This window comes from Protopterus annectens, chromosome 2.part1 (assembly GCF_019279795.1).
Source record: "Protopterus annectens isolate FY-2018-M chromosome 2.part1, PAN1.0, whole genome shotgun sequence".
NCBI classification, from domain to species: Eukaryota; Metazoa; Chordata; order Ceratodontiformes; family Protopteridae; genus Protopterus; species Protopterus annectens.
The window spans coordinates 1,018,380,425-1,018,452,513 of record NC_056729.1 but is presented as its reverse complement, the minus strand read 5'-3'; positions in this window follow the sequence as shown (position 1 = coordinate 1,018,452,513).

Here is a 72,089-nt window from a genome sequence, read left to right as displayed (position 1 = left end):
TTAAGCACTGCTAACTTCTGGTTACAGTTTCGTATACTCAGTAAGCTTCTAAATTGCTTAACCTGTGTAGGCATTGCTTACCCCCATGCAAACTGGCTTAAACTCACTTACTGCTGCTTAAAAGTGGTAACTCCCACTTACCCCCTCGCTAATTTCTTTAAAAGAAAAGAAAAAGGGGTTGATAGGAAAGTGGTGAAAAAAGGGACAGAAAGAGGGAAAGACAGTAGGGAAAATATCCAGGGATGTGCAGGAAGGGTGTAGGGAAGGTCCATAGCTGCCCATTTCTTCTACAGCATCAACTGTGAATATACACTGAATTTGGAGGTAGATTTGGACACTCAAACTCCTGGGAGGGGGTGAGGACAACAATAATAGGTTGTGTTGCCAATTAGACCGGATTACATGTGTCCAGTGGACATGTGTGAAAAATGGACAGCTATGTATGGGGCGAGATTGTTTTGTAGGAATAGATTGCCCTTTTTTATTTTTAGGTGAGAATGGGATGTTGGGGAGGGGTTGTAGGTATATTTGGGGTGGTAGGTTGGGTAGGTTAACAGACAAGATAAACAAGACACATACAGGGGCGGTATATGACACATGTGGGGGTTAGACACCTTGATGGGGAGGGGTGATGGGAAATTCGAAGCCCATGAGCCCCCTAGTGGAAACAGTGGGACTGAGGTCCCCACCCATGGGCAGTCACCACTGCACTTTCCCAGCAAAGGTGGCTGTACTGGGGGCTGAGTTGCAGTGACGGACTGACTTTCTAGTTGTGACACATTGCCCTCAAGCTGGCGTAGAAGATCACCAAGCTGCTGGTTGAGTTCTCTACACACCGTGGCCCCGACCTGGTGACAGGTGACAGGTTCCTGTCTGCGCCCGCTCCCAGGGGGGTGAGCCCCATCCCCTGAGATGGTTCCACCGAAGGTGGTGCAGGACCAACAGACAGGGAGGTCCCAGGTTGGGCCCCAGACATGCTGGTTCCTGGTGCCACGGCGAGCTGAGGTGGAGCAGGTGGGTCCGCTGGGACTAGCTTTCCCAAGCATGCTATAGTGTTTACATTTCATCATCATATGTGAGTTATTAATAGTCAATGCATTCCAGGGTTAGGTATAACAGCATGCATAGATATTCCCATTAACCCAGACACCAGATACGGAACTGTTGCACAGTAAACAGAACACATGCATATATGGGACCACAGCGGTACTAAGAACAGCATCCAGGTACATTGATGTCACCATGCCACCAATGTTGGAATAATTCAGTATAGCACATGAATGGGAACCATTAAAATATTTATCAAACAATTGGACAGTATCAGAACATAGGTGTCATTACATACCGTTGGGGTGGGTATGTTGATTATTGTTGGAGATATGGTGGGGAGGATGTCAATTAACAACTAGTATATTCCTGTAGTCCACATTACTTTCCTAGTCAGTGCTGTTATCTGTACCTTACAAGTCTTACTACACTACCTTATAGCCTTAGTTTGGACAATGATATGGCTGTCATTATTGTTACACATGAACTGGTTTTACCTGCAGTATACACCTATTACCTGGTATACCTGTGCAGGGAATGTTTGTTAATACTAACTGTTTCTACACATACTCCCAGATTCTGGGTTGATGTTGTGTACATAGTTATCCAACTCTTTCTGCACAAACTCTGACCAAGTGCTGGCCACATGCTGGTTTGCCGGGATATATCTAGAATATTGCCCTCTTCCACCTTTAGTGACCCGACACACACATATATATGCTTTCCTACACAGTTATATTATGTAGCACAGTGTGGGTGACAGTGATCAGTGATACTTTATTATTCAGAGAAACTGCAACACACAATTCCCTACAGTATCAGAGCGAACAGTACCAGTACAGGTTATAATGGTCTGTATTTCTCAGCACAGTGTTTGTATCCGATGTACCTGTGGGAGCAATGTTTTTTAGCACTACCTGACTGTTGCCACACAAAGTTCCAGATTACACATTAGTATTATGCACATACATCTCACTCTGTTACTGTACACACTCTGGTCACAGCTTGACAACATGGGAGTGTAGATACGACATACCTGAAATATTACTCTCCTAACAGTTTTGGGGGTTGCTTCAGTGACAGGTTTGTTCTCATTGGTGTTTGATAATCACTTGTATTCCCTGTCTGCTGGCTAAACATCTGAGATCACCCCACAGACTTACCAGAGGGACAGGGGGACAGGCAGCAGATATGGACCCATATACTGGAAATTCTGGCTTCATCTGTACAGTTGTGGGGTATGATTCTGTATGCAGCCTACATCCACTCCCAGGATTCAGATCATGGCTGTGTCTGCTACAACTTAAACACTGTCCATCACAGTAGTGTCTGCTATATAGATATTGCTGTATATCTCCTGTCTGTTTTCTGTCTTATTAATCCACTGTGCTTTTGCATTCTGACCTTGTATTGCAAGACTTTTATACAGACTTCCTAGACAGTTATATGTTGTAGGACAGTGTGGGTGACAGTGATGTGTAATACCTCATTATTCAAAGCAACTGCATCAGTCGCACTGCCATACAATACCAATGTAAACAGTACCAGTACTGGGTATCATTTTTGTATTTCTGGGCACAGTGTTGGTATCTGACAGACCTGTGTGACAAATGTTTATTAGCACTACCTGAATGTTCCCACACAGAGTACCAGATTCCACATTACTATTATGCACATACATGTCACTATGTTACTGTACACACTATGACCACAGCTTGACAAGTCGGTGTGTAAGTGGGGCATATCTGGCTTCTTAGTCTCAAGGTATTGTGGAGTTGTTAGTGTGCCAGCTTTGTTCTCATAGATGTGTGTCAATCAGTTGTATTTCCTGTTTGCTGCCTATACATCTGGGATCATCCCACTTATTTCCCAGGGGGACAGCTTGATAGGCAACAGATATGGGCCACTTTACTGGACATTCTGGACATTTCTGTACAGTTGTGGGTTATGATTCTGTATGCAGAGTACTACCACTGGCAGGATTTGAACCATGGCTGTGTGTCCTAAAAAAAAAAACAACAGTTCACGTCAGTTGCATGTGCTATTCGGGTTTTGTTGTCTGCATTTTCCCTGTTTTCTGTATATGTGTCTCTCAGTTGTACTACATGGCCTCTGGGGATTACACCTGTCATATACAGGCATTCCTACACATACAATTTATGATGCACAGTGTGGGTAACAGTGCTTAATACTACAGTACTATTACATGATTGCTAATCTACATTACCATATGATACCGGAGTATACACATGCAGTCCAGCAGTTAGACCTTTATTGTCAGGCTATTACACTTTTATTGGCATACAAATTATATGTGACTCTTCCTGCCATAAACTCTAGTGTATGTGGTACTTGCCTTGAACTATACTAGTTTTATACAGGTAATTAATTTACTACTACTTTTAGTTTTATTTCCTATGACAGTAATTGCATGAGTATTACTGACCTGCTTCACATCGCAACCATGCCAGGTGACTGCCATGGGCCTCCTGTTTCGCAGCCTGCTCCACTGCAGCTGTGGGGGACATAAGACGAATATTTAGCCATACCTATCCATGATATACCTGAGCTGGCAATTATTACACACATAGTGGGGTGATACTTACACATGACTGGAACATCCCCCTGCTGCTCTAATCTCTTGGAGCCACTCCTCCAAGAGGTCCCCCTTATACCGTTTCAGGTCAGCATAGTGATGCCTGACCTGCTCACCAGTTTGGAGTATGTCAGTGGCACTGGTGAGGTTGCAGGCCAGATGGTCCCAGGCCTCCACCTTATATTGGGAGTCCAGGTACTGGCCCTGCAGCAGTCTCTGATCATGGTCTTTGACAAAGAGTCCTGCCATGACCTTGGACTCCTGGATGCACCAGCGCTGCGCCAAGAAAGCAAACCTTCTCCCCTTACTGCCATTGTGTCTGCAAGGGGAAGTTATAACCAGTTATGGGATGTATTCCCGCCTCTTGGGTTTACGTAGGGCCAATTTCCCGCACCTTTCCTTGATTGACCGGTTTTGAAAAGGCTAAGATATGGGCAAACCTGTTTACCTAGGATTGGCATTATTTAAAGGGATATAACACTGGGCACATTGAGTTAGCTGGCCTACACATTGCTTACACCTCCTAAGCTGGCCTGTGCAGTACTTAGCATTGCTTACATTAGACTTTGCATTATAATTCCTTTTTGGCATTGAGTTATTATTCATTACACCTTATATGTATGTCTGGTATCCATGATTCGTATGTGCGTCCACTGTATGGGGTCCTTGTGTTTTATTGGGGACTTCAACACTCTATTACAATTATACCTGACTTCTGGCCTTACTGCTGTACTCCGGTTCACATATTTATGTTATGTAGTGGGTTAAAGCACATATGTCTGTATACTGATTCCTTTCACAGGTTCAGTTTGGTTTTACTATGGTGAAGACTTGTTTGCTGATACCTCATTCTTCTGTACTTCTGTAATGGCGTGGTGGTTAACTACTGTGACTATGGTGTATAGGGTCCGGGGTTTAAGACCTGCATGGCTGCTTATTTTGTTGATGGCTAGAACAAGGGCCTTTGGATACAGAGTGATTAAGGCACTTTTGAGCATTTGTAAGCATGTTTGTGCGGGTTTGCATGACAGTAAGCACTGCTAGCCTGCCATTACATCTGCTTACAGAGAGTTAGCTTCATAATTGGATAACAAGTGTAGGCATTGCTTACCGCCACGCAAATGGGGTTAAACTCACTTACTAGTGCTTAAATATACTTACTACTGCTTATTGGTGCTTAAACCTGCTTACTAGTGCTTTATTCATTATGACACTGACACCTCACATGTGCATTTACTGCAATACTCCGGTTCATAAACATATGCTATTTAGTGGGTTTTGCAACATAAATATTGATCATAAAATCCTTTGCCATGGAAAATGGAACGTGCTGCAGTGGAACTCGAACCAGGAATGCTTGCTCGTAAGGCAAATGCTCTGCCCACCACACTATTGCTATGCTGCTTCATTTGCATATATCTTCCTCGTTATCCTCTTCAGCCATTTAAGCTACATTAACCGTAGCTAAGCAATGGGCACACCCACGCACCTATGGTTAGCATTAATGGGATTTTTATAAAAAAAAAAAAAATAAAGGGTTTGTTCATTTAATTTATGTATACTGCTGCTGTTGTACACAAGGGGGACTGTTGGTGGGGATATGCAGGCACCTATGAGCAGTCTCGCTCATTTCTGACCCCTTTCTGCTGTTCGTCATTGTGGTGCATGTATATTCTGAGAGCTCTGCTCTTAGACACGCCTCCTGCACTCTTACACGCTCCATGTTAGACTAGGAGCTCAGGCAGCGCACCTCATTACTATGCATGGCACGCTGCTGTCCTCCTCCTAAATGACCGCCTCCGTGCAGGACTAAGCTAGTCCTGCACAGAGGGATAGTAAATCCAGAGGATTGTTAAGGTTGATGTAATTCTAGAATATAGCAGAGCTACATAAAAACAAGTAATTTAAATAATTTCTAATAGTGTTCTGCAATACTTATAGCTAAAGTATACTCATTCTCATAAAGTGTGCACTCAGGATTTATATATTGACAAAGGAGTTTTTACAGGGGACAAGCATCTCCTACACCCACCATATCTCCTTACTTTATTATTTCAGCTTTGAGGTCTCTGCATCTCAAGTAAAATGTGACTGCTGGCAAGGAATGAAATACAATTCAGACAGGTACATCTGCATGCAGCAAATTGCAACATGCTATAAATAACACGCGAAACATATTTTATGCACCCCCTTACACAATGCCAGGTTTCCTATGTCTGTACGAATAACAGAAGGTCAAACATTAGTATGACAGAATATTATTCTAATTATTAAAAAATAGTAATGCTTTCAATAAACATATTATGAACTCTTATTAGACACCTTAATTTAGATATCACGTGTTCACTCTTATTTGTGATAGTGCCAGGCATTATAATATGAATAGTATTATACAATGACCCCCCCATTAATATTCCAAAATGTGCATGCTGATTGGTCAGCGTGCACATTGTAAATCAGACTTATACTAATGGAAAAAGGTCCGGTCGCCCGGACCTTTTCCAATAGTATGTCTTTTTTTTTTTGGACAGCAACAAAGAACGGAAGAGCTCCGTTGCTGTTATCTCGCTATGTTAAATGAGTTTAACATAGCAAGATATCTTAAAAAAAAAAGCAAAGGAGATCTTCCTTTCTCCGTTGCTTTTTTTAAAGCTGTCTCGCTATGTTAAATTCATTTTAACATAGCGAAACAGCTTTAAAAAAGCAATAAAGAAAGGAAAATCTCTGTTGCTTTTTTAAAGCTATCTCGCTATGTTAACCTCTTTTAACATAGCGAGACAAGTTTTTAAAAGCAACGGAGATCTTCCTTTCTCCATTGCTTCCACACACACAATTCTGATGTACTACGTAACCATACGCATGCGCAGTACATCAGAACTGCTGCAGAATACTGGGACAGCTGCAGAAGGGCAGCAAGGAGGCATTATACAATGCCATTATTTAAGAAAAGGAAGTATTTTTTTCTTAAATAATGTCATTGTATAATAGCAATAACCCGCTTCTGGGTGTGGGTAATGCTGGATTTACCCACGGTTGTCTTTGTTTGGCCAGTCGGGCTTTGCCCTCGTGACCAAACCACACCAACCATGGGTAAATCCAGCATTGCCCACACACAGGCATGGGTTATTGCTTAAATATGAAAAGCAGAGTATCATTGGGTACTATTACTGCAAGCAGTTACAAATTATTGACGTCAGTGAATGAACCTTGTGCTTAAAAGCAGACCATTGGTCCCTTAAGTCGAGTCATGTGATAAGAAAGGGTAGCATGGAATTAGTTTTCTTACACTGTGAAGAAGTATAATGTTAAAAAGTTTACTGAGATTTTACTTTTTTAAACTGTTGTTTTGATGTGTAAATAAAAGTTTTATTTCACTAGTCTCCTAAGCTGGTTCTTTTATTTATCTGAGAAGGAGTGAACAAATATATGAACAAATGACAACTCAAACTATTATGCATGAACAACCAGGACTTGAGCTTGGGTGATCTGTGCAAGTGACTGTAAGCTAATCCATAGCAGTTTTTCACTATGTTGTAGAAGTTTTTCATGTTCAGCTTTGTCAAGACAAAGAAGTATCTGTGTAGAAAGCCTCAGAACACTAACAGCAGAAACAACAGTTTTGGATCCATACATGTCCTTTAGTAATTTATTGTGGTTGAGTCTGTGCCACATAATTGGCAAATGACTAATCGAAATGAAAATGTCTAATTCCTGTGCAGGTCTTATTTACAAAATAATGACACTCCCAAGGTCATAAAATACACAAAATAATTGTTGTGCAGGGTCAACCCCTGGTATACTACCATTGTGGGCAAGGCCCCATGTGCCCTTAATACTAAATATACATAATCCAAGGTTGCACAGACTTAGAGAACAGGATGAAGGTGAAAAACAAAAGTAAATTTCACCTTCACCCTTTTCTCTGCCTTCAAAGTGTATGCTGGCCTTGCAAGCCTCAAGGCAGTGAAGCTTTGACTACAGGAAACTAACAACCTTCCGTTGTCAGCATTCTGTGAATCGCTGCTCATGGTTGTGATTAACAGTAGGATTCCCATCTATTACTTCCTGGCACTAATAACAAGCATATGACTGTCAGTACTGAAAAGCATATATTTCTCTGTTTTAATTTGAGTCACTTATCTGACTCAGTCCTCCACAACTGTTATCTCAACCTTTAGATCACAATGTTTGAAGAATCATTCAATGGTAGCATTAATGGAAATATTAAGGAAGTAGGTGAAAATACATCTTTTGTTTTTCTCATGTGTGCAACCCAATCATCATCCTGAGATTTCTATTAACACTTTGTGAAAAAAAGGTGCAAACTGTGCATCATCACTGACAAGGAAATGAGATGAAAACACTTCAGTTTGATTTAGATTAGTGAGATTAACAGTAATACTCTCTTGATAGAAGCATCATCTGAGTTAATCTGTTCAGTGCCTTGTGCTCTTTCTCTCTTGCTTCCTTCAGAATAGTAGTCACAATATCTGTTAGATGCCATGCTGACTGAACCCGTGTGTCTCAGCTGTCCATACTTTTTCCTCCTATTTTGATCTGCTCCTCCTAAAATTAGTTTTTTTCTGGCAAACCATTGAGGATTGCAGTCATTAAATAATGTCAGGCATTTGAGTTTATTCTTTAACTTTACATAGAATTCTATCTGTTTGGAAATACTGAGATCATCAGATGACAAACAGGGCCCATTTTGCAGCTGAATTTTTCACGGTAATATTTTGATCTTCAGAGAAAGAGTAAAGTAGGTGCAGAGTATACTGTACATGTTTCAGAAACTATTTTCAGAGAAGTTTGTCCTTTCAGGTTAAAACATTTATCATAAAGTGAAGGAAGTATAGAAAGCATTGTACACTGGTTTGGTAGTAAGGCAGTAATACAGTCATAATATCTGAAATAGCTGGGTCAGCTGTGAGCACTAACTGCAATGCCAAGCATTAACAGTGTTACACATCTCTTGTGAAGGGCCTGCATGTACACAACTGCGTCCACTATGACTGGACAAAAGTGAATGTACCAAGGACTGGAACCCCTGAACAGCATTCACAAAAAAAAAAAAGTAAAATGCTTTTGTAGGGGCAAATTTCCTGTACCCATATATGGGGGCAAGGCACCCTGACTCCCCAAAGTTATATATACCAACCCCATGATCACACCAACTTGAAAAATGGGGCAAGTTCTCCCAAAAAGGGCATCGCTGCCAGCACAACTCATCAACACTGATTTCCTGTTGTAGAACTCTAATTGTTGGCGAACTGAATCTCTAGTAACTGAAGCTTGAGAGCTCTGTCTTCATCCACCAGTAGGGAATTGTACAGGACTTTATTTACTAGCTACAGCCATGCAAATTTTTCTGTCTCTGTAGGTAATGACAGACACATCTATCTGTTACCACCATCACTGCCACAGCTGGCTATGGACATAATAGTAGTGTGGGAGAGAGCATGCAAAGCCCAGTGGTTAGGAGGGTGCCTTAATCATTATTTACAGCCATATTCTCACTAGGTTGTTGTTGAATCCCATGTCTTTTGTGCAGCAGACATTTTATTCAAAGTGATGCTTTCACATTTTCAGGAATGTTAAGAAGAATAGTACTGACATGTGGGTCAAGGACCCAGCCCACTCTGATATGTTTAGTGTGACAAATATTTGACTGGTGATTTTATATATGAGCAAAACCTTTTTTATCTTAGCTCTAAAACATGAGTAAGACAAAAAGAATGGCATCAGGTGAATGCTTGGTAGACCTTCTGGACTGCTATACACGTTGCTGCAAGATCATTAGGACAAAATGTTTGTGCCTTTTCAAATTGCTCACACCCATCTGAAAACTGCTGTTACAGCAGTATGTCCAGCTGCTTTTCCTTTGTATTTTATACTAACAACAGTAGATACATGCTCTATGTCTGCAAACAGTTTAATTTGGCTATGCTGGTTGGGAGTTTAGCTTAGATTTCAGAAGTGACAAAAAGAAGAAAACTTCATTTTGTCAGAGTGAAACACATTATGTTTATTTTACAAATCCAAGCTTCCTAATCATTTTAATGGCATACTTACAGTCTTTGCCTCTCATACACAAGGTACAAGGTTTGATCCTGACCTCCGACCAATACCTGCATGTAGTTTGCATGTTCTCCTTGGTTCTCTGTTGTGTTCCTCCCAACTCTGAAAAACATGCTGAGTGTTTCCATGTCAAACTCACCCAAAAATAGATTTTTGGACAGCAGCACAGACTCTAGATGGTGCCCTACAGGGGGAAGATTTGTATAGACCAACCACTTTGGACATCTACTGTGGTGTGCAGTATCCTCAAGATGGAAGAACTCAGATCACAAACTGAATGCCATGGCAGGACTAGCAACTTGACTGTATAAAATATGACTCTAAGTGATTCTGTCATGTTGACTAATGTTACCAAATGGTCATGGGTATTTGCCGGTGTTAAGTGGGTTGAGGAATCGACCTACTCTGACCTACACCAGGGACACATGCTAACAGTTGGAAGATTGTATGTGACCCTTCTGGCCAATGTGCACCTACCATAAAGCCCATTAGCCCTAGGTCAATAAACTACTGGCCAGACGGTGTCAAGTTGCCCAGCTTGGGTTACCTGGGGTAGGTTTTTTGAGCAAAAGTCGGACATAAAACCAATTAACCTGCCAAACATGAAGGGTCAACAAACTACTGGCCGCATGGTGCCCAGTCGCCCAGCTTGGGTTACCAGGGGTATCTCTGTTGAGCAAACGCTTGATGTAAAACCAACCAACCTGCCAAACATGAACTAAGAATTGCTACACTCAGTGTAGGTTCACTAACAGGATACAATAAAGAAGTGGATGACATGATGGTAAGGAGGAGGTTGGATATCCTATGTATCCAGGAGACAAGATGGAATGTCAGTGCAGTATAGCCACTTGGTTTGGGATCCAGAGTATAGTACTCAGGATGAGGACAGAATAGACAATGAGGACTATTATCAGAATTAGTGACAGACTCATGGCAATCAGATTCCAGTGTAATGATAGTGTAATTTCGTAATCTCAGCCTAGGCCCCACAGCAGGGTTGTGACAATGAGGAAAATAGTGCATTCAGACAGCAGTTGCAGGATCTACTAGTTAAGCTACTGACACCATGAACTGGTGTTGACAATGGGTGACCAGAATGCACATATCTGGACAGACAGAACATGATATGAGGACGTCCTGGGTCCATATGGATGGAACAAAAGGAATAAAGAAGGAGAGACCATTTTAGACTTCTGTCTGACAAATGGCTTGATTGTGACCAACACATGATTCAAACAAGATTACATAGATGAGTGGTCAACATGCAGTTTATGTAGACTTTTTCCTAGTAAAAAAAGGGGACTGGGGTAGAATCAGTGATTGCAAAGTCATCCCCAGTGAAACAGCCAGCCCACAGCATAAACCACTGATTGCCACAATCAGCTGCAAGTACTGGACAGTGAAGGCTCTAAGGTCAAAAGAGACCAGGATGAAGACCTGAAAGTTGAATGGAGAGAAAGCACAACAGATCAAGGCATTGCTCAGGTCTCTAGCACCTACAGAAGAAAACTAATAGGTGGAGTTGAAGAAGAATGACAGCAACTCAAAAGAGCATGAATGAGGACTACAGAACAGACATGTGGCCATGCCATGTATGGAAATATGGCACATAAGGAAAGATGGTGGTGGAATGTAGAGGTCCAGGAGGTCATAGGTTCATAGGTTCATAGATTAGTACTAGGCCAACTGCCCTTGCGGGCCATTTTAAGCCTAGCCAATTACCAGATGTGAGAATAAAACCCTGCGCCTTGTGTTTGTAAGGTAAACACCTTAACCATTACAACACCCTCCTACCCCCATCAGAAGAAAGAATGAGTGCAGAAAAAAAGTGGGAGATAGAAAAGACAGACCAGGTTAAAAAGGAATGCTGGCTCACTAACAAAGAGGCTAAGAGAGCAGTTGCAGTAGCAGAGAATAATGTGACAGAAGCACTCTACCAGCTTCTGGAAAGTGACTCAGTTGATGGCACAAAAGGAACTTATTAGGTTGTAAGGCAAAGAAAGAAATATAAAAAAGTTAGTCGGACACCTTTCATAAGGGATGCCAGCAACAACCAGCACATAGGATATCAAAGCAGATGGAAAGAGTACATCCAGCAACAACTGAATGAAGAAAACTCCACAGAAGCTGTAGTTTCACAGACATGACCTATAATGAAAGAAGAAGAGGTGCCCACCATAGAAGAAGTAAGAACAACACTAAGGAAATGAAGTCAGGGAAAGCAGCAGGCTCAGATGAGGTCACAGCAGATATAATAATGATGTTGGGTGAGACAGAGGAGAAATGACTCCTGAGGGTACTCATAGCAGTATGGAGAGTAAGGCATATCACAGATGACTAAAGAATAAGCATACTATTGCCAGTGTTCAAGAACAAAGGGGACATTCACATTGGTGGGCAGTATAGAGGTATCAAACTCCTATCACAATGCATGAACATTTTGGAGACGACTGACAAACCAATATGCAGAGATGAACAGTTTGGATTTAGATCAGGATGCAGCACAGCTGACCCAGTGTTTGCAGGGAGACAGATAGTTGATAAGATGTGAAAAAAGTCCTATTGGGCATTCCTAGACTTGGAGAAAGCATATGGAAAGGTCCCAAGAAAGCTGATTTGGGCAGTCCTGTGGTGATTCAATGTCTGAGAAACACTGGTAGAATTAGTGCAGGCTATGTACAATGAGTCAGTGACTCAAGTATGAACGGTGTTTGGTTTCACAGAGGTAGAGGGGTTCCTAGTGGGAGTTGGGGTGTACCAGGGTTCAGCTTTGAGCCCACTGCTGTTCATACCAGTGATGAATTACACTAGCAAATAAGTTGGAGGAGACAGATCAACAAAACTGCTGTATGCAGATGATGTCACATGACAGACAGACAGACAGACAGACAGTCTCTGAGCAAGAACTTCAGCAAAGGCTAGAGGAATGGAATGCAAAACTGAAAGCATGTGAGATGAAAGTGAGTACAGAAAAGAGAGCTGTAATGGAATAAATCAGAAAAAGCTGAGAACTGAGGTAAAAAGGAAAGATAGTGGAACCAGTTAACAGGTTCAAATATCTGGGAGGGGTGGTTGAGGAGAAGGGGAGTCTGAATGAGGTGGTCAGGGCTAGAATCAGAAGTGCTGCAGCCAACTGGCTTAGAGTGGCAAGGATAGTATATGATAGAAGAATGACAAAGAAGTTGAAAAGTAAGGTGTAAGAACAGTGGTGGGACCAGTACTACTGTATGGTACAGAAACTTGATGAGTAAATGGACAGCAGTTGAGGCAGCTACAGGTGATGGATATGAAATGCCTGAGACAGATAGTAGGATGCACACTGTGGGATAGATGAAGAAATACATTAGAGCAGACACCAAATTAGTTCCCATTGCAGAAAAGGTCAAATAAACAGATTTCAGTGGTTCGGCCATATGTGCAGAAAAGTATAAGAACCTAGTGAAGAAGATTTGGAACAGGCAGGAAGGATGCAAGACGAAACAAGGGCATCCAGCAAAGAGGTGAATGGACTGTGTGACAGAAGACCTACAACAGTTTGGTGTTGAAAGAAGGAGAGTGGTATTGAATAGAGAGAAATGTCAACAGTTGATACAATACCCCAACTCTGTGTAGAAAATTGGAAAATGGGGGTTGATGATGATGCTGATATTGTTCAAGACCCATCTTATGTCATAGTGTGGTTATAATACTGTTCCAAATATTTATTCATCAGGTCAACTGTAGAGTGCTGTTAATAGTTAAGACCAGTATGAGAGCTATTCATATGAAATAAATGTCTGTGAAGCTTTTTCTTCTTGTTAGAAGTTTCTTATTCAATTTCAAAGAATCTCTATTTTGCAGATATGAAAAAAAAATAAAAACAAACAACATAAAGTTTTTATTTATAATGCTTATATAAGATGGCATTGCATGGGAATAAGCCCACTGTTAAATAGTCATTAGGTGAAAGTTAATTAACTTTTATTAGCTTTTTGTATTAGGGTACGCATTTTTTATTAAATGACTGTTCCATAATGTGTCTATTTATTCATTTAGTTAATTACTGAATCATCACATACCTGGCAGTTTAACATATATTCTTGTTTTGCAACAATTTGTCGAATTTGAAATTAAGGTTTAGCATTTAATACTGCTTTGTGTAGCACATACATGGTTGTAACTGACTGGATGGATTTCATCATATTTTTTACTCAATTGCCAATTCTGGTAAATTCTTGGTTAATAAAAGCAAAAGTACTCTGTCAGTGAATGTGTTATCTAATCTTTTGGATTACCATAGTTCTTAGTTTATCTGGCTGAAGTTATACAAGTGGCAATACAAAGCTGGTTTGTTATTTAATAGATATGAAAAATACTAGTTAAATAAACCTGTAAATAGCCATTTAATGCATAATGATAAAATAAATCTAGCTGAAAAATATAAAAGATAAATAGAAAAGAATGGGAAAAGAAAAAAAAAGTGAGAAAGTACTAAAAGAAATCGCGCTAATCTATTAAAAAGTCCACTAAGTCAAGGAAACTGTATTATTTTATTGAGATTCGTGCTTGTATCCTCATTTCCTGGCAAATCTATGCAAATGTGTTGACAGTGCTGTCCTGAAAAATCTGACAGTGCTCAAAAAAATTGCAAAGCAAGTCCACAAACAATAGAGTACATCTGCTGGGGTAACATGATATATGATGGTACACAATTCCTTTGTTAGATATAATCCATTCAGTGTGTCATGTAGGCCATAGAAACGTTGGTACTACATAGGTATCTCTGTTACGGATGAGGAAAATAATGTGCCTTTGAATACTTCAGCCCACTCCCATTCCAAAGCCAGTTTTTCAAACTTTCAGATTTCATCATCATTTGCCAACAATTTACAAACACATGCACACACACACACACACACACACACACACACACACACACACACACACACACACACACACACACACACACACACAATCTTGATTCTTTCTTTCCTTAATTGTATCACTTTTAATCATAACATTTCATCACATCTAAAAAAGTGTTTTTGGAGTGGATCAAACACTTCAACACCTCTGCAGTTTTGTATGCATTAACTCTAAACTCCACAGCGGGCTTACCTGATCTTGTAGTTAACACAGTTTTTAGAAGAAATATAAATCATAATCAGTTCTCTTTATTTATTTATATATGGGTTCTAAGCACAGCAGTCTTTGAAACAATAGGGCAGTTAAACACAAGAATTATAATGAGACAGAATTTATCACTAAAATTAATAATAATAATAATAATAATAATAATAATAATAATAACTTATTTTAAGCATATAGGGAAGTAAGAAGTATATTTAAAGTGAACTCTACCACCTGAAAATGACTACTGGAGATTACTTTCTTATAATAGCAATCATAAAATATGTTTCACATTGCAATGTGCACAGTAATTTTAGGCACATTGCATAAACATAAAAGGGGAATAAGTTAGGCTTTTGAATGACAGAAAGAGAGAGAAGTGCAATTATTCATAACACCCAGGGCTGCATCTCAGACATAAAGATTTTAAACATAAATACTTCAAAGAACATAACCAATAAATACTTGGAGGAACTAAACACTGAAGCGGAAAAATAGTAATAGTAAATAAAACATTTTAGTAATATTGTGTACTATGTGATGGATAATACTGTTGTGTTATTTTATTTTTTATTTGGATAGTTTTTAGTGCCTGACACTGACTTCAGGTCCTTGCTGCCCATATCATCTCAGGCTCCATAAGTCCTTACCTTGACAGCTTTCAAATGTGATCTGCACTAGTCTCTATAATGGTAAGTGGAACATGAATGGGCAGAGAAAGGTCATCAATCTGCAGCTTTCCTTGTTTTTCCATGGTCTAAGTCCCATCCCCTAAGTGCTGATGACATTGTCAGGCTGGATGTGCAATGTGGAGTAGCTTGAGCATATGTCCTGTCCCTGGACCAATGGAGAAACCCCAAAGTCCTACCATTCTGCTCCCTGAAGTCTGGTGTTATCTTTCTGAGCTCTGACTTCCACCAGAGCCATAGCAGAGACACATCTGGCATGATCCCCATCCCCAGCATGGGCATTCCCATCCTCCATGCCAGTACCATCACATGCCCAGGCCACTGATAAAACTTCAGTGTAGTCAGGGCTACATACATCTACATCATCAGACTGGCAACTGTTGTATTATATTAGTGGAAGTTTTTCTAACCCATTCTAAGCAATACTGGTAGTTTTATTATTGTGTTTCTTCCGACTGTATATTAAAAGTCAGGCCAAACTTGAGTTACAAGTCATGTAAATACCTTACAAATGCTTAATCTTAGTGTCTTATTTGTATTAATAACCAATCCCATTAAGTCCTGTGCCTCTTTAATCATTTTAGATATAGTAGAAAGCAAGGACCAGCACAGACTACCTTGACCTCGCCAAAGCTTTTGATACTATTCCCCACTCAGGTATAATAGATAAACTCTCTCAGCTAGGCATCAATCTGTATGTTACCAAATGGGTAGCAAACTGGCTCAATGATAGAACCAACCTAGTCAAAATAGGGGAAGCTGCCTCAAGCAGTAGACCCGTAATGAGTGGTGTACCCCAGGGATCGATCTTGGTACCTCTGTTGTTTGGGATATACTTTCCTGAGGTGCAGGCCAAAGCCAGTGGGCTATGGCTGACCAAGTTTGCAGATGACTGCAAGCTGGGTGCTGTCTTCAAATCCCCTAGTGATGTGGACATCATACAAGAGGGTCTCACCCAAACAAATGACTTCTGCCAGAAACATGACCTCAAATTGAATGCCAAAAAGTGCATCATCATCCCCTTTTGGGAGAGTGATGTCCCCAGAAATTATCACATTAATAACAAGGTCCTAAGCACAAAATCAGTCGTGAGGGACTTGGGTACCCAGGTTGACAGTAAACTGATTTTTAACTACCATATTGCTTCCATTGTATGGAAAGCTTTCTACATGGTCCACCTCATTAGTAGGGGTATTTCATCCAGGGACAAGAAGGTTATAACATCCCTGTATTCTTCCCTTATAAGACTCATTATTGAGTATAATGCCCCTTTCAGCATGTATCTCACAAACCACATACAGTAGTTGGAGAGATCACAGACGCTCCTCACAAGGAGAATCCAGGGCCTCAAACAACTTCCCTAAACAGATAGGCTAAAGGCTCTGTCCCTCTACTCAGTCTCATACAGACTCCTCAGACGTGAACTCTGTCTGGCATACAAAGCAATCTCAGACCCGGCCTTGATGGGACTGCTGCATATCTTCAAGTCAAGTTCCACTGAAGAAACCCACACGCTTGACCTCAACCTGGTCTTTGAAATCAATAGAACTTGTGGCAGGATAGATTTGTGTCCCAGAGACACCTCCTTTTGTGGAACACTCTCCCTGTTAACAGTTAATGGCAAGTTATTTGAAAGTTCTACTTTCAGCAGTTTGAATAATACAAATGTGAATGGTACTAACGTACTGAATAGCACTAATGTGAATGGCACTAATGTACTGAATAGCACTAATGTGAATGGTACTAACGTACTGAATAGCACTAATGTGAATGGTACTAACGTACTGAATAGCACTAATGTGAATGGTACTAACTACTGAATAGTACTAATGTGAATGGTACTAACTACTGAATAGCACTAATGTGAATGGTACTAACGTACTGAATAGCACTAATGTGAATGGTACTAACGTACTGAATAGCACTAATGTGAATGGTACTAACGTACTGAATAGCACTAATGTGAATGGTACTAACGTACTGAATAGCACTAATGTGAATGGTACTAACGTACTGAATAGCACTAATGTGAATGGTACTAATGTACTGAATAGCACTAATGTGAATGGTACTAACGTACTGAATAGTACTAATGTGAATGGCACTAATGTACTGAATAGCACTGATGTGAATGGTACTAACGTACTGAATAGTACTAATGTGAATGGCACTAATGGACAGATTATCTCTGCATCAAACACATCTAATGGTTCCACTACCATTTCTGTGAGTAACAGCCTAATTTCTTCTACTATGACTTTGTCACCGGCTTTAATTAATTCTACAATGATGGCCTCAACGGCATCTGTTATGTCTCCTGCCTTTCATAACCCATCTCCGAATGCTTCCATGGCTGCTGCGATCCGCAGGCTGCCTGCTTCCATTGTGTCACATGCTTTACTCAACCCTACCTTGACTGCCTCCACGGCCGCTATGATCAGCAAGCTGTCTACTTCATTAATGTCTGGTACTGTGTCTATGGTTATACCTACAGTTATTTCTTCCTCTGATGTTGGTTTTCCTGCCATTAATGTTTGTTCAATGGCAGTTGCTTAGTTTTGTGCAGGGGCTAAAACTATTTAATCTTCAGCTGTGCAAAATACTATGGCTACTGCTGCTACACAGGCTACTGTTGTTACACAGTCTCTAGGAATTCATCCAATGTCTACTTTACACAATATTATTCCCTGTTCTAGGGATACTTAACAAAATGTGTTGCCACCAAATTCAGTGACACTGATCATTACTTCAAACGGTTCTGCTGCTATTTTTAGCGGCCAGGAAAGACCGTCACATAATGCACAACCAAATCTGTCTTCTGATTGGCTGGGACATAATAATGCACCTTCTACTACTACCGGACTTTCTTTTTCCATGAATCCGACGTGCTCAAGACCACAGAAAGCTAATGCCAATGTTACTGAGAATCTATTATCCTTTATTGAAAGCAATGAATTAAATAACCCCTTCACAGAGGTTATTAATGTCTCTAATATATTTAATGTTTTTGTTGCTGAACCGAGCACCCCACACTCTATTAAAATATTGAAACAGAATTTGTTCAGACTTGAAAGACTTTTCATTGCCTTTAAATACTTACAATATGATCATTTTTACTTAACATGTTGCCTGAATAATGACATTGTGCCTTTAGGTCTGAGCTTTTCCAAATTCCCTAACAATCTATCTAGGGATTCCTCTCTACATAGAGAACTGATTGCCTTATACAATACCACTGGCTTATTTGTATTACGATCACTGATTGATCACAATAAACACAGACTCTCTGAAATTAGTACTGAAATTTTGTCCCTACATGCTGAAGTTATTAAACACCCTGACTTACATACTCTCTTGCATATATTTAATGGGATACACCTAGAGTTACTAGACATGTGGCCACTTTAGTCCATAGGAAAAAACACAAGTTACAGAGGGATTTATTAAAATATGCGCAGAATAGAGCCTACTCTCGTAGGTTAGAAGGGAAGTTCAGATTTAGCTTTAGAAACTTCCATAATGACAATCATACACCAGTTTTTAATGGTAGGAACTCTTTTTCTCCCTCCAACAGGGCTTATAATGGGTTCTTTAACTACCCGAACAACCATTCTAACAATGGTTTATCTACCTCTCATGACCAGGCTCATCCCTACCCGATTCATTCATTTTGCTCTAAGATCAGAATCTCAGATGGGGAGAGGATTCTCACAAGGAAGACCAAAGAGGTTTCAGACTCATTGAATCCCATTAATAAAGTTTTTTTGGACTTGGAACTGAACACTAATGTGAACAATATATCTAACATTGAGTCTCTGTCTAGTGTTGACTCCTCTGAAAATGTTAACTCTACAGATATTGTGAACACTACAACTAATGTTAACTCTATTATGGACACTGCTCTTGATTCTGAGGCTCTATCTTACTCTAACACAGAAGTTTTCAATTTATCTAACAGAGTTCTTTCTGATACCAGTATCAGCCTTCTGGTTAAAGATACATCTCTTAGAATTATGAGAGCTGATAAGGGCTCTGGTATTGTTTTGATGGAGCAAGACAGATATACTAATACCTTATTGAGTGACCACACAAATAATGAGTTTTATTCTCCAGCCTCTACGTCAGAAGTTTTAAATGCCTTCAAACTCATTGATGAATGTATTATTAGTCTATTTGAAAACAAGCTAATTTCTGATTTTGAATTGTCTTTTATGACTGTTAATTGTCCTCACCTAGGTAAATTTTTTGGTATATCCAAAATACACAAGGACGTACTTAACCCCCCTTTTAGACATATTGTATCTAATAAAAGAACTAAAACAGAAGGTATTGCTGAATACATAGACTTAATATTGAATCCTGTAGTACAAAAGTCCCCTTATTTTTTAAGAGATTCGTGGGACTTTCTTAATCTTCTTTTTTTGAACCCTCCTCCTGGTCCTGACATTATTCTAGTTACTTTAGATATTGAGTCTTTGTACATGAATATTCCTCATGATACAGGCTTAGAGTTTCTTAAGAATTATCTACAGAAATACACTGATTGGTCTCAGTATAAAATTGATACAATATGTACATTAACCTCACTAGTTCTCACTAACAACTATTTTATTTTACTGATAAGATTTTTCATCAAATTAAAGGAGTAGCCATGAGGGCCTAGCTGGCACCAGCTTATGCAAATTTAGTTCTTGCTTGGTGGGAGGTTAGTGCCTTGTGTTCTCTCACTGGTTTCAACAAAGTTTTTTTATATAGAAGATATATTGATAATTTGTTTTTGATATGGAATGGTTGTAAAAATGACTTGTACTCTTTTATTAATGATTTGTCTTCCAGTATTCCCTTCTTAAAATTTAATGTGTCTGCACTGGGTAGTCAGGTTAATTTTCTGGATACGCAGGTCTTTTTTAATTCTGATTCCTTGTCATGGACTTCTTCTATTTATAGAAAGAGTACTTTTAGGAAAAATTATTTACACTATACTAGTATGCATCCTATGTTCATTAAGCACAACATGTCTAGGGGACAATATATTAGATTATCAAGAATCATTTCTGATGACCACTCTTTTTTGAAAGAATGTCATATTTTCACATTTTTTATTGGATAGAGGTTATCCTTTGCAACTATTACAGGACATTTGTTCTGAAATATGTACACTTAGGCTCACTAAATATCATCCTATCATTTTAAACGGTTTCACCCCAAAACCTAAGAGCAATTCTGCTGCTCATGTTTCCATAGCTAACTCTACACATAATCCTATTCCTTCTACTAATGATCCGAGTGCCCCCCTACTACACACCCTGTTTTAGACAGACTTACTTCCTTCCCTATACCAATTTGTAGGGATGTTAATGCTATTAAGGAAGTTTTCAATAACAATTGGGACATTTTAACCTGCAGCCAAGATGTTCATTTGAAATTGGGTATTGGTCCTATCTTCACCCATAAGAAAGTTAAATCCCTACAACTTCTACTTGAAAATAGAGACTGCCCATTAATGCTATCTCCACCCACTCTACATATGACCAAGGGTATGTTTGCTAGTGGCAAGTGCATAGTGTCTAAATGGATACTTACAATTAGTAGTTACACTTTTAAGCATAATAATTTTACAGTTTCAGTTGCACATCATTTTGATTGCAACTCCACTTTTGTGGTCTATGCGGCCATCTGCACAACATGCTCATCATTTTATATAGGTAAAACTATTCGTAAGCTTTCTACTAGAATTAAGGAACATTATGCAGCCATTAGACATAAAGACTTAAGTAATGCATTAGGCAAACACAGTACAACATGTTCCTCCTTCACAGATTTTAAGTTTTTTATTTTGGATCATGTTCCTTTCCTTTTTGGGGACAAAAATACTTTACTAGAAGTTAAAGAATTACATTGGCAGCTCCTTTTAAATGCAGAGGCTCCACCTGGACTTAATGAAAGTTTAAATATCAGATGTGTTCTTAAATGGCATAATTAGTTCTAGCTTAAGCATGGTTCTATATTCCTACCGCTGAATTATTCATGAACTGTTACATACTACTAAGGTTCTTGCATATATTCTCTCATGTTTTCTTTTTAAAATCCTGTTATTGGCCTTTTTCTGTGATGTCACCATATCATTTACACTATTATATATTGCTCTGAGAATGTACATTTCAAATATTCTGATGAAGTCCAGCACATTAAAAAGGATGAAAGTGCTAGTTATTGGCTCTCAGTTTCTTCTTTTATTTTATCAGTTTTATTTTTTCAGTTTTATAGTGAAGTTTTGAATACAAATTATTGGTTTCTTCAAGTTCCTTGAGTTTTATGCTTATTAATATTTATTCTCATAAATATGTCTAATTCTTCAATAAGAGAGCTTGGCTCTAGTAGCCAGTTGATACAGGACTTTTCTCAGTTGATCTTACCTCCTAACTTCTTTGCATCAATATTTTCTGATGCTCCAACTGAACAACCAAGGGAAATGATTTCTACGTCTACTACTACTACTGCCTTGAAGTCTATAGATATGGTCAGCACATCGTTTGCTCGTACAACACAATTTACTTGTGTCCCAGCTACATTTAACCATACTTGCACAGAAGTGCAACTTCAATACTTATTAAATGGCAAAGTTTCCAGTTTAGCGAATGTCTATGAGACAGGCTCAGTTAACGGGAAGTTATTTAAAAGTTCTACTTTCAGCAGTTTGAATAATACAAATGTGAATGGTACTAATGTACTGAATAGCACTAATCTGAATGGCACTAATGTACTGAATAGCACTGATGTGAATGGTACTAACGTACTGAATAGCACTAATGTGAATGGTACTAACGTACTGAATAGCACTAATGTGAATGGTACTAACGTACTGAATAGCACTAATGTGAATGGTACTAACGTACTGAATAGCACTAATGTGAATGGTACTAACGTACTGAATAGCACTAATGTGAATGGTACTAACGTACTGAATAGCGCTAATGTGAATGGTACTAACGTACTGAATAGCACTAATGTGAATGGTACTAACGTACTGAATAGCACTAATGTGAATGGTACTAACGTACTGAATAGCACTAATGTGAATGGTACTAACATAATGAATAGTACTAATGTGAATGGCACTAACGTACTGAATAGCACTAATGTGAATGGTACTAACGTACTGAATAGCACTAATGTGAATGGCACTAATGTACTGAATAGCACTGATGTGAATGGTACTAACGTACTGAATAGCACTAATGTGAATGGCACTAATGGACAGATTATCTCTGCATCAAACACATCTAATGGTTCCACTACCATTTCCTTGAGTAACAGCCTAATTTCTTCTACTATGACTTTGTCAATGGCTTTAATTAATTCTACAATGACGGCCTAAACGACATCTGTTATGTCTCCTGCCTTTCATAACCTGGTTCTGAATGCTTCCATGGCCGCTGCGATCTGCAGGCCGTCTGCTTCAATTGTGTCACATGCTTTACTCAACCCTACTTTGACTGCCTCCGCGGCCGCTATGATCAGCGAGCCGTCTACTTCATTAATGTCTGGTGCTGTGTCTATGGTTATCCCTACAGTTATTTCTTCCTCTGTTGTGGGTTTTCCTGCCATTAATGTTTGTTCAATGGCAGTTGCTTCATTTTGTGCAGGGACTAAAACTATTCAATCTTCAGCTGTGCAGAATACTATGGCTACTGCTGTTACACAGTCTACTGGTGTTACACAGTCTGTAGGAATTCAAACAAAGTCTACTTTACACAATATTATTCCCTGTTCTAGGGATACTTCACAAAATGCGTTGCCGCCAAATTCAGTGACACCGATCGTTACTTCAAATGGCTCTACTGCTATTTTTAGCGGCCAGGAAAGACCGTCACATAGTGCACAACCAAATCTGTCTTCTGATTGGATGGGACATAATAATGCACCTTCTGCTACTACAGGACTTTCTTTTTCCATGAATCCAACTTGCTCAAGACCACAGAAAGCCAATGCCAATGTTACTGAGAATCTATTATTCTTTATTCAGAGCAATAAATTAAATAACCCCTTCACAGAGGTTATTAATGCCTCTAATATATCTAATGTTTTTTGTTGCTGAACCGAGCACACCACACTCTATTAAAATTTTGAAACAGAATTTGTTCAGACTTGAAAGACTTTTCATTGCCTTTAAAAACTTACGATATGATCATTTTTACTTAACAGGTTGCTTGAATAATGACATTGTGCCTTTAGGTCTGCGCTTTTCCAAATTCCCTAACAATCTATCTACGGATTCCTCTCTATATAGAGAACTGGTTGCCTTATACAATACAACAGGCTTATTAGTATTACGATCACTGATTGATCACAATAAACACAGACTCTCTGATATTAGTACTGAAATTTTGACCCTACATGCTGAAGTTATTAAACACCCTGACTTACATACTCTCTTACATATATTTAATGGGATACACCCTAGAGTCACTAGACAAGTGGCCACTTTAGTCCATAGGAAAAAACACAAGTTACAGAGGGATTTATTACAATATGCGCAGAATAGAGCCTACCCTCTTAGGTCAGAAGGGAAGTTCATATTTTGCTTTAGAAACTTCCATAATGACAATCATACACCAGTTTTTAATGGTAGGAACTCTTTTTCTCCTTCCAACAGGGCTTATATTGGGTTCTTTAACTACCCGAACAACCATTCTAACTATGGTTTATCTACCACTCATGACCAGGCTCATCCCTACCCGATTCATTCTACTGGGTCAGTTTATTCTGCTGGGATAATGCTCTCTGATTACTCTAGGGAGGTTTCCCATGTATATAACACAGCATGTAATACAGGCTCTTTGAATTTAACTGAACCTGGCCAGTCTTCCCTATATCAGTCTTTTCACAGTAATACAACCTGGCAGCCTTCTCCCAATGCTGCTTTAGCTGATCCCAGTGTTAACAATTTTGGTCCAGTAATTACCACCTGTTCTGTTAATGCATTCCCTCCTACTTCTGCCATCATTCTCAACAGTATTGCTCAGTCCTCCACTTCTAACAACTTAATTAACTTGTTACATAATTCTGATTCCCCTATTATTTCTGATGCTCTTACTGCTTCTCCTTTGATTTCTACTAACCATAACATATGCTACACAAAGTTTTGCTCTAAGATCAGAATCTCAGATGGGGAAGGATTATCACGAGGAAGACCAAAGAGGTTTCAGAATCATTGAATCCCATTAATAAAGTTTTTTTGGACTTGGAACTGAACACTAATGTGGACAATATATCTAACATTGAGTCTCTGTCTAGTGTTGACTCCTCTGTTAATGTTAACTCTACAGCTATTGTGCACACTACAGCTAATGTTAACTCTATTATGGATACTACTCTTGATTCTGAGGCTCTATCTTGCTCTAACTCAGAAGTTTTCAATTTATCTAACAGAGTTCTTTCTGATACCAGTATCAGCCTTCTTAAATTGGGTTTTTCTTTTATTCCTGCTTATTGTGCTGACTTACCTTCACTTTTACTGGATCTTAGATTATTTGTTAGAAAATTGAATTTAAAATTACTGCATTTCAAAAGTTCAATAGATACTGAGGATGATGAGGAGGAAGTTGATGAAAATACTGATAAACAATATAGACTACCAATCAGAAAAAGTCTGTTTAACCCTCCTTTATGTAATACATTACAATTTTTTTTAAAACTTTGTGAAAAAGATTTACGTAATTTGATGACTGCTAACAGCTCCCATAAATGCTTAACTTGTCTAGATCCCAAATTTCCACTTTAGATTCCCTGGTTAAAGATAAATCTCTTAGAATTATGAGAGCTGATAAGGGCTCTGGTATTGTTTTGATGGAGCAAAACATATATACTAATACCTTATTGAGTGAACTCACAAATTTTTTTGTGTCTTTTGGCTTTTCCCGGTTAGGGGTCGCCACAGCGGAACTCCGGTCCGCTAATGATTGGCAGAAGAGTTTTGCATGCTGGTTTGTCAGGCCTAATGCACAACCTTCAACAAAGGAACGCCCGTTCACGCATATCGCCACACAGAAGACGCTCTAACTAAGGATCGAACGAGCAATGTCTAACTGTGAGGTGACAACGCTACCGCAGCACCACCACCGCAGTCTCTAATGAGTTTTATTCTCCAGCCTCTTTGTCAGAAGTTATAAATGCCTTCAAACTCATTGATGAATGTATTGTTAGTCTATTTGAAAACAAGCTGATTTCTGATTTTGAATTGTCTTTTATGACTGTTAATTCTCCTCACCTAGGTAAATTTTTTGGTATATCCAAAATACACAAGGACGTGCTTAACCCCCCTTTTAGACATATTGTATCTAATAAAAGAACTAAAACAGAAGGTATTGCAGAATACATAGACTTAATATTGAACCCTGTAGTACAAAAGTCCCCTTATTTTTTAAGAGATTCGTGGGACTTTCTTAATCTTCTTTTTTTGAACCCTCCTCCTGGCCCTGACATTATTCTAGTTACTTTAGATATTGAGTCTTTGTACATAAATATTCCTCATGATACAGGCTTAGAGTTTCTTAAGAATTATCTACAGAAATACACTGATTGGTCTCAGCATAAAATTGATACAATATGTTCATTAACCTCACTAGTTCTCACTAACAACTATTTTTATTTTACTGATAAGATTTTTCATCAGATTAAAGGAGTAGTCATGGGGGCCAAGCTGGCACCAGCTTATGCAAATTAAGTTCATGCTTGGTGGGAGGTTAGTACCTTGTGTTCTCTCACTGGTTTCAACAAAGTTTTTTTTATATAGAAGATATATTGCTGATTTGTTTTTGATATGGAATGGTTGTAAAAATGACTTGTACTCTTTTATTAATGATTTGTCTTCCAGTATTCCCTTCTTAAAATTGAAAGTGTCTGCACTGGGTAGTCAGGTTAATTTTCTGGATACGCAGGTCTTTTTTAATTCTGATTCCTTGTCATGGACTTCTTCTATTTATAGAAAGAGTACTTTTAGGAAAAATTATTTACACTATACTAGTATGCATCCTATGTTCATTAAGCACAACATGTATAGGGGACAATATATTAGATTATCAAGAATCATTTCTGATGACCGCTCTTTTTTGAAAGAATGTCATATTTTCATTGTTTTTTTATTGGATAGAGGTTATCCTTTGCAACTATTACAGGACATTTGTTCTGAAATATGTACACTTAGGCTCACTAAATATCCTCCTATCATTTTAAACGGTTTCACCCCAAAACCTAAGAGCAATTCTGCTGCTCATGTTTCCATAGCTAACTCTACACATAATCCTATTCCTTCTACTAATGATCCGAGTGCCCCCCTACTACTCGCCCTGTTTTAGACAGACTTCCTTCCTTCCCTATACCAATTTGTAGGGATGTTAATGCTATTAAGGAAGTTTTCAATAACAATTGGGACATTTTAACCTGCAGCCAAGATGTTCATTTGAAATTGGGTATTGGTCCTATCTTCACCCATAAGAAAGTTAAATCCCTACAACTTCTACTTGAAAATAGAGACTGCCCATTAATGCTATCTCCACCCACTCTACATATGACCAAGGGTATGTTTGCTAGTGGCAAGTGCATAGTGTCTAAATGGATACTTACAATTAGTAGTTACACTTTTAAGCATAATAATTTTACAGTTTCAGTTGCACATCATTTTGATTGCAACTCCACTTTTGTGGTCTATGCGGCCGTCTGCACAACATGCTCATCATTCTATATAGGTAAAACTATTCGTAAGCTTTCTACTAGAATTAAGCAACATTATGCAGCCATTAGACATAAAGACTTAAGTAATGCATTAGGCAAACACAGTACAACATGTTCCTCCTTCACAGATTTTAAGTTTTTTATTTTGGATCATGTTCCTTTCCTTTTTGGGGACAAAAATACTTTACTAGAAGTTAAAGAATTACGTTGGCAGCTCCTTTTAAATGCAGAGGCTCCACCAGGACTTAATGAAAGTTTAAATATCAGATGTGTTCTTAAATGGCATAATTAGTTCTAGCTTAAGCATGGTTCTATATTCCTACCGCTGAATTATTCATGAACTGTTACATACTACTAAGGTTCTTGCATATATTCTCTCATGATTTCTTTGTTAAATCCTGTTATTGGCCTTTTTCTGTGATGTCATCATATCATTTACACTATTATATATTGCTCTGAGAATGTACATTTCAAATATTCTGATGAAGTCCAGCACATTAAAATGGATGAAAGCGGTAGTTATTGGCTCTCAGTTTCTTCATTTATTTTATCAGTTTTATTTTTTCAGTTTTATAGTAAAGTTTTGAATATATATATATATATATATATATATATATATATATATATATATATATATGTATATCTATATCTATATATATATATATATATATATATATATATATATATATATATATATATATATATATATATATATATATATATATATATATATATATATATATATATATAAATACAGTGGATATCAAAAGTGTACACACCCCTGTTAAAATGCCAGGTTTTTGTGATATAAAAAAATGAGACCACAATAAATCATTTCAAAACTTTTACCACCTTTAAGGTGACCTATAACATGTACAATGCAATCAAAAAACAAACAAATCTGTTAGGGGAAAAATATAAAAAAATAAAATACATACAATACGCTGGTTGCATAACTATTCTCACCCTTAAACTAATACTTTGTTGTGTGTGCACACCCTTAAACTAATACTTTGTGGAAGCACCATTTGAGTTAATTACAGTATTCAGTCTTCTTGGGTACACACCTGCCATCAATTAAAGAGACACTGATTAACCCCAAACAAAGTTCAGCTGTCCTAGTAGGATTGTTTTGTGCTTTTCACTGTAATTGGTGCTGGCATTTTTGTCTTCTAGACTCTGATTAACCCCAAATAAAGTTCAGCTGTCCTAGTAGGATTTTCCTGACATTTACTCAGTTGCCTGCTACAGCAAAAGCCATGGTTCATAGAGAGCTTACAAAGCATCAAAGGGATCTCATTGTTGAAAGGTATCAGTCAGGAGAAGGGTACAAAAATTTTTCCACAGCATTGGAAATACCATGAAACACAGTGAAGACAGTCATCAAAAAGTGGAGAAAATATGGGACAACAGTGATGTTGCAAAGAACTGATGTAAATTGATGAAAAGACAAGATGTAAATGGTCAGGGAGGCTGCCAAGAGACCTACAGCAACACTGAAGGAGCTGCAGGAATTTCTGACAAGTACTGATTGTGTACTATATGTAACAACAATCTCCCATATTCTCCATATGTCTGGACTATGGGGTAGGGTTGCAAGACTGAATCCTTTTCTTACACAGAAAAAACATTGAGGTCCAGCTAAAATTTGCAAAACAATACATCGTCTCCCAAAAGAAAGTGGGAAAATGTGTTATGGTCTGATAAGACCATGGCTGAATTTTTTTGGCCACAATTCCAAAAGGTACATTTGGCGCAAAAACAACACTTTGCATCACCAAAAGAACACCATCCCCATGTTGAAGCATGGTGGTGGCAGTATCATGCTTTGGGGTTGCTTTTCTTCAGCTGGAACTGGGGCTTTAGTCAAGGTGGAGGTAATTATGAACAGTTCCAAATACCAGTCACTTTTGGCCCAAAACCTTCAAGCATCTGCTAGAAAGCTGAAGATGCTCAGGAATTTCATTATTCAACACAATGACCCCAAGCATACATCCAAATCAACAAACAAATGGCTCCACCAGAAGAAAATTAAAGTCTTGTAATGGCCCATCCAGAGCCCAGACCTAAATCTAGTAGAAAATCTGTGGGGTAACCTGAAGAGGGCTGTGCACAAGAGATGCCCTCGCAATCTGACAGATTTGGAGCACTTTTGCAAGGAAGAGTTGGGGAATATTGCCAAGTCAAGATGTGTCATGCTGATAGACTCCTATCCAAGAGGACTGATTGCTGTAATTAAATCAAAAGGTACTTCATCAAAGTATTAGTTTAAGGGTGTGCACACACAACTAAGTATTAGTTTAAGGGTGTGCACACATATGCAACCAGCGTATTGTACGTTTTTTAGTTTTTATATTTTTTTCCCCTAACAAATTTGTTTGTTTTTCAATTAAATGGTACAGGTTATAGGTTACAATAAAGGTGGGAAAAGTTTTGAAATTATTTATCGTAGTTTCATTTTTTTATATCACAAAAACCTGGCATTTTAACAGGGGTGTGTGCACTTTTTATATCCACTGTGTATCTATATATATATATATATATATATATATATATATATATATATATATATATATATATATATATATATATAGATAGATAGATACAGCTATAGATATAGATATAGATATAGATATAGATATAAATATATATATATAGGCTTAGCACCATAATGTCCACTGCCATAATGGCAAACCCACTTCCGTGAACTCCGAACTGCACCTTCACAAGACCTCAAATGCTAATTTTCCAAACCTTCAAAATCTTGCCCCTTTTTTGACCCATGTTAACACTTGTTTGTAGGTGTGGTGTGATCAGAAATGCTGACTTTCAATGTTTTGTTTTCTTTCTGAGGTTTATGGAATTTGCAGAAATGGTTTGGTGTTGTGCTCATTTGCCATTGTGGCTGTCAACATTATGAAGGTAAACCTATATATACATATACAGTATATATAATAGGAGAGAGAGAGAGAGAATGATGGCTTCTACAGTTTATGATTGCTGTGCTCGCAGTGAAACGTGTGTGTGTGTGTGTGTGTGTGTGTGTGTGTGTGTGTGTGTGTGTGTGTGTGTGTGTGTGTGTGTATATATATATATATATATATATATATATATATATATATATGTATATATGAGAGCATCTATTTTGATCAGCAGCACAAATCATCGATCCCAATAGCTGCTCAAAAAGTGCCAGCTCTTTATGTTACAGATCGAGGTACAGTGTGGAGCAATCTTGGCATTGGAATATATAATTAGCACATTTGCTTAATTTATTTGCATATCAATGTTATGTGTATTACATAAAGTGTCTTCAATTGTTATGGGGTCAATGATTTCTGCTGTCAAGAAAAATATATGCTGTCATAAAAAGTAGTTGCCATCTGAAGCCAAAAGTGTTCAGGTCATGGATAAACCAGCATAACATGGGAACATATAGACAAGGATATATTTCTGTGAGTTTCATATTTTTGTTGTAAACAGACTGTACATGAAGGGAAGTCAATGCATTTGTATCATACCCTGCCATATTGCTTGTGAATGGCCATATTGTTAATGTCTTCCTTTCTTACCTTGTGTTTCTTCATCCAGTGGCTTTTTATTGCCATTCGGTGATATGATCCATCACTGTTCTTGTGTTCTTCATTGCCATTCGGTGATATGATCCATCACTGTTCTTGTGTTCTTCATTGCCATTCGGTGATATGATCCATCACTGTTCTTGTGTTCTTCATTGCCATTCGGTGATATGATCCATCACTGTTCTTGTGTTCTTCATTGCCATTCGGTGATATGATCCATCACTGTTCTTGTGTTCTTCATTGCCATTCGGTGATATGATCCATTACTGTTCTTGTGTTCTTCATTGCCATTCGGTGATATGATCCATCACTGTTCTTGTGTTCTTCATTGCCATTCGGTGATATGATCCATCACTGTTCTTGTGTTCTTCATTGCCATTCGGTGATATGATCCATCACTGTTCTTGTGTTCTTCATTGCCATTCGGTGATATGATCCATCACTGTTCTTGTGTTCTTCATTGCCATTCGGTGATATGATCCATCACTGTTCTTGTGTTCTTCATTGCCATTCGGTGATATGATCCATCACTGTTCTTGCTTATTTATTTGGTATTCATAGGGAAGGCCACTGCACTTTAATGTTATTATATTCTGCTGGACTGCACAAATTGTGATTACGTATGAAGTTTTCTTTGGTGCATATTGCAGAACTCTCACACAAATGCTGCAGTTTTATACAGGTTGAAGCCAATGTGCTTAAAGAATTAGCTGGTAATAAATTATTTAGGGAAATGAAACCCGACAGAGGTGGTGAGGTTGTTATTATGAATTCCACACATTATGTTTTTAATATGTCTTTTAAATATTGATAACTATTATTCTTCCATTCCATGCAACCAGCTGAATGGAGCATCTTCTAATTTTGATTTTTATTTGTATGATTTGTTTTTGAATCATAATGTTGATAAAACACTTCATTTAAAATGTGAACATCCATTGACTCCTACATTTTTGGTATCTCTAAGTCATACATGACTACCCTGATCCTCCTTTTCACCCAGTTATAGCAATTGAGGGCAGTAAGAGTGAGCTATTTGCTCAATTTATTGATATAAAACTTAACTCATTCACTCCAAAGGGAGTCTGGAAGTTTGCACTGCCATTTCCAATGGGCAGAGCCTAAGCTTTTTCATAGACTTAAATGATACCCTCACATCAAACAAATGTCCATATATCTGGAACTATAGGGGTTGCTAAAGTAGTGGAAATGTCAAACTCTTTAGCACAACCTACTTTCATACTGGTAGTATTTGTTAGGTTCTTGGTCTTAAACTAGAATGCATACGTCACAGTAAACACAGTATATTAAGTTTGTAATATCTTGTAAACAGCTTACAATATCTCAGCAATCACTCAAGGTACATACATACTTTCAGCTGCATTTCATTCATTCATCTGACAGCTACCATATAAGGCTAATCAGTTCTGTCTGAGCTATTGGGTTGTATTTTAGAAAAATATGCCATTTATGACAGTGTAAATACATATTATATGAACAGCAATTAGCATCTCTTTACCTCCACTAGACAAAGGTCAAATATCAATGCAATTGTGTTTGCCATTGTGTAAGCTTTAAGATGAAATCTTCTAATACTTTATATGTGGCATGGTTTGGGATTATTAATGGAAATATGAGCAAGCAATATTTGATGCCTAGAGGCATCAGTAGGACGTAACTGCATGAACAACTGGAGGCATCACTTGGTTGTAATTATTTAAAGGAATTCTTGACTTATTTCCTACAGTATTAAATTATTTAAGGTGTTGTCTTAATTTTGATGAAAATTTACTTTTGTTACAGTAGATATTCGTGATTTGTTTACTGTTATTCCTCATAAAATTGGCCTTCATTGGTTTTAGGGAAATTCTTGTTGTACCTAAATGTATTTCTTTGTTGGATGTGGACTTAGTGAATGATTGTTTGGTGATAGCTGTGCACAGTATTTTTATAGTTGAAAATGAGTTCTTTAAACAAAAATGATGGTCTGCGATAGGAATATCTTCTGTTCCCATTTGTTCTAATTTAAATGTAATTCTTTTATATTGGGAATATACATTTGTGTTACAAAATGAGCTTCTTTCACTCAATACTTGTTTATCTAAGATATCTTTTTGTCTATTTGAATATATTCATTTATTAGTTTTTGCTACATTCACATATTAAAGAATTAACTGAATATGCTTTGCATGAAAACACAAAACATATAATCATAACTTGATGATAATAATATTAATTGAAACATGCATAATAGCTCAATATAGGTAAATGCTACTACTAAAAGAATAAAATACTAGTAAAGTTGATATAAGCACTGACATACATTTAATCTTAAAATTACCTATGTACAAGAAACATTTACAAGTAATGGAGCTCATTTAGATGTATCCATAGAATGGAAAGCAAATACCTTAAACATTCTTAATCGAACTGTATGGAAATACACAAAAGAGTTTATAAAAAAAATGGAACAGTGTGTCAATGATTTAGAAAGCAATGCCCCATAAGATTTCCAAATTGAGACAGGATCCTAGAGAAGCTAAAAAAGTTAGGGTATGAGGAATGAGAAACCAGTCAAGGCAGTAAACCGATTTTTCCAGAAAAAAGAAAAAGCCTGGTGTCCACTAAGCAGAAAGGCAACCGAATACTGAAACTTAGTTTATTTTAACAACAAAAAAGCGTTTTCGCTGCTGTCAATACAGGAGCTTCTTCAGAATAGTATGAAAGTACACCAACTTTCAATTTGAACAAACCCAGTAGTGACGTGATAGAATGGCACTTCCTGGGATCACACTCAAATTTCAACATAACCAAAATCAACACTCGCTAGGATTCTATAGAATGGGGAAAAGACAACAGAGTCTGAGACAATTTCAACAACCCTTCTATACCTCTCTTTAACACTCAAAACTCTAATGATAGCTTACATGGTATACCGGCTGGGCAACCTCTTCGTCCTGTAAGCAATACTACAACTCCTTATGCAGGAGCCTTGAATGCTGTACGAGCAATTGCAACAGAACCGACTCCTCTTGTTCCAGCGTTGGTTGTTAATATTGGAATTAATAGGCTCCATCTTAGGAGCCAACCAGCAGGGGATCCTGGCTTATTCAATCCTGGAAACTTTTCAGATCACAACATCGGGCTTATGGGTGTACCTTCTCTTACAGAATGGGCGGAGAACTTGGCCCCGTTGTCTTTCACCCTCTTTCCAACTGGAGGTCCACCGGCCCTTAACTCGGATATTCCAGGTAAAAACTTTGAAAATATCACTGAGAAATTGAAATTATTAGACTTTAAACTACTTAAATTAAAAAAATTGCAACTGGAGGTCGCATATTTTCAGCAATGTCTTGTGGACAAAATTATTCCCAAAGGCCTGCGAAATAATTTTTCTCCGACAGGCTTGTTCACTGATGCGACATTTTCAGCTGATTTAATGACACTTTTCAACAGGCAGGGGACAGAATTATTGGAACTCATGATTAAACATTATTCCAATTATATTACTGACCTTTTGGCTGAAATTAATTTATTGGATGATACTATAAAAAATGACATTGATTTTTTAAGATACAAGTATGACTATACTCGTATCTTTTCCAGTATTGACGCTTTGCTGGCAAAATTAAAATCGAACAAATCAAAAAAACTACTAAGAGACAGACATGCTTATCAAACTAACACTGCATACCCTAATTTGAATAAAAAGGGCTTAAGTGGAAGCAACCAAAATACCGGCAATTACAATAGAGATACCAGCAGGGTGGTGGATGTTATAGACAACCCCCCCCTTTGAGGAGGGTTGTATTGAAGAAGATGTTGAAATGACACCTGTGCATGTACCAAGGAGAAGCAATAGGATTAAATCAAATAACCAGAATAATGTTGGCCCCTTCAACCATCAAAATAACCAGAAGCCTTTTTTAGGGGGCAAGAACAATCGCCAACAACAGAACAAGAACAGGAACAACCGAAGACATTAAATGGTAATGTCGGCGAAGACACTTTAGGCATGGTTCACCCTATGATTCTGTCTAATACTAAAGGGGACTTTCAGATTTATAACTTCTCCAATGTGTCTATTAACAGTGAACTGGTTGACTTTTAGGCAAATGGTTTTTCATTTGTACCGGATCAACAATTTAATTTGACTAAAACTTTAATAGAACTGAAGTGTTTTGTACGTAAGCTCAACTTGAGTGTTTTCTTTAACAATGAACCTTTGGTTGAAAGAGCAGCCCTAAAGCTCCCTAGTACTTTCAACCCTCCCTTGCACCCTATTTTACACACCTTTGAGAATGTGTGTGAATTGGATATGAGACATCTACATGCCTCTAATAACCGGAGGTTAAAGCAAATTGAAGGCAACACCATGACTGACCAAGCCATGGCTTTAAATGAATTATGTATGATGTCGGTTGGAGTGATTAAACCTGACAAAGGGGGTGGATTGGTTATTTTCGATAAAAGTGACTACAATAACAGGATGTTGTCCATTTTAAATTCACCAGCATATGAGGCTTCTTCCTTGAATGAAATGGCAGGTACACACAACAGAATCAGGGGCTACTTTAGGGACTTGTTCTTAGCTGGTAAAATCAACACCGACACCTATAATTTTATTGATATCACTTTCCCCAAAGTTCCAGTCATGTTTGGGATCCCTGAGATCCACAAAAATCTTTCAAATCCACCAATGCGACCCTTGGTTGATGGTAGATGTTCCATCACCCACCCTTGTGCTCGCCTTATTGATAGGATCATTTCAAAATACCTCAAGTTGATCCCAGAGATATGCAAGGACTCTTGGTCCTTCCTTAGATCCATGAATGAGATTGAATTTAATGCTTCTTTTAATTTTCTCACCATCGACGTGGTTGATCTTTGTACATCTATTCCCCACCAGGAAGCAGTTGAATGGGTTGAGCTAATGATGAGAGAGCTTAAAGCAACAAGCAATGACATTGCTGTTGTGACGGAGCTATTAGGTATAGTCCTCTCATGTAATTTCTTTATCTTTGATAATGGTTATTATCTTCAGAAACAAGGGATTGCTATGGGATCCCCCTGTGGTAGTAGTGTTGCGAACTTGTTCGTAGCCTACTGGGAGAAAAACTTCATCCTTAACAATCCAGTGTATAAAGAGTCCATCAAATTTTATACTCGTTTTTTAGACGATGTATTCATCTTATTGAAAGGAGCTGAAGATGTAGCGCAGGAATTGTTGACTTATATGAACGGCACGACTGAATTTTTAAAATTCATGCACCACTTTTCTACCAGTGAGACTGACTATTTGGATGTCAAACTGGTTAAGGATTTGCAGAACAACAGATTGCAGTCGTCTCTTTTCCGAAAACCCACTTATTGCAATTCCTTCCTTCACTTTTCAAGTAGTCACCCTTGGAAACAAAAACGCTCAATAGTGAAGGGACAGCTGGTTAGAGCTGTTCGTATGTGTAGTACCATTCAAGCATTTGAATATGAATGCATGTTTCTGAAGGACTTGTTCCTAAACCGTGGGTACCCTGACTACTTGATTGATTCTTTAATTGAGGAAGTGTCCCTTAAAAGGCTAAATGGATTCTACCAACCACTTCTAGACCATGGCCAAAAGGTACCTCTTGATACCACAGATTGTTCTATTGGCATCCTAGATAACACTCGTTTGTCTTTGTCTAACTTACCTACTTCAAATACAAAAGAAAGCCATTTCTCAACAAGTTTGGTTTTGACTTACAGCATCAATTCGGACAATATTTGTTCGATTATCCGAAAAAACTGGTACTTCATTAATAGTAACCTAGTTTTACAAGACAGATTAGGACAGGGTCCCTCTATTATATATAAAAGAGACAACAACCTCAAGGAACTGCTTCAAAGAAAAAGGAAACTAACTTATATACCAGACAAAAAGGTACATACACTTGTGGTGCATGTAATTGGTGTAACTCTCTTAAGACAGGCAACACATTTTTGATCAGCAATAAAAAGTATTACATTAAACATAGGGTAAATTGTAATACGAGATCAGTTGTCTATGTCGCTCTCTGCAATTGTTGTCCTGCTTTCTATATTGGGAAAATGGACCGCAGACTTAGGGACCGGATCTATCAACATAATTATGCCATTAGGAATCAAAAAAGTGACAATGCCTTATCCAAACATATAATGAACCATCAAGGACATAGTTTTCACTTTATGGGCATTGATCACGTTGTTGTAGGGATAAGAGGTGGTCCGTCTTCTCTGATTTTGGAAACAAGGGAACATGAATGGCAGATTAAACTGGATGCCTTCACAGTTCCCGGCTTAAATGATAACTGCAACATCTCTTCAATATTGAAATACAGAAGCTATTTAAGGTGACATAGGGGGACATCTGCCTGACTCACTTTTGCTTTTGGGTGGCCCTTGTGGATTGCCCCTTCTCCTTTATAGAAATGTTTTCCTATAGTTTAATCTCATACATTTCTATACATAACTAACATAACACTCACCATAGCTACAAGGATTTTGGCTATACATAATACACTGATTTTATAAGGAGTCAGCCTGAGCCTTATATAGGCTTGTCTACTTTCTCAGTGATATATATTTTCCCAATTTTAGTGGGAGTTTCTTACTATTATGAATTGTTTGGTTTATCATAACATGAATGATTTTTAAACATGTCTTAATAAGTTTTTTAAAAAAAAGTTTTAAAGTGTATAAAGTTATTAATGGTTGATTTTGGTTATGTTGAAATTTGAGTGTGATCCCAGGAAGTGACATTCTATCACGTCACTACTGGGTTTGTTCAAATTGAAAGTTGGTGTACTTTCATACTATTCTGAAGAAGCTCCTGTATTGACAGCAGCGAAAATGCTTTTTTGTTGTTAAAATAAACTGCGTTAAAGTTTCAGTATTCGGTTGCCTTTCTGCTTAGTGGACACCAGGCTTTTTCTTTTTTTCAACAGTTTATTTACTTTACTCTATTGTACTGATTTTTCCAGAAAAATAATCTCCTTCCTCCTCCATCTAGTTATTATGAGTTCAGCCAAATATATTTCATGCAAAATTTGCCAGCATTCAGCTATTTATGGAAGATAAAGGTATTTTCTAGTGTTGGGTAATACATTTCTAGTTGCTAGTAAAAATACAGATAAAACCACTGGTGGGGTCTTAGACTAAAGCAAAGTCCCACATACTACTATATGTCTTCTCTCTTCTTCTGTTGTGCTATAGATCTGCCACAATTTTTTATGTATGTATGTCTGTATGTATGTGTATATGTATGTCTGTATGTCTGTCTGTCTGTCTGTATGTATGTATCTATGTATGTATTTATTTATTTATTTATTTATTTGCTTTTGCTTATCAGGAAAGTCTGTCAAGTATTGAAATGCCAATTTACAATGGAGGCCCAGAGAGAAAAGCCCCAAAACAATGATTGAAATGCATTTTTGACAATTTAAAATAAAACAGTCAACAGACTTTACTTACAAAGTATTTCAAAGCAATCATGCAACAAACATTATTTACAAAGCATAACAGATTAAGGAAATATATGTTTTCAAAATATTCTGAGTACAATGAAAAATGTTATATTAATATACTTTTGTACTATCCAAAGAGAACATAGTAAGGATTGCATACTTCAAGCTGTAAATGTGGTACAGTTACATAGTTTATTGGTTGCCAGGTGATATTTTCGGGCAGGTTTGAATTGTTGCAGGTTATTTAAAAGCCTGATTTGGTTTGTGAAATTTGTTCCATACCTTGGAGATGGCAACAGAGAATAGTGACTCACCATGATAATTATTGGTATTATTAACAAAAGTCAGTTCTGAGGATGTTAGGGTTCTATTTGGTATATGCCATTGGATGAAACATGACAATGGGAGTGTTTTAAGTGGATAGTGAAGTACTTAGTGTGCTGTGAGTGGCTAGGAGAGGGTTATGTGTTGAGGAAGTTCAAACAAGATGAGGATATTGAGTATTATGCAGTGATGGGAGCGGTTTGAGAGGCTGCAGGCAATTTTGTAATTTTGTTGTAGGTGCTTTCTTGTTTGTGTTTGGTTAAAGAGTTGCGATTCGTGAATACTGCTGCGGCATATAGATGTGTAGGAAGGAGAAGGAAGACGGTAGCTAATTTTTTTACTAAGATCACTTAGCTGGTGTGTTGGTCTGTAAGTAGACTCTGGTTTGCAGTGTGTTTTTTGACCGCAATGTCAATGTCCAGATCAAATTCTAACTTGTTATCATTGATAACTCCTAGTAATTTTATGTTGGTCACATTTTCAACTTTTTAAATTGTTTAAGGAGATAATATTAAAGTCAGTGTAATTTTAATTCTGTTATGATTTAAGAGCAAATGAGGTATATTTTGTCATTTTTCTGTAGAGGTGAAAGTTTCCTGTGTGATGGTTTTTAAGGTGGGAAGATGTGGGAGTGACCACATTAAAGCTGAGTCATCAGAATATTGTATTATGGTGGTGAGTTTTGATTTGTTGTGCATGTCATTGACAAAGATATTGAAAATGATTGGCCCAAGTATGGAGCCTTTGGGGGCCCGTGTAGTGACTGGAAGGAAGATGGAGTAGGAGTCATTCCATTTTACAGAGTGGGTACCATTGGTTAGGTAGCTGGTGAACCAGCTAGCTGAAGGAGTTGCAAGGCCTATAAAATTTAATCTTTGCAGGAGAAGTTGATGTGCTTCTATTTTGAAGGCTTTTAACAAGTCCACCAAAAAGGTAGAAACAAAATTACCTGAGTTTTTATTTTGATTAAGGGCATCTAGGAAATCTAGCAGGTCAGTTTTGGTGTTGTTGTGAGGTGGAAAGCCATGTGAAGTAGGAGAAAGTAATTGGTTATCAAGCATAAAGCTTTGCCTGATGCATGCATTTTTCAATTACCTTGGAGAGGGGAGGAAGGAATGCTATAGGGTGATAGTTTGACAGTTTGGTGAATGTGCCACCTTTGTGCAATTGACTTATGGAGGAAGTTTTCCATAGGACTGGGATGTAGTTTTCTGTAATGAATCTATTAATTAGGATAGTTATAAGGTAGCTAATTTGTGTCAGTGGCTACACTGAGGTATTCAGATGGCATATTGTCAGGATTTAGTGTGGTGGGTTTCAGTTTTTTAATGTATCTTTTGAGGCAATTTGTCTGGATGGTTGTTATTTTGAGTTGAGCTGTGAAGCTATGGTCGGGGGGGGGTTGCGGGAATGGGTATAGGTTGCTATTGTTTGACTTAAGTAGAGTGCTAAATATAAAGTGTTTGTTGAATATGTCTACAATGTCTCGGCTGGTTTCAGATGGGAAAGAATTTGGAGTGGTGTTCTGCCTGATTTTAGGAGGTTGTTTAAATTGTGCCAAAAACTTTTTGGAGTTTTTGTATGTATGATCTGGTTTGTGTAGATGTAGCTGTTTTGTATCATAATGAACTATGTGCAGTTCCTTAGGCACCAATTTCTATCTATGTATAATTGTGTCCTAGTTTTGTACCATTGTTTCAAGGCTTTGTCTCTGTTTCTCAGTTGTCATTTAGTTTGGTGGATTAGCCATGGGGCAGAATTTAGTTTTACTCTTTTATGTCTTTGTGGGTCTTGTGGGTTTAATATGGTTGAAAATGAGTTATTGAAGTGACAGACAGCTTATTCTAGAGGCAGATATTTGATGGGTCCTAGTCACATTGTTTGAGTATGTCATTAAATATGTATTTATCAAAATTAGTTAATTTCCAGAATTATGACCACACTTGCTGCAGTTGAGAGCAGTCCCAAAATATATGTTTCCAATTAGCAGTAGACCTATTTGATTTACAGAGCCAGCACAGCAAATTATAGACAAGAAGGCATTTGGATATTATATCAGGTATAAAGAACAATATGAGGAGACACTTTCAGGCAAATCATTTCCATCTTGGCAAGAATGTCACTTTATTAGGAGCTTGCAAAACCAGTAGAATTTGCTTTACAGTTGCATCTGGGTAGACTTAGCTTATACTCATTTGCCATGTTAAAATATAATTATACTAGTTTCTGCATTAGTGTATATAGTCCAATTTTATAAGGGGAAAACCAGAAAAGATTCTTATGGTGAGTCTATAATCCATCTAAACAATTGTAAATCAAAGTAACATTATTGCTAGAATAATTGCTAGAATATAACTGTTTATGATAAATAAAATAGTTTGTAGGGACATTATATTCAATAACTAATTCTGACAATGTCACAACTTCTTAAGTGAGTTGTCAGAATATAACCGATTAAGACATTTTGATGAAGTTTTTATCATCTGGAAGAGTGATGAAATCTTACTTAAGAAATTCTTTATTCCACTACTGACTTTCTTTCTTTTACACACATATGGTTAGCCACAACACTGAATTTTTTTGACTTAACTTGAGTTAAGAATCTTGAGCTGCAAAGATCTGAATCGGTTATCTAGAAGAAGCCAACATTTACAAATTGTTATGGTCACTATTCTAGTAACCACTACCCTATATGAGGAAAAATACTATTAAGGGATAGTTAGTCCGATTATTAGGACTGACGTCTCAAGATACTGATTTTATTAAATATACTGAGATTTTTAGGCATCTGTTTCAGAATAGGGCTTATCCCATGCAGTTTGGTAATAATGCAATTAATGAAGTTAAATAAGAAGAAATAGTTCTTTTTCTAATATTTTAAGAAGCCCATTGTGACCATAAAGTATACTAATAGTATAATTTTTCTATTCATAGCAATTTGATTAAATCTGTTTTGGAATAAACATTGGCATTTCTAAAGGGCTTAGGCCTTAAGTTTAAGAATTGTGGGGCTCAAGCTAAATTTATTTATAGGAATAATTGTAATACTAAGACTTGGTTAGAAAGGACATTTATCATATAGTTAGAAAAGCATGTTTAAATGTAATTCATGCAAGCAATGTAAATTCATTCATTATGGTAATAGTTGTATGTTACAACATTCAGGTCACATTTTGTATACGGACTATCATTATAATTGTAATACATGGGGCATAGTTTATTTGGCAATTTACCTATCATGTCCTGTTTTCTACATTGCTAAATACTCTAAGACCTAAAGGAAATTACTTTATCAGCATTCTTATACTATTAAAGTGATAGTCATAATGATGATTACATAGTTTTAATTTCTATGATTATAATAAGTTTTTGTTTTGTTTTTTGAAAAGGGTGAAATGAACACGGGAGTATACTGGGGAAATTATGTTTTATATTGAGAATTTTTTTGCCCAACATATTTTATGTTTGATGTTTCACCAGGATTAAATGACAATGTTTCCATTCCAAGTGTGTTGAAATGTTTGTATACAAATATGCTATATATTATATCTATATATCTCTACAATTCTCTCCCGCTCTCTCTATATAGATATATATATATATATATATATATATATATATATATATATATATATATATATATATATATATATATATATAGATGTAGATATAGATATAGATATATGTGTGTGTATGTGTATATATATATATATATATATATATATATATATATATATATATATATATAGATAGATAGATAGATATATACTAAGAAATGAACTTCGTGACAATAAAAGCATGCAATAAAATAGTAAATAACACCAACAACTCTTGTAGAACTTTAGCGCTTTTGTCTTATTTATTATCAAGACTTCTTCAGAAAGACATGTTTCATAAGTATAAGCAACCATTTTCACTTCCTTTATATACATTAGTTCTAGCATGCCATTTAAATTAACAACAGTTCCTTTCCAATAGTAAAGTGTGAACAAGCAGGGTGCTGTGTGCATTTTCATTAACATTACAATCGCAGTTACATAAGGTAAATTGGTCAGACAGTAATAGCCTTGTGGTGCCGTGTGCATACTAAAAGGGATTGTGTGCAAAAAGGGATTGTGTGCAAAAAGGGACTGTGTGCAAAAAAAAAAAAAAAAATTTATGGGGGAACCGGGAAGGATGACAGTCATGCGAGCGAAGTATCGACAGAACCTGGAATGTCTGACTGCGGCAAGTGTGTTGCCTGTGTACACATACGAAAAAAACAACAGCGTCACCTTCCCGCACTGCAACAGAACTGTCAGTCTACATGACCACTATGACTGCAACACAAAAAATGTAGTCTACTGTGCTTTCTGCGAACACTGTGGGAATTTCTATATCGGCAAAATGAACAGGAAGCTGAGTAGCCATATTAAAGAACACACTGCAGCAATACACAAACAGGACAGTTTGAATGCCTTGGCTAAACACAGTACTATTTGCCCAAACTTCACAGGATTCAAATTCACAGTGCTGGAAAAAATAACAGAATTTGTAGGGGACATGGACACATTCCTGCAAGTCCGGGAATTAAAATGGCAGATAGAACTGAGAGCTGATGTCTATCCAGGTCTCAAAGAGACACTGAACATTAAATGTGCACTTAAATGGTATAGAGATTGAAATGTGATAGGGTTTGAAGAACTGTGCAAGAGGGTTTGAAGAATTGTGCAAGTAGATTTAATGTGTTTATGGATTTACAACTGTGCAAGTGAATATAATGTGTTTCCTCTCTCTCTCTCTCTGACTTTTGATTTCCCCATACCCCCTACACACATGCTCCCACTCTCTCTCTGACTTTTGACTCCCCCATACCCCCTACACACATGCTCCCAATCACCAGGCTAGCCCCCGCTGACCCCACCAACTATACCCCCCGGTCTCACATTTTCACGAAACCATTCAAGAGGTGATACCATCCAAACCAGCCCACGGGTGGTACCATCTGCACTGACAGTCCTCTGGGGGACACTGTTATTCATAGGCTCCTTGTCATGGGCAGTGCCCTAACAGCCCCCCCTCAAGTCCACACCACATTCCTCCCACTCCCCCATCAGGTGGCATACCCACACATTTCTCTACACACACACCGATACCAAAGCATAGTAGGATTCTCTACCTGACTCCTCCACCTTCCTCCGTTCCCTTCTTTACTTACCTTTGGAGGCAAAGACTCATAAGTTATGTGTTTATATTAGAATCATCACAGCATGACTGTCATCCTTCCCGGTTCCCCCATAAATTTTTTTTTTTTTTTGCACACAATCCCTTTTTGCACACAGTCCCTTTTTTGCACATGATCCCTTTTTGCAGATAATCCCCTTTTTTGCACACAATCCCTTTTAGTATGCAAACGGCACCACAACGCTATTACTGTCTGACTAATTTACCTTATGTAACTGCGATTGTAATGTTAATGAAAATGCACAAAGCACCCTGCTTGTTCACACTTTACTATTGGAAAGGAACTGTTGTTAATTTAAATGGCCTGCTAGAACTAATGTATATAAAGGAAGTGAAAATGGTCGCTCATACTTATGAAACATGTCTTTCTGAAGAAGTCTTGATAATAAATAAGATGAAAGCGCTAAAGTTCTACAAGAGTTGTTGGTGTTATTTACTATTTTATTGAATGCTTTTATTGTCACAAAGTTCATTTCTTAGTTAAAATTTCTTCTCTTCGTTCAATTTTTTTGAGTGCGGTTAATTTTAGTTTTTATATATATATATATATATATATATATATATATATATATATCTTTTTAAATGGTTTAATAACTGATGTAGTTTTAGTTTAAAAATGTTTGGTCCATTTTATCTTATGATAAGGTTACCTTTTGTAATTAAATTGTGAACCCTCACTTGTATTTTTTTCTGATGAATTTAAGTCATGTATTGATGAATGTGCTCAATAAACTAATGGTTTCTGATATTCCTTTTTCTATTTTTTTATTCTGTCACAGTGGCATGGACTGCCATGGCAACAATATCAGCCATGTTACATGAAAGGAGATTGACAGTCATCTAATTCTGGGTGCAATCAACATACTCACTTAATGAGTCCATATCACACAACATATCCTATAAAGCTCAATAGCGGAAGTGTTGCAATGATAATGAATACATCTCTCTCTCTCTCTCTCTCTCTATCTGATGAGTTCAACTATGGAAAAAGTTACTCAGAGAAAAATAAATGGCCAAATATAGCACACCAAAGAACTCCAGATGTAACAGGATAAACAAATGATGACTTTATCCTCCAGACAACCTGTTTCTATTTCCCATAACATACCAAGCAAATCATTTGAGGACATTACCCACAGCTCCCCAGTAGATTCACCTTTGTCATATAAATGGAGATGCACAGGCTGCTTTGATAGAAGGATATTAAGCTCTACCATGTCATGTGCAGAAGACAGCTCGAGGAAGTCCCAAACAGAATAATGCAACTGATTCCTCACCATTAAGAGGCTATACAAGACATGACTAAGGGTCATGTCAGTACATTTGTTGTGTAGATTCTTGACTAGAATGTATCATGAACATGATATTCTTTGAGGTACAGGTATTCCCTGTACAAAAAAGTAAAGCCCAGATCTAACACCGAAAACAAACTCCACTTGCAGAATCCTTAATGTAACAGGGTATAGCACAAAAGAAGAAAAGTCATGTCCAAAACCAGAAAGAACAACTCACACAGAGAAAAGAAATTTCTGATTAAATTAAACAAGAAACTAAGAGATCTAATTAAGTCCAACAAGGCCATTTATAAGGTCAGGATAGCCTCCCAGGCTAAGGATAATCCCAAGCCCTTCTTTGTGTATGCAGAAACCTTAAAGGTAACACTCAGCAGTGTGCAGAACTGGTAATAAATGGCACAGCCTTCACTGACCAGGGTGACATAATGAATCTACTGGCTGATAAATTTACCCCTAACTTTACTCCCACCCCCCCCCCACACCACCTGTGAAATCACTTCTAGCATATACCCTCACCTATCAACAGGGAACAGGTCAAAAACAAGACCTAGCAGGAACACTTGAGGCATTCTTTAACTATAGCTACAACACAGGTTGCGTGCTATGTGAATGGAAGGTCACAGCAGCCATCCCTCTACATAAAGGTGGACCATCAGTTGACCCCAGGAACTAGAGACCCATTAGTCTGACAAGTGTGATATGCAAAGCCATGGAACAGATTATCATAGATCTGATCAACAAGGACATTGTAAAAGTACAGACACTGGTCACATCCTGGTTTGGCTTTGTTAAGGGAAGGTCTTACCTGCTCAATCTAGTAGACTTCTCAGAGAGGGTCACTAAGGCAATGGATGAGGGGACAACAGTACATACTACCTACCTTGACCTCCCCAAGGTGTTGGATACAATACCACTTAGGTATTGTTGACAAATTCTCAGAACTAGGCATAAATCCCTACGTAATTCATTGGATATCTGGCTGGCTCACAGATAGGACCCAAGAAGCCAGGATTGGTGAGACAACTTCCACCTGGAGACTGGTCACCAGCAGAGTACCCCAAGGCTCTGTGTTGGGCCTGATACTGTTTGACATCTACTTTTTGGAAGTGAAAGCTAATATCAAAGGCTTTTGGCTCACAAAGTTCACAGATGACAGTAAACTTGGGAGCTGTCATAGATTCCCCCATGACAGCAACATCCTACAAGTGGGTCTAATACAAACAAACAAATGACTGGTGTTAAAGCCATGGATTAAAACTCAATGCAAAAAAATGCATTATAGTGCCCTTTGAGAAACTGTCCGCCCAAGCTAATTACTCCATTAATAAAACACCTTTAAGTGTTGACCTGATAGTTAGCAATCTGAGAACATAGATAGGCCGTAATCTGGCCTTCAACCAACACATAGCCAAGGTAGTAAAAAAGCACTTTATGTCATCCAACTCATTAGCAAGGGTATAGCATCAAGGTCCACTGAAGTTATAATACCGCTCTACTCAGCCGTTATCCTACCCATAATTGAGTACAATGCCCCCTTTTGCATATACCTAACCAGGCACTCACAACAGTTGGAACACCCTCAAAGGTTCCTCATCATACCTTGTCCTACACATATCATCTTAAAGCCCTATCTCTGTACTCAGTCTCCTAAGGTTGCTGAGAGATGATCTATGCCTAGCATATAAGGTGTCCTGAGATCCAGCTCTGATGGATCTCTTGCATATCCACAAAACAAACCATACCAGAAACGCTATATCCAAGGACTTGAACTTTGTCTGCAAAATAAAAAGAATGTGCTGGAGAGACTGATATGTGTCTCAACAGATCCCTGCACTGTGGAATAAGCTGTCCCATCTATGTGAGGCAAAGTTCATCCCTGAGCCTATTGAAAATATTGTTCATTGGATGGGAAATAACAGATTCACTCCTGATCTGGCACCCATGTCTCTGAAGACAGAGGTCAACAGTAAGTAATTAATTCCCATATTCTCGCATAACCTTTAGCTACCTCTTTACTAACATACCCGACCATATAGGTGTCCAAGAAACTTGTGGACCAAACAGGGTATGGTTGCATGGCTAGGCTTGTAAAGACCCTGGTGGTCCTTAGACTAGTATAAGTTTTTGAACCTATTACTATGAGTATAGATTCAAGGATAACATGGTGGTGCAGCAGTAGCATTGTTGTCTCACAGCAAGAGGTTCTCGGGTTCAATTCTCGGCTGGAATGCCTTCTGTGTGGAGTCTGCATGTCCTCCCTGCATTTGTGTGGGTTTCTTCTGGATGCTCTGGTTTCCTCCCACATTCAAAGACATGCATCTGGAGCATTTCTATCCGGGTATGTGCTGAAAATTGGCTTTGTTCCAAGTCAGGCTTTCCCAGTTAACAAATGTTAAATAAAAAGTTGTGAGCAAACAGTTATCTCAATATCTTTATAAATAAATGAGGTGATAGAGGTGCTGTGATAATTATCCAGGTCATCAGGATCTAAATAATGCTTCTTCAGAAATTTGCAGTCAGATCCCCCTTTATTTCAGATGATGAAACTCATGCACTTAAAGAAGCACTGAGAATTTGGTAAATCACTGGTCCAAGCACACTGAGATAGATGAAAACTAGCCTGGCTGGGCAAGGATCTAGGCTGCAGGTAACAGGCAGCTTTCATGTTGATATCAGGGAAACCAGTTCTACATATTTTATTACATGAAACTCACACCAAATTCAAGCTGGTAATCACACATATGTAATGCATACACTTTTCAGCTCATCAGGGTGGACAATGCAGAACAGATTGTAGTTATTTGAGAAAAAAACAAGACAATTATCTAGCTTGCATTTTTAGAGGAAATTGCTTGACATGTGGAATGACAAATCAGATTACCTAAAAGATTGCTGAGAGCTGATCTAAGTAGAGAACATATCCCTTGGCATGAATACTACCTTATTGCAGGAGGTCGCCACTTGATAAATTGTGTTATGTTTATCCAGTCTAAGTTTGATATTAAAGCAGTCTGTGCATCTCTATTTTTGCTTGGTTCTTCACCCTTGACTCCTCAGAACATGAAATTCAGTATCAAGCTACAGATCACATAGTAGAGCATACATTAATCTGAGCAGGTAAAAACAGCAAGGAACATTCAGCCATATTACAACCTGCAGTCATTTATTAGGGCCATTTTCACTAGCATGATAAGGTGTGGTCAAAGGGGTAAACTGATCTTAAACTATTCTGTCAGTTCTTGCATTTGACTCACATAGGATCATGGGGAACTGTTGGGGAAACATGCAATGAGAAAAAAAAGGTGGCCATGAGACTAGTTACACTATTGAACCAAAGGGAGATCCCAGTTTAATATATCAAGTCCAGTGTATGTCCAAAGCAATGGGTAGAAGAGGTAACAACCTTGAGTAAAGTTAAATCCTGTGTGAGAGCCATGGACTCAGCAACCCAAATATTACACTGGTTCAGCCCAAATGTTCATAGGTTCATAGGTTCATACTAAGCTATCTGCCCTAGGGCATTTATAAGCCTAGCTAGAGTGTGTTTAGCTTTCGCCACCCATTTTAAAATAATTTTGCTATGCCCTTTTTTGAGGTTAGTATACAGTGCCTCTGTCTAACAGTGACACAGAAGTGATACCCGGGGTAAACCTTTGATCTCCCATCCACTCATCAAGATTCCTCGTGAAAAGAGTCAATGAGGGACTAACCTGGACTGGGATTTTATTCCAGAGTGAAGGGAGCCTCTGAGTTATGAATCTGTCCCTCCAGCATGTCCTATTTATTTCAGTGCTGAGGTTCAAGTCTCTCGAGCGAGTAGCTCGATGGGATTTGGATTTTCTGAGGTGCAGCATGTCCATTCATTCTGGGTTGGACATGGCTTTATACATCAGGCACAGATCACCTCTGAGCAGGCGGTATGCCACTGAGTAGAGCTGGAGTTTCTTTAACCGGGCAGCATATGGCATCTGTTTGAGCCCTTTAATCCTCTTGGTGAGGTACTTTTGGGGTCTTTCCAGTTGCTGCAGGTGTCTGGTAAGGTACATCCCAAAAGGGGCATTGTACTCAATTATGGGCCTGATGAGGGATGAGTAAAGAGGCACGATGACCTCCCCTGATCTAGATGTGAAACCCTTCATGATTAGGTGGGCTATATAAAATGTTTTTCTAACCACTTTGGCCACGTGGTTGTCAAATGAGAGATTGCTATCAACTTGGGTCCCCAGGTCTCTAATTACTTCTTCTGTACTTAATGGATTACCACCTATGTGGTAATTTGTGGGCACTTTGTTTTTGCCAAAGGGGATGACTATACACTTTTTGGCATTTAGCTTGAGGCCATGGCTCTGGCACCAGTTATCTGTTTCTATGAGGCCCTTTTGGAGGATGCTTGTGTCGGCTGGAGTGTCAGTTATGGCACCCAGTTTGCAGTCATCTGCAAACTTGGTCAGCCACAGTCCTTCCATGTTGGCCTGTACCTCCGAGAAATATATACCGAACAAGAGAGGTCCCAGGACTGAGCCTTGTGGGACGCCACTTGTAACTGGTTTGGAGTCTAACATGGCTCCAGCAATTCTAACCATGTGGGTTCTGTCCTTGAGCCAGTTTGCAACCCATCTAGTGACATAGGGGGTTATATTTAAGCTGGTGAGCTTATCTATAATGCCCAAGTGGGGTATTGTATCGAAGGCTTTTGCGAGGTCCAGGTAGGCTGTGTGGACCACCTTCCCCTCGTCAATGGTCTTAGTGACTGTTTCAAAGAAATCAACCAGGTTTAAGAGGCAGGATCTGCCCTTAACAAAGCCAAACTGGGTAGGATCCAGTGTTTGTAGATCCCCAATATCTTTATTTATGAGGTCCATGATGATCCTTTCCATAGCTTTGCAGACCAAGCTAGTCAGGCTTATGGGGTGATAGTTTCCAGGATCCATTGAGGCACCACCTTTGTGGAGAGGGACCACTGTTGCTGTATGCCACTCTTTGGGTACATATCCTGTAGTAAGGCTGAGATTGAACAGTAGTTTTATGTTTGGGTTTAGCTCTTCTTGGAGTTCATGTAGGACGCAGCCCAGGACACCGTCTGGTCCCATTGATGCTGTGTTTTTTGCTTTGGAGAGGGCAGCTCTTACCTGAGCATCTGAGATGTCAGGGAGGCAGCACTCTGCTGGGATAGATATTTGCCCTTTTGGTGGGGATGGGGGGAGAAGTTTGCTCTGAACCTGTCAGCTAGGATGTTGGCAATGTCTGTGAGTTCGATGTATTTTTTGTCATTTTGGACTAATTCTGAGCATATCTGGGAATTCCCACCCAGGATCCTAACATAACTAAAGAAAGCATTGTGATTATCCTTAGTATCCTGTGCAATTTTTCTCTCAAAGCTGGCCTTAGACGATTTTATGAGTGCCCGTAATTTTTTGCTAATACTGATCAGAGATGCCTTCCCTTTTTGGGATTTTGCTCTCTCATGTAGTAGCTTCCTCCTTCTATTGTATAGTTTGTTTATGGCTGGGGTCCACCAGACAGGACGTCTGCCTTTGGAGGATTGGGACTTGGTTTTATTTGGGATTGCACGATCCATGCATTCCTGAAAGTGTTAATACAATGCGTTTATAAAGGATTCTGCGTTCTGGGCCGTATTTGCCACAGGTCCGGGGGCTTTGAAGGATTCCACCTTGGTTTTGAGGAGTGTGAAATTTGCATTAGAGAAGTTTTTCACTGTGGTTTTCAGGGCAGGGGGCGGAGTCGGGATGTGAATATCCAGTGAGATTAGTTTATGGTCTGATCTTACCAATGAGGGATACACTTCTGGTCTGGAGCATAGAGTCCCCATGTTGGTGATGATCAGGTCCAGTATGTTTTCCCCTCTTGTGGGAGTGGTAACAAGTTCTTCCATAGCATTTGAGTTTATAATGTCTAGGAACCTTTGGGCTAGGGTGTTGGAGCTGGAGTAATGCTCCCAGTCTATGTTTGGGTAGTTGAAGTCGTCCAATATAATGGTGTTTGGAAAGACCTTCATATTTTCCAGTGTTCTCAGGAAGGCCGAGTGGAGTTCCTGGGTTTGGGAGGGTGGTCTGTAGCAGGCTATAAACTGGAAGGCAGTTTTACCCACTGTTAGTTGCACATGGATAGTCTCTGATGCTTCGTGCTGTGCCACCAACCTGGAGGTGTGGGTATCTTTGACGAATATTGATACTCCCCCTCCTTTTGTGGTTCGGTCCAAGTTTTGGGGCCGAAAAGCATGGTATGAGGTATAACTTGGTAGTGCTGGGGTGCTCTCGGGAGGCTTGAACCAGGTTTCTGTTACTGCACAGGTATCGATGTTCTCCATGCTAAGGAGAGTTTCAAGTGCGTGCATCTTGAGGTTTAGACTTCTGGCATTGAGTAGCATTACTCTTAGTTTCTTATCCCTTGTGATACCTATGGAGGTGGGTTTGTCTTTTGAGCATTGCCTAAAAAAGGCACTATGGGAGTAGCAAGAGCCTTGGCCAATATCCGAAAGCCCAGGGGTGACAGGTGCAAGCCGTCCCTAGCGAAGCATCGTGGCTTGTTGAGCATGTCATCCCAGGCTGACAGGCATTGGATCCCCTTTGAATGACACCAATACTTAAGCCAATTGTTGAAATTGATCATCTTGTCTTCATACTGTGGCATCATTCTTGGTGAGGGTAAGATGCTACTCAAGGTGAGGGTCATACCGGCCTGGGCTACATGCTCAGAGAGCTCCTCTATGTCTCTTTTCATGTAGTCCAGGGAGGTATGTCTCAGGTCATTCACACCAGCATGGACAATGACTGAGTCATATTTGTACTTGCCTTGGAGTGACCTGAGTGCTTGTGTTATGTGGCGGATCCTAGCGCCCAACAGGCAGCTCACCGTGACCTTCTCCTTGTTCAGCCTGGTGAGCGGGAAGTCAGTGTGCCTGACGATAGAGTCATCTATTACAAGTGTATCAGGTGTTTGGCACACTGGCTTTGTGAGCTATGTGTTGTACGTGTTTTGTTTTGGGGTAGCGGTTGCTTGGGTGTCTGCTTTGGAGGTTTCTGCTGCTTAGGCAGATTTTTATTTATAGCTTCCGAGTATGTTTTTGTGTGTTTATGTGTTTGGTTTGCTGTCGTGGTAGGTCTATGTGAGACTGGAATTGTAGTGAGTGTGGTTTCCTTCTCCTCCTGACTGGTTACGCCAGTACTGAGTTGAGAGAACTTAGCCTCCAGTATGGCTATATGTTTGCATCTCTCACAAGTGTTGAAATTTGTTGGGAGGAGGAGAGGGTTGTCTGTGTACATGAGGCAGTTGTAACATTGCCTCAAGATTCCCAGATTCACCAGCTGGACTGGAGAGGAGATTGACAACTGACCTTTGGACATGCTAGAATAGTATTGGGAATTCCTTTATAATTGAAAAATAAAGGGCTAATGGGGAAAAAGGTACTCAAGGGGAGTTTGTGAGGGTGTAGTGCTTTTAATTTTTTAGTGCTGACTTATATAATTGCTTTAGTGGGCAAGTGCCAGATAACTTAAATGCAATGTGTTACAGGTAACTTAAATGCAGAAACGACAAACAGTAACTTTCTTTCAAGTGAAACAAGGAAATAAGTACAGTAAGCAATGCAGATATCGCTAGGGATCCTCAGAAGCACTGAAAAGCCGCGTTTTAGGTGGAATTAGCAGATGAGATGAAGACTGTGATACAGTTGAAAGCGCTTAACCAGGAATTGATGTCGTGACTGTGTTCGAATAAAATATTTATACATCCTTGTCGTACGAGCAGTGACTCACCTTCAGTACATCAGGTTTCGTAATATATAAAGCTATTGAAGTTACTATCTCAGAATTTACTCATCTAGACATTGAAAATCTCTTAATCCTGGATCCTCATAAATTCCGCTTTCTCAGTAGAAGGTCATGCCTCTTTAATACCATTAATTTCTTTGAAAAGTAAACAAAGAAATAGTGGTCATGCAGCACATACAGACTATTTGGACATGACTAAAACTATTGACTCTACTCCCCATATAGACATTATTGGCAGACTGTAAATCTGACTATAAATCCTTATGCTGTGCAATGGATAGCTAATGGGTTGTCTGGCAGGACATGTGGTTGTAGTTACACATGTCACTTCTGAAAGCAAAAAAGCTATTCGTGATCTATTTCTCAGACTTTCAGACCAACTCTTCTGGCCTATGGTGGTCTATATTTGCAGAAACTGCAAACTTGATATTGTTACACAATATTCCACTGATTCACAATTGCTTCAACATGATTTAGACCATGTTATCAATTAGTGCAAAGACAATGGTCTAAAATTAAATGTGAAAAAATTTATTATAATGCATAATGGTAAACAAAACATGTTCGCATGCCATGTAAGTGACACATTCCTTCACTCATCCACTCTTCTTGATAATTCCTCATTGTTTGATCATCATTTCTCCACAGTAGTTTGGAAACCCTTCTATAAGGCTTATCTCATTTCCAAAGGTATCTTCACTAGATCCAGACAAAGTTTAAATTTCCCTTTACTCATATTTTATCAGACACATTATTGAATTTAATGTACCCTTTAATATGTATTTATCGAAGGCTATATCTTGACTCTTAGTTATCAGGACTGACTAGCAGCCTTTGTTCTGTACATATTTTTTATGATCCCCTCTGAAGGTCTCTATGTATAGCCTTTTGAGGAATGGAAGATACAACTTTTTGATTCCTACTCCTTTGCAGAAGAAATGGCGCCTCAAATGCCCAGTTGAAGGAAGTAAATCTTCTGCAGTTAAATAAGACATATTGGCATGAATAATTCATATCCCACTATATTTCACACCTTTAAAATAAACTTCTACTACATGTCAAGCAGATTAGCACCCTTGCCACTTTCATGGTAACCCTAGACAGTGAGATGGCAGTCTCAAATTCACCCCAGTCTACTTTTTCTTACCATCCTTGTGACCTGAGAGAATTTTTGAGTATGAGTTTTATCAAGACTTGCTACGCTCTTCATTCTGATTGTGGAGTAACTTACTATGAACTTGTGAACCTATGGCATTCAAAAGTAAGCAGTTTGTCAACAGTAAGTCTATACACTCCTGATGACTCATTCTCAAATAAGCACTGGTTGGATGATAAATGAAAAGGAATCTATCGCATGCTCCATCATCCATGATGGATTCAAAAATGCTTGTAGTCTTAAAATTAACCTTTGTCGGTCTCAGAAGAGAGTGACAACAAATCACATCCCCACCTTCAATCTTGCATGGACTCAAGCCCTGCACCACAGATAGCCTACGGAAAAATCTACCACCTGATATGGAGTACATCTGTTATCTAACCAGGTCACTGTGCTGAAAGTGAAATCAACATAATTTTTAAAGTCTGAGCTAATAACAGGCTTATAGATACCAATATAGGTATAGATTATATATTATATAGGTCTATAGTGGCTAGACCTTTTTAATAAAAATCTGCAGAGGGACTACAAGTGTTGAGATCCTCAAGCCTTGCTGGAGCAAATATCTGACTTTCTGAGTACATTATATAACAGTGGAACTTATGAAGTGCAGTATTTCACTCGAGAATGGTGGTTGGACACCTAAATGAACAGTAGGCCCAAAATCATAGGAACAACCATGTCAATTTGCCTCTGGTGCCTGCTCCTATGGCTATTCAAAATAATAACACATGTGACAAAGTAAAAATGTGCCAATATCAAGTGTAAGAGACCAAAAGCAGTGAAGTATCATATATATGACCTTCTAGTAATAAAGAAATGTATCACCTATTAAGTTGAAAATGTAAAATCCAAAAAAAAAGTCCTGGGGAATATTAAAAATTAGTTTCTAGACCAAACAGTAATCTAAGAAAAAGATCTTGCATGTCCAAGTTATGCCCAAATTCAAATTATGAATAACATGGATAATTAAACTTCAGTGCCCTGATGGGACCACAGCATAAAAATAACCTGCAATATAACTACTGGATATAATTACATAAGTATACTTATCTTCAGGATCTGGACAAAAGCCAAGACCCACCAAAGCAAATAGTAAAACAAAATGCAGCCATTGATACAAGACTGCAGTTCAGGTATCTATACAGAATTTAACAAACAGAATGTAGAATGGCCATTTAATAATTATGCATATCTTATAGATCTTCCAAGATCCATTGAGGTAATGAGTGCTGCAAAATGCAGCTGGTCATTCAGCAATACTCCTAGACTAACACTTGAATACTGTTGCAGCAACTGGATACCAGCAAAACTGAATAGTCAGTCCAATAGTACAACAAGTCCATAGGTTCATAGGCAAGCATTAAGCAATTAGTCTATAGACCACTACAAGCCTTGTTGAAAAAATGTATTCAAACCTCCTTCCAGCCTTGAGGAATGCAACACAAGGCAGACTGGGGAGAATTTGAGGCTAACAATTCAGTCATCTGAATCTACCTTGGAGGTGATAAGGGTGCTACTTTTTTGAAATATAGTGCAAGTTTGTTGCAGAGCTGGGGGATATACTCAGATATCAATATATCATGTCAGTGTGTCTTATTGATTGGTGATGAATGCTTATATCCTGTAACTAGGCATTTGAGGAACCATTTGTTCTGGGAAGGAGTAGGAAGTCAAGGAGCGTCACGTCTTTCATGGCTCAAAAGGGTAGACACAAATCACTGCAGAAGAGTCAGAGTATGAAGAAAAGCTGATAACATTTAAAAAGACCTAACTCACATGATAACTTGCAGCAAAATCTATAGAAAATAACACAATGAAAAATGGAGTTGAAGTGAAGCTCCACCTAGGCAAGGACCTTTGGCAGTCAAGATCAATGATGCAAATGATTAAAAAATACCTGACAACATCTTAGCACTTTGAATCCATAAAATACTAGATTTTCAATAAAACATTAGATAAATCATGAGGTAGAAGCATGCAATATAAGAAAATGTCAGAAGCAGCAGACATAAAAGTCAAGCTGATCTAGGTAGTCCTCAGGCAGCAAAAGAGCAGCTGAAACCCCTTAGAGGCCAAACTGGTAAGATCCAGATTCAGATAATAAAAGTGATGCATCATAAGGCATCAATGAACAAACAGTGTATAATGACAGCAAAGTCATCACTGCAACACAACAAAATGTGAAGGTGCTAAGTTAAAACACAAACTTCCTCATCTGCATCACAAAACGACATAGATGGCCACAAATGGCCAGGCAGCTAGTCACCATCACTTCCTGTCCATATAGTCCATGTTGGTGGAGCCTTATGTAGTTCACAGCCTCTTGACATAGTAGAACAAGGAACTTGTCCATGACGCAAAAGGCAGTTGTCTGGGACATCGCTTCTGTTTCGCAGACACATAATTGGAATAGCTAAACACATGCATGCCTAGCAACAGGCATGTAATTTACTTGAAGTTTAGTGCATCATAATTATAGTATTTCAGTCCACTAACTTTTGGTAGTAGAAATGCACAGCTTCACTGGAAAGGGTCACCCAGACTCTATCACAGCTTGCTATGAGGGAAAGGTTAGTTTGCATTTTATTTCCTGCATTTTGTATTACTTTGTTTTCTTCACACTGTGTTCTACTTGCATTCTGCTTTTAACTGCATATTAAAACTTGAAAAGAGACCACAACTCTGTCTCTTGTGAGTCAGGCAGAATTTTCCCACTGTCCCACCCTGTTACTGTTGTGTTGTTAAACACCACTGTCTTTCTAGTTGCCTGCCCATTATGTTAATTTGACCATATATCTCGTTCCCTCTCTCCTTTCACTGGCTGGTGTGAGTAAGTACAAGATTTTCATTTTGTGAAATCACTCCCCTTCAACTATTTAAATTTATTAGCCATCCTACTGTATTCCATAGTACCAGAATACAGAAGTGTCCACCCCCTTTCAATCTATCTTGCACTTTTAAAAATAGTGGCTCTCCACTAAAACTTAACTTTTTCTTCAGCTAAAACTTAAGTTACCCACTTTCATATCTAACTGCTTAGTGCACACTGCAGTGTTTAGGATAAACCATTTTTTTCATCTTACCTTTAAGCCTCTAGTACAAGACCACCAGTTATTGGAGAGCCCACTTTCTGCCTCTCAATAGTCATCTTGAAATTAGTGCTTCTGTTTTGCCCTGGTGAGAAAAGGAGTACAGGGACATTATTTCCTGGAGACTGTTGATCACCAGAAAGCTTAATAACTGCTTTATAAGTGACATCTTGGAATCTGTGTTTATATTCTGACTCTGGTGAGAAAAGGAGCAAAGTGCATTGATTCCTGACTCTTTCTGGTTGGAGAGTGAGTGTCTGTGCTTAATGTACCTGTTTGGTCTGTTTGCTATTCGAGGCATCTACCCGAGAAAGGCTACAAGCCTAAATACCCTTGCATCATCTGGGACAAGACTATGGATCACTAAACAGGCTGTGTCCTACTTCTCTTCTTGGGATTGGTGCTAACATTTTGCTTCTGGTGAGAGAAGAAGGAAAGGAGCATTGTATCCCAACAGAGTGAAGCTGTGGTGAGACCAGCATTAGTAGTAGCCAGGCAGTAGCCATTCATGCAACTCCTTTCTTTTCATCATTCTTGACAAGTCAAGTCTTTGTTTTCAGTAAGTACTGCTTGATTTGTTTCTAACTTCAGAATATCTGCCTAAATACTTCATCCTTAAATTTTCTAGGTCTGTGTATTTGTTTCCCCTCAAGTGTTTGGCAGTGCTCTGTACAGACTCAGACACTTTGAGTGACATTTTTCCGATAAAAACACAATTGAAATTTCTCCAATTCCTGGTTGCATACAGGGACAAACACTGTCCACATAGCTACAAACTGGATAATCCTGACAGTGCTTGATATTCTCATGCCAACTGTCTAATCAATAAAAAAGGGTCTGTTGCCATGGATATGAACTTTTCTACTGTTTCCGTTACTGGCTTGGTGGATATGGGCATCCTGAGGCAATGCAGAAATTGTCTCATGTTTCCTGACAACCCACCAATTCTCAAACAAACTGATATGGTATGTGAAAGATGTATTTACACAGTGTCACTGTAGGCAAAGCTCTCACATAAAAGTACTCCTAATATCAGTAAGGTTGCCAGTAGTACACACACTGCACCCATCACACACAATTCAATGCAGACACATCAACCCATATATGCTGAGACACTTAAATGTAACCTTCCTAAACCACAAAGACAACCTAGATGAAGTACACATAACAAATACCCTCAGCAGCCCCAACTGTGCTCTTTTAAAACAACACCCACATCAACACATAGAGCTACATCTCATGGAGCCTCTACCTCTAAGCCCATAAGGCAAGTCACCGCACAATCCAACATTCTAGTCATTGGAGACATCATCATGAGACCCACTGATGTCCCTCTCACCAGGCTGAGTAAGGAGAAAGTTATGGTCAGTTGCTTATCAGGAGCTAGGATCCATCACATTATGCATGCACTCAGGTCATTGGACCGCAATTACCAATATGACTCAGTTATAGTTCATGTGGGAGTAAATGACCTGAGACATACCTCCCTAGACTATATGAAGAGAAACATAATGGGGCTCTCGGTATATATGTCTAAGGCTGGTATAAGACTAGCATTGAGCAGTATTTTACGTTCTCCAAGAATGATGCCACAATATGAACAAAGATGATTGACTATAATGATTGGCTTAGTTTCTGGTGTCATTCGAAGGGGGTGCAATATTTGTCAGCATAGAAGGTGATGGTCAACAGACCACGCTGCTTTGCCAGGGATAGTCTGCCCTCTCCCCTCTAGTCTTTTGAATATTAGCTAAACCATTAGGGGGAGTTCAATAAAGCCTACACGGAGTGATTTTCTAGCAGCAGCCATGCGTTCCAATAGACAGAGCTGAGGGGTGTGCACAAGCATGTGGACACGGACGTCTCCGTGGAATGCAAATCACCTCATAAGGAGGTGAATTTCATGCAAATGAGGTAAAGTGAGGGTGCTGGAGTGATCCAGCAAGCAGATAGGTAGCCATGCAGACCCTGTGTTGGTGTCCGAAGTGTACACAGAAAATTACTGTATACAAGAAAGCAAAAATTGAACAGGGGCTGTAAAAGTCCATTTAGAAGGTCAGGAATTGCATATTAATGATATGTGCAAAACTATGCTCTGTATGTGCAAAAATAATGCAAAATAATATATATTTTTTTTTTAATAGCTATTGCTTTTGCACACTGTACAGTGGAGTGCAAACATGCCATTATGCAAAAAAATATATATTAAAAACTGCAAATTCCAAAAACAAGACATATGTGAGAAGAATGCATTATAGGGCCCTACAAGCAGTATGTCCACAGGTAGATTTCACTGGATGCTAAGGAGGCAGGCCTTGGAATAGTGAAGAATCCAGGCTGTGTGCACAGATCAGTATCCAAATGAGCTGGGGTTATTGAATAGCATAAAATGGGCTACTGTGTCCGCAAATAAAATTGGTGTAGCCCCTGAACCATGTTGGTGTCCGCAGAAGAGGTAGCTGACATCAAAAGGGGGTGTGTCACGTTATGTTTAAGTGGATTAAAGCTCAGTGGCGCCAGTTACCAAGCAGCACAGCTCAGGTAAGCGGGGGGGGGGTGTCCAGTGCTGCTAATCAGTGTCTGTTTTAGTTGTGCAGGTTTGGGGGCTACGCCCCAGTGCTTAGCAGGGAAGTTATTAAAAAAAAAAAAAAAAAAAAAAGGTAACAGCCTGGGAAAGCCAATCATGTATAAATTACTGTGAAGCTCTGTTCCACAGATACTGGACCATTCAAACCCCTCAGTGATATACCAGACAGATGAAATACATCATAGTTAGCCAATCACACAGGATGCATATGTAGCACACCACTATAAAGTATGCATACACCCTGCAGTCTGATTTTTCTCACATACTCTGCATCATTGGAGTATACAACTGGGAATTTTAACTGACAAAATGCTAGGGGCTGCTACTGCTCTGCTACATCTGTATGTGCTACAGGCTGAGGGCAGTGCTGCTGCTGCTGACAGTAGGCCTAGACTGAGAAGGAGAAGAGTGTTCAGGCCCAGGGTAACCTTCCAGGGGCTACATGAGCTGGAGATTGTAGAGCACTACAGAGTGGAAAGGGACATATTACAAGAACACACTGAGCTTTGCTGCCCTCAACTCAGACGTAGAGCCAACACAGGGTGAACCCATCCCAGTGGAAACAAAGGTATGTGTAGCCCTTAGAATATTAGCTACGTGTACTTTTCAAAGATTAGCCGGGGACACAATGGGGTCTCACAGGTATCAGCATCCAGGGTACTCCATCAGTTCCTGGCTGCCATGCAAACACATGCTAGTGAGCACATTTATTTACCCTGCACCAATGAGGACAGAGCCAGCAGTATGCATCTCTTCCACCAGGTAGCACACTACACAGAGGTACTGGGTTCCATAGACTGCACTCATGTGCACATCAAAGCATCGCCCGCTGAGGAGGGTAGAGTCTACATCAACTGCAAGGGGTATCAGTCCATCAACTGCCAGGTTATGTGTAATCATGAGTGTGTGTACCAGCAGCCCTGGCAGTTATCATGACTCCCATATCTGGCACGCATTACAGTTGTACCAGACATTTGTCACAGGGACAACCAGTACAGCCATCTACTGGGGGATGCTGGCTATGCACAGGAACCATGGATGATGACACCCATCAGAAATGCACCCATACCTACTGAAGAATGCCATAATGAGGCACACGCACAAACTAGGAACATCATAGAGCATGTGTTTGGGCTGCTTAAGTCACGTTTCTGCTGCCTCAATATATCTGGTGGAGCCCTGCAGTACTCTCCAGCCACATGTGCACAGATGTTCACAGTATGTGCCATGCTACACAATATGATCCTACGGAAACAGCCATGGCAGGAACATCACAGGGAAGGGGCACACAGCCTTCTACTAGTGCCATGGTCTCCACAGCCACAGGCACAGGGGGACTCAGAGGAGGAACCCCCTGAGCCTGTCCCTGTAGGCACACGTACATAGACGTGCCCAGTATGCCCTGGCCTTGACAAAGAGGGAATGCATTGCACATGCACTGACAACCTTGGGTCCTAGAGACTGCCACCTCACTCCGACTCACATACATAGTAAAATGGATGCCATCCACCCCACACAACCTGTACATTACCATGGCTGCGTACTGCATGGATCCGATAGAGTCAGCCCTAAAGCACTGTTATCTCAACTGCTGCAGGCACAAGGTAAGTCACATTTCTTTACAACAAATGTATGGGGTACTAGGCTATGGTAGCAAAAGTATGTTACTGCAAGTAAGCTGTATGGGACTGCTGCATGTATGCAAGGGAGCAGAGTGGACTACTGGGCTACTTGCAGAGAACTAACAGCTATGTGGGACAACATGAACTCTCTGTCCAATACTGGCTGCCCCATAATATGCAATAGGCCACAAGGCAGCAAAACCCACTGCACTATGCAAGGGAATTGTCAAACATTGGGGTCATAGGGCAGACGCATGACTGTCAATGCTAGAGTCCCCTACCCCCAACACAGCCATGTTCCCATACAACTGCAGTAACAGTCAGTATGTTTGCAAGGTTATAGAAGCAGACCACACAATCACAGGGCTCTCCCAAACAACCTGGTGACATGTTCTATTTCTTCAATATGCAGGGGTCAAAGTGTATGTCTGTCTGATATTGATAGTATCGGGCAGGTATTAAATTTCAGTTTCTGGTGGTTGGTGTTTCTTAGTGGGCTACGTACAGTAGCACGGTTGATGGTGTTCATGGTTTGAAGCTGGCTGCATCTACAATTTTGCATGTGAGGTACTTCTATGGTAGGAGTCCCACAGACTGTCAATATCTCACTATTTGTCACTGCAAGAATGCTGGACAAAGCCAGAGACAATGGACACACAGGGGGCCACAGTAATAGACATTACAGATGCTCTGAATAACCTAGAAGGTGGATAGTATAACAGCTGATTGAAACAAGTCAGAGTAGTAGCAGGATGTAAAGGCCGTCATGTAACTGTGTCAGTACCTACAACATGTCAGTGGGCACCATGTAGTAGTATATTACCAAAAAACACAACTATCTCAGGAGCAAAGCAGACATATGGGGCGGAATGCTGGACATCCTGCTAAACGTGTAGTCACAGGTGTGAAGTCTGTAACTCTTTGTGTGCTGTTACATCATGTACCCCAGTCATAGCATACCTGCAACTACTTAGATAATAAAATATGGACACAGCCATGAACAGCAGCAGGACAAAAGCCCACATATAAGGAGAAGGATTAACTTCTGGCCAGACAAATTTAGAAAGTACAGAGAATAACAGGTCATGCAGTAGCATGAGTTCCCTGCCCTGTATGCAGTCAGTAACTCAAATGTCTCTCATCAGTTCCTAACATCAAACTACACTGAATTGCCATTGATGTACCAAAAAATCACAATGCTATGCAAAACATACCAGACATATGATGTGAAACCCTGTACATTGTATTACAATTTGTACACAACCTAGGTATGCCACAAATATTATGTGCAGCTCACAGCTGCGGAATCCCTTGGACAAAATATCAGGGAGGTGCCGGACTGTTGAATCAGGTACAGCAGTAAATTGACTGTAGCACACAATATCCCGGACTAGAGTACAGGTAGGTCTGGCCTGGAGTCACCTTGGAATTACTGACGGTCACACTGGATATGCTCCTACATTTAGCTAGTGTCGTCCCATGTCTGATGCCTCTACCTAAAGAACTGAGATGTGAATATATCACTCTGCATACAGACAGCTATGTTTATGTATCTGTCTCTCCCTATCCTCTTCAGACATTATTACCCTACTCTGTCAGCATGTATGTATATATATATATATATATATATATATATATATATATATATATATATATATATATATATATATATATATATATATATATATATATATATATGCGGGTCTGAAAGCAAATCACTGAAACCTCAAATTACTGAAAACTCATTTCACTGAATCACATTTCACTGAAGTGAAGTACTGGCACTGTGTAGAGTACTATATGGCAAGTAAAAGGTCTATCTCCTTTTCCCCACTGCAGTGCAATCCTGGATTTAGTACATTTAGTTAGGGGGGTGTGGGGGGCACAGCCCCTCACCTAGTTTTGTTTTATATTATATTTCACCGAAAGCTTCAAAACAATACATTTTAAATCATAGACATGCATACCTACAGCAACAATGACTAACTGTTTCTTGAAGACAATATATACCCAAACTAAGTGTGTGGGGGGGGGGGCTACACCCTCCTCACCCTCCAGTGTGGGGGTCTGTGCCCACCACATGCCCAACTATATATACTAAGTCCAGTATCACACTACATTGGGGAAAAGGGCGTATACCTTTTACTTGCCTTACAGTACTCTACACAGTACCAGTAATTCACTTCAGTGAAATGAGTTTTCAGTAATTTGAGGTTTCAGCGATTTGGACAGGGTGAATTCAAATTCTAAAAAATGAGCTTTCAATGAAACACCAAATCTGACTCAAGGTGCCCATTCTACCTATATGGACCTGTTCAACTCTGTCAAGATTCAACCCTTTACCCTGATCCTGTGTGACTTTACCTTCCCAAACATAGATTGGAAGAACTACTCATGCCAAAACACAAATGCACAGAGATTCATTGATTTTGTCAATGCAAACACCTTGGAACAGCTAGTTGATACCTCCACAAGAGGTGAAAATATGTTGGACTTAGTATTAAACAACATGAGTAACCACTCCAGCATCCCTACAGTATCAGCCTTCTTGGTAAGATCCGACCAAAATGCGGTCACCTTCGAAGTCACCATCTCCCACAATATCCATCTAGGTAGGGTCAGACATAAAAACATCTCCAAAATTGATTACAGCCTCCTGAGGGATGGTATAAACAGCTTCTCAGCCTCCTCCCCCTCTGTAGGAACTGGCACCAATATCCAAAACTACACCAAAGCACTATATAAGCATGTATATGGATGCATGGAATCAGGAATACCCTAAAGGACTAAATCATCCTCTGCAAGGATAAGTAAACCTGTCTAGTGGCATCTACAATAAATAAACTCTATAACAAGAGGAAAAAAATGCTGTCCAGGACCAAGAAGGAGCAGGTGCCCAATTGGAAGTAATGTCTCCTTAACTTGAATGAGCAAATAAGAGCACTACTGAAATCCTCCAAAGCAAACTTTGAGTCCAGATTGGCGACATCTGCTACAGACAATCATACATATGTCTGCAACCTCAAAAGTAGCACCCAGATCTCTTCAGAAGTTGTGGTCAAGGACACCACATATACAAATGCCGTAGATATAGAAAACTTGCTGGCTGACAGAGTCAGTGAAAACTTCACTCTTCTGACCCCTCCCATCAGTAGATCAGGACATCCCCAGTATATCTCCTTCTCTTTATATCTAGAGAACAAGTCTTCACTCTGTCACTCTCTAGCTCTCAAAGGAAATAAAATACAGCTTCCATGGGACTCAACAACATCGCAGGTTGCATCCTACATGAACTCAGGCAGGAACTTACAGCATCATTAGGCACACTATTCAATCAAATCCTGAGTACTGGCTTTGTCCCAGCTGAGTGGAAGACAGCCACTGTCATCCATTTGCACAAAGGTGGAGTGGCCACCGATCCAGAAATTATAGACCCATAAGCCTAACTAGCCTGATTTGCAAAGCCATGGAACTGATTATTATGGACCTCATTAACAAGAACATTGGCAACCTCAAAACACTTGATCCCACACAGTTTGGCTTTGTCAAGGGGATATCATGTCTGTTAAATTTGGTCGACTTCTTTGAGGCAGTCACCAAAACCATGAGGCCTTGACCTGGCCAAAGGCTTTGACACTATTTCCCACTCAGCCATAATAGATAAATTCTCTCAACTATGCATCAATCCATATGCTACGAGATGGGGAGCAAACTGGTGCACTGATAGGCCCCACCTAGTCAAAATAGGGGAATTCACCTCAAGCAGTAGACCTGTAAAAAGTGTTGTACCCCAGAGTTCTGTCTTGGGGCCTCTGTTATTTGGGATATACTTTTCTAAGGTGCAGGGCAAAACCTGTGGGCTATGTTTGCAGATGACTGCATGCTGAGTGCTGTCACAAAATCTAGTGATGTGGACATCCTCCAAGAGGGTCTCACTCAGACAAATGACTGATGCCAGAAACATGGCCTCAAGCTGAATATCACAAAATGCATTATCATCCCCTTTGGGGAGAGTGATGTCTCCACAAATTATCACATAAATAACAATGTCCTAAGCATGGAATCAGATGTGAGGGATTTGGGCACACAGGTTGATGGCAACCTAAATTTTGACCACCATGTTGCTTCCATTGTATGGAAAGTCTTCTACATGGCCCACCTCATATGTAAGGGTATTTCATCAAGGGACAAGGAGGTCATAACATCCCTGTATTCTTCCCTTATAAGGTCCATTATTGAGTAAAATGCCCCTTTAGGCATTTATCTTGCAAAGCACATACAGTAGTTGGAGAGACCACAGAGGTTCCTCACCAGGGGAATTCAGGGCCTTGAACAACTACCAAACACAGATAGGCTAAAAGCCCTATCCCTTTTACTCACTTTCATACAGACTCCTCAGAGGTGATCTCTGTCTGGCATACAAGGCGATCACTGACCCCCAACTTGATGGGACTGCTGCACATCCGCCAGTCAAGCACCACTTGAGTAACTCACACATGCACCCTTAACCTGGTCTGTGACATCAACACGACTTGTTGGCAGGACCGTTTTGTGTCCCAGAGACTCCCCCATGTGTGGAATAGACTCCATCTCCACGTCAACCAGAGTACCTCCTTACCACTTTTAAGCGCAACCTGGATAACTGGATGGGAAACAGAAAATACACCCTTGGGATTCCCAGTACAACAGGGACATCAGCTGCTGACTTGTATAAACTTGGGCTATACCCTTGGCTAGGCTTATAAGGGCCTCAGGGTCAATAGCTTAGTAACCTCCTATGATCCTATGATCCTATGAATATCTATTATGGCCCTGTGTGCTGTGACAAAGTGTGTTGTTATGTCTCCACTCCCATCAATGCCATCTACTGTGGTGTGTCCCCTATGGGCGACATCCCAGTACCATGTAATACAGCCACCATCTGACAAATAGGTGAGTGTTGCTACAAGTAGATGGAAACACTCAAGCAGCAACCATGTGATGCAATGACAGAGAGTACTGCAAACATGCTGTAGGGTATCTTCCCTGTAGGTGTATGACTTCTGCAGTTCACAGATGTTTGCGGAATGCGTACATTTGCCTGATATATGTGGACCTCTGCCAGACAAATGTGGATGTCTGGCAAATGGTCGGACAATATGTAATGGTTGTTCTGAGACTGTGGTGAATCTGGATGTCACATGCCAGAACCCTTAGAAAACAGTTATGGTACAGTAATATCTGGTACTGTATTCATTCCTTTACTTTGCATGCTCAGTATGCACATTCTGTCACTGAAGTCAGGCCTGTGTCCCCTGAAGTCCTGCTGTAGGTGGTCACCAGGTATGCTAGCCATACCTCTCAAGTGATGAGATACAGATGTTGAGTACACAGTGACCTAGCCAGAGTACATCTGGGACAGTCAGGGACACCTGTACAATGTTTGAACTATTCCTTTGTGACATTCACAGACTGAGAGGAGTTGGATGACAGTACATTATGTGATATGCCAGCTATGCCCACCATTACTTACTGTCATTATTGTCTAATACACAAGCATTTGTACAGGAGCCAAATGTTGTAGGAGGGACTCAGCAGGCCAGAGCTGTGATCTACGTCACAGCAGACAGAGTTGAAAGGGAAGCCTATAGGTGATGGACAGCTGGCTATTAGCAACATGTCATTCCAAGATATGTACTACAGGCCTACTGTTGTAATACCTGTTCCCCATCTGCATCCCATTACATGGGGACTTCTATTACATACCTGGTAGAGTACTGTACTCCTTTTTGTGAAGAAATCCTGAAGAATAATGCTTGTGATGTCACAGTCTGTCTTTGTAAAGTAAGTCACAGACCTGTTTACCATAGGCAGCTGCTTGCCTTTTGCAGGTAATGCTCATGAACAGGTGATTGCCTGTGCACCAGTCTGTGGCTCAGACTTGCTGATTGCATCCAGAACAGATGGGTTGCACTTTTATTAGCCAATGGCATGGCACAACAGTGCTATATTTAAGGCCTTCATGTAGGACTTGGCCCCTTTCCTAGTCTGTGAGATGGACATATGGAGGTGTGGAGACTACAGCATCAAAGAGGGTAGGTAAAAGTACTGTTCACTGTTGAGATTTATGTGATATGTCCACAGTTTTGCATACTATGTTTGGCAGTTGTGAAAAGACTTTCTGATTATGTGGCAGTTAAGTGTTAAACAATGTGGGTTAGGTCAGTACGGGGGAAGACAGATGTGAGTGTCATAAGTCATATGCATCAGAATATGCATGCTGCTGCAGTAGCTCCTGGTCTATCAGCTGTGTATGTTTGTAGGGGAAGACTGTGATACATGTCCCTGTAACTTGACCTTTGCTCCCCCAACCCTTTATGTATGGGTGTTGTGTGTATCCCTTGTTCTAGGTGGTTGTGAGGTATGGTAGGTTTGTAGCAGGTAGCTGAACATAATGCCACATATCTTGCAGGCTGCAGCTGCAAAGGTTTGTCCAGGAGTCATACTGGGGAGTGTGAACACATTGGAGGACAGCAAGCTGTATATGTCAGTGATGGAGCAGTGTCAGCTCTGTTGTTACAGCATAGCCAGGGTGAGGGTACCCATAACAGTCCAGGTGAGGCATGTGCTTCGGGTACATATGTTATGTAATAGTGCAAATCAGAGAGTCGTAAGCAAAATTTAGGAAGCCTATACATATTTGTGCAGTGTGTCCCAACCTACAGACCTTTGATGTGCTAACATGGGTAGCAGTGAATGCAGTAGCAGCAACTAGTTCTGCTTAAAATTGCAGGACTGGAACTGAACCCAGGACTGTGGGTGGCAAAATGTATAGCATGCTAGGAATGTAACAGATTCAGCTACTTTGTCAATATTATAGTAGGTATATTTGCAAGATATATGTGCATGCATACAGTCTGTTACACAGGATTTGCATAAGCATGTGTGTTCGGATGGGTATGACGTGGGACACTGACCTGTCTGTCATGATTTTCTAACCTCAGTCTATACTGACTTGCCAGTACTTCAGCATACAGACTAGGTGTTGTGACAACTGTGCCAAAAGTACGTGGCACAACTGTTGATATTCTGCAGCAGTCTGTGCAGTTGTCAGCTATACCTGATATCCTAGGCCTCATGCATATCCTTCAATATTTATTTGGCTGTGTACAGGTTTGGTGTCTGCATCACAGTCCAAATTCCGTACACTGTCAGTTTTCCCATTATATGTACAAGCAGTGTGTCACTGGCAATCAGGATATGTTTATGGAAACACCTGTTCTACTTCAGAGCTGACAAGCCTAGTGGGCTAATGCACTATGCTGTAGTTGACAATGTCCCAGGTTTGAGACTTGACAGGGGTGATTATTTTGCAGATGTGCCTAACAGTGTCAGAAACACAGAAGGTGATTAAGGCACTTTTAAATGTTTTGTGTGGCACACCGCACCACTTAGCCCAGCTTAAACCTGCTCTAATTCCAAAAAAAGAAAAGAAAAAAGGGGTGATAGGAAAGTGGTGAAATGGGGGCAAGCAATGGGAAAACAATGTGAAAGGCACACAGTGATGTGCAGGATAGGTGTAGGAAAGGACCATAGTTCTCCATTTCTTGTACAGCAACAACTGTGCAGGTTGTAGAGAATTTGGAGCATCACATCCCAGAGAGAGGGGTGAGGGTGACATAACTGTGTTGATTAATTGATGTAATGATTGATTGTGTGCACTGTATGTGGGGATGAAATGGAGAGCTATGTATGGGGTTATATCTTTTTTGTGGGACAGATGCCCTTTTTTTAAGGTGAGAGTGGAATGTTGTGGAAAGGATATATGTACATGCAGGGAGATAAATTATGTAGGACAGGTTGCATTTGTAAACAGACAAGACAGCATAAAGGGGTGGTGTATGACACATGAGGGGGGTAAACACCTTGGATGAGAAGGGTGTTGTAGAATTGGAGAGCCATGTGCATCCAGACAGCAGCAGTGAGACTGAGCTCCCCAACCATGGACAGTCAACACTGCTCTTTCACTGCCCCAAAGGTGGCTGTGCTGGAGGTTGAGTGCCAGTGTCACCTTACCCCTCCAGATTGGCCAGTGTCATCTCAATCTAGCACAGGTGATCCTCATGGCCATGCTGCATGGTCCTGCTCATCATCCCTGATAGCTGTTGCTGGGTGACAACTCCCCCCCTCCATGCCTGCTCCAGGGGGGGGTTGAGCCCCATACCCTGTGGCAATTCCACCCATAGGTGGTGCAGGTCCAGCAGAGGGGGCAGCATTAGGTTGGGTCTTAGACATACTGGGACCTTGTACCTCTGCTGGCTGAGGTAGGGTAGGTGGATTGCCAGGAACCGGCCTACCTAGTCTATCTATGGTGTTGAGGTTTTTCAAAGTGTATAGGTTAGTCATGAACAGAACATTTAGTTAGTTATAACAGTAGGCTGAACGTTGCATATAACCATATGAAACACAACAATAAGTGAGATAACAGTGAGTACAGTAACAGCATGCCAGTAACAATTATAGCATAAGGCCAACAACATAGGTAATTCATTAAGGTATGTTTGTATGCAGCCATTGTAATACATAACAATAATAAAACACAAGGCCCAACATAATGTTTTGAGAACAACATATGTTAAAAGTAAGCCAAACTCAATGTATAACAATAATAAATGATGATGCAGATAAGGGGTGAGGAGAGAGAGAATACATTCCATTACTACCAGTATAGGCTATGTTGTTTGCAACAGTACTCTTATATACTCTACAGGTCTTCCCTTACTTTATATATACGAGTGCCCTATAACTTCTGCAGTACCTACAAAACTCTCAATCTATCCACATGGGACAGTATGGGACAAGATGTAACACCTGCAGGTACACAAGTACAGGGGGCTATTACATGTCAGAGAATATATATGACTATCAAGGTGTACTGGGACTGATGTAGTGTGACTGTGCTATTGACATAAATCAAGTGGATGATAAATCTTTGTCCAAGGGATTTGGCAACAGTGATCACTAACCATGACAGCATGACACTTGAGAGACATGTATCATGCACAGTACAGAGAGTTTACCTATCATGCCATCCTTGGTAGGCATGGGGTTAGACTATCAGCTGACATTCACAGACACACCAGGTATATTTTATTAACCTTTATTAGTATTTTACTTGGTGACTTTATTTACTGATGTCTTTTCACCTCGCTGTGCAATGCTGTTAACACTCTGGTACATCTGAACACACAAATTATTAACCCATTTGAACAGCTACTACATCCATTTATATACATTTAATTCCTGTGGGGAGAACATCTGTTAACAATACATAACTGTATCTATAAATATTTAGTAATACTTGTCCCTAGATTTGAATCCAGGTCTGTGTGTAACAAAATGCACATCACACCTAGCATTCATCAAACTGAGATACTGAGCCACTGCTGAACATTGATTGACTGATATGTGCCTAGAGCTCACCTGGTAATAAAATATGACCTGATAATAGAGGTAGAGTGTTATACAGGACTGCAGTGACACTTGAACACACATGCATGAGATTCTTGCATGACAAAGATAGTAGGTGAACTGTGCATTAATACACGGAATGCAGTTATAGACAATTAATCCCTAGTGGGTGGGAATATGTGTAATGTTTACAGACCATATCAGAGTGCTGTGTTGGCTACCTGACCCATATACAGACACAGATGGTATATTTGCAGTCTACAACTATTACAGTTTCATACATACCTGCAGCAGTGTACCTAATAGCAGGAATGCATATAGCTGAATTGCGATAGCTAATGCAAGGCAATCCTGAGATACACAATATACCTTGGGTGTTCCTATTATTGGTTCAGATCTTAGTGTAGAACAAATATCATAGTGCATTATATCTTGTAGTATAGCTCCACATCTACAGTTTAGCAAAGCACTCTTGGCAAACCTTCGGTCACTTAGTGGTATTATTCCAGCAGATGCAATACTCAGTTTCATGACTAACAGCCCAAAATACACACACATTGCACAACATAGCTTTATGAGGGCTGACTTCATGCAGTGATTTGTATATATCTGCACTCTTTATTGATGAACAGTTCATATAATGCAGGTGTTGCAATACCACTGTAATTCCACAATTAATGCAGTAGAAACTTTATTTCCTTAACATTATTAATGGAGTAGTAATGTTATTTCCTTAACATTATTAATGCAGTAGAAACTTTATTTCCTTAACAATATCAGGTTTCATGCTTTCATCTTTATTGAACTGTACCTGGTATTACTCACTTATATTAGTCCAGGTCTATAACCACATTCATTGAAGTACAATCAAAACTGACTATACCTACTGCCGGTTACTAATTTACTCTTTCTTGTTTATATGACTATAGATTGCAAGATGCATCTGTACTCCCTACACTCACAGCTTAACCTGGCCAAGTGCCCTGCATGGGCTTCCAGGTTGTGAATTCTCTCCTCTGCAGCTGTGGGGAGAGAAAACACCACTATGTGTACCTGTCCATCACACATTCAGAGTAGAATTTGGTAAAACAATGGTAACAATACTTACAAATTGGTGGGACATTCCCATCTCTATCATCTTGGACCCAGGTAGCCAAGAGATCCACCTTATGATGCTTTAGGTCATCATAATGATGATGCACCTGCTCACCTGTGCGGGGGATATCAGTTGCC